The sequence below is a fragment of the Zingiber officinale genome, chromosome 5B, assembly GCF_018446385.1.
Source record: "Zingiber officinale cultivar Zhangliang chromosome 5B, Zo_v1.1, whole genome shotgun sequence".
NCBI lineage: Eukaryota > Viridiplantae > Streptophyta > Magnoliopsida > Zingiberales > Zingiberaceae > Zingiber > Zingiber officinale.
Genome location: NC_055995.1, coordinates 71,378,748 through 71,450,836, shown reverse-complemented (window position 1 = coordinate 71,450,836; position 72,089 = coordinate 71,378,748). Strand labels below are relative to the sequence as shown.

General features: G+C 37.3%; 1 protein-coding gene across 1 annotated transcript; it reads right to left on the bottom strand.

Annotated features, from left to right (window-relative positions):
- Nucleotides 1-17,374: 17,374 nt before the first annotated feature.
- On the bottom strand, nt 17,375-22,838 carry LOC121984512 (plasma membrane ATPase-like). Its single transcript, XM_042537465.1, has 16 exons — nt 22,655-22,838; nt 21,610-21,729; nt 21,300-21,536; nt 20,452-21,213; nt 20,244-20,366; nt 20,027-20,131; nt 19,808-19,952; nt 19,557-19,721; nt 19,233-19,471; nt 19,111-19,143; nt 18,948-19,029; nt 18,701-18,861; nt 18,397-18,570; nt 18,080-18,262; nt 17,813-17,994; nt 17,375-17,708 (listed from the first exon to the last, which is right to left on the bottom strand). The coding sequence occupies exons 1-16, from the start codon at nt 22,709-22,711 to the stop codon at nt 17,612-17,614; spliced, it is 2,865 nt and encodes a 954-aa protein (XP_042393399.1). The 5' UTR covers nt 22,712-22,838; the 3' UTR covers nt 17,375-17,611.
- Between the last annotated feature and the right edge of the window lie 49,251 nt (nt 22,839-72,089).

The following is a 72,089-nucleotide window of genomic DNA, read 5'->3' as shown; positions in this document are numbered from 1 at the left end:
TCCATCGATCGAGACGCGCCACTTCAGAGGTGGGATCGGTCCGGGACCGATCGATCGGTCACGGGACCGATCGTGGACCGATCGGTTTACTTTTAGCTCGATCGGTCCTATCCGGCTAGTCTTCTCTTGTTCGCAGTGTGTTATAAAAGGAGATCGAGGGCTTCGCTTTCTTCTTCCTTCTCGCTCCGCTGAAGTTCTTCCGCTGAGCTCTTCGTTCTTGAAGCTTTTGGTGAGCTTCCACTATTGGGACCAACCGATCGATTCTTTGTGGTTGGATCCGATTCATTCAGTCGACGAGAAGGCAAGATTGTTTGTTTTTACATTCATATTGTTGCTTCTTCTTGTGTATTCTTGTACTCCTATTCTTGCTGGTGCAAGAAAGATTGTGGCGAGGTTTCTCCACCCAGAAGGAGTATATACATTAGCCGGTTCTCCGGGGACTCATCCACCGACGGATTCATAGGCTTCGTCCACCTTACAGACACGCCGAGGAGTAGGAGTATATCTCCGAACCTCGTTACATCGACGCGTGTTGAGGTTTGATCTTCTTGTCTTTGTTTCTTTGTTTTATTTTCCGCTGCGCTAACCTTGATTTGTAGAAAGAAACGGACGATTTGGGGTGGCTATTCACACCCCCCCTCTCTAGCCGCGATCATCGATCATAACACTATCATCCAAAATTTCACCAGTATCATTTTTAAGTTAAACTTGAACCCTTTTTAACTAGTCCTAATTACCCTGTCGGGGTAGGTTGGCTAGGGTTACCCTGTCGGGTAGGTTAGTTTTGGATGTGCCAGATATTCTGGAGCATCCCTCTAAATTATTGATTTTACGTTTTTTTAATACAATTTAGTCTTAATGTTTAATTTATAATTTAGATTTAAGTTTTAAATTTTGAATTAATTAAATTGGTTAAATTATCCTTCTTTAAGAGAGTGTATTTAATATTTGAATTTTCTTTCAATTTTAATTTTATTAAGTTAATTGAATTGCCTTTATTTATTAGATTTTGGTTTATAATTGAGTTTTTATTAATTTTTTAGTTTGAATTAATCAAATTATTTAAATTATATTTCTTTAAAGGTTTATCTTTGTTTAATATGTTATCTTTAACATTTAATTTTAAGTTTGTTAAATTTATTTTTGATTTTATCATAGTGTTTGATTTTATCCTTATATTTTCTTTATCTTTTAAGTTGATATAATTAGTGGAATTTATTAAATAAGTCTTATATTTAAAATTTAATTTTTTGTTAATTAAATTATCTTGGGTTTGGATAGGATTTTCCAGATTGATACTGTCTAAATTATTAAACAATTTATTAATTGTGTTTAGATTAATATTGACCTTATCATCGTCATTATTTGAAGTTTCAGATTTGTTTAGATTTAAATTTGAATTTTTAGGGTTATTAATTATTTTCAAATTTTTTGAATTTTCTAAATTAATTAGATTTATTTTATTAGAAAATATCTTAGGGGTATTTTTGCAAGTATTGCCAGCTACACTATTTTCACAGAGATTTTCATAAATATCCAAATTAACATGTATATTTTTAAACTACTATTAGCAGGGGTATTTTGGTAAATATTACTCACCTTAACCGCATCCCCTAATTCAGTAGGCTTTTCGATTGGATCTAACTCGAGTCCGAATTCAATTTTTTCTTGATTCTCTAACTCCAACGGCTCCTCGTGAAGTTTGATCAACTGGGTCCAAAGCTCATATGCATTCTTGTACTTTTCTAGTCTGCATAAAACGTTGTTAGGTAAAACACCACAAATAATTTTACTTACATTTTTGTTCAGTTCCGAGTCCTGAGAAGGTTTTCTCAATATTAGCACATTATCGAAATCTAAGCTTCCTAAGAAGCATTCCATTAATCGCTTCCAGTAGTTGAAATCTTGATCGTATGGTGGTGGTTCGTGGGGGTTCCGTCCTTCAAGAAGAGTCGTCATTGAATGCTGAAGATAGAAAACTAAAAAGTGGTGCCAAGACTTGGTCTTGGATTAGTAGTACGGGAGGAAATAGAAATAATAGTAAACGAGCTAAATTGGTGTTGCACCAATTTAGATTAATTATAACGAAAAATATTTCCAAAAAGGTAAGAGTACCAGTTTGGAATTATAAAAAAAATTGAAAGCCAAAAAAAATAAGAAAAATCACCCCCTTGTCTGATTGGTGGTTGCACCAAATCAAAGCAGTACCGGCTCTGATACCACTTGTTGGATCGTGAAACGTCGATAGAGGGGGGGGTGAATATCGATTCAAAAAACAACGAGTATAAATGCAGCGGAATAAGAAAATTGAACACAATGGATTTACTTCGTTCAGAGCCTGTGACGACTTCTACTCGAAGGCCCGTACTCCGTGAGTACTTTCGTTGGGCAATTCACTAGCAATTAGAAATATAGATTACAAGTTAAGTACAATATTGCTAATAAGGAAAAATTACCGACAATAAAAAGACTTAGAACAGAAAGGAAAAGCTTGTCGGAGATCGCAGCGCAGCAGGAGTACAAGGAAGCAGATTCTTCATTCTGAGAGTTGTGTCCTTGAAGCTTGCTCACCCCCTCCTTTTATAGCCCTCTGGAGGGGTCTCCAGAGCTTATCAGATCCCAAAAATTCGGATCAGATGAGGAGAGTTCGAATCTGGCTGATCCGAGTCGTCTCCAACTACTTATTTGACACAGTCATCTTCCGAAGGTCATAACTTTTGACTCCGAACTCGGAATCAAGCTCTGTCAGTTGCTACGCGTGCAAAATTTGAAGCTATACATTTGTATCTATAAAATAGAGTAAGAAAAATATATGTATAGATATTTTATATAGATTTATGAGTTAGGTCCTGTCTTCCCGAGACTAGAACCTAGTAAGGGTCTCAATTTAGGGATCCAAAATGGACCTAAACTGGACCGACACCTACTGTCCCTTAACTGGGATGTATCCTCACAGTCACTCTCCTCCAGTGACTTACCTTTACTTACCTGCCAGACGTTCGGTCACCCCTTCGACCCGTCTAGACTTTGTGCCAGCTATCCAGTCAGTCCGTCGACCTAGCTGGACTTCGTGCCAAGCATCTGGTCAGCCCGTCGACCCGCTTGGACTTTGTCCCAGCTATCTGGTCAGCCCGTCGACCTAGATGGACTTCTTGCCAAGCGTCCGGTCAGCCCGTCGACCCGCATGGACTTCGTGCCAGACATCCGGTCAGCCCGTCGACCTGTCTGGACTTAGCCTGCATACTCGATCAAAGTATTAGATAATGACAAACCTAACTTAACCTATTTTTCATTCATCAAAACCTGGGTTAAATCGTTAGTGCTAACCGCAGCAATAGAAGGTCATGGTCGTGTGACCTACATGGCTGTGTCGCATGGACGTGTGGTGCAAACCGATCGTGTCACCCCGGTAGTGTATCCAGCACACGGTTGTGTAGATCTACATGGTCGTGCAACATTTCCAGAGGCTAAGCATTGCCAGGCCGTGTGTGCCACACGGCCATGTAACATTTCCAGAGGCCAAGATTGGCATGGCCGTGTGAGCCACACGGCCGTGTAATCCATCTAGAGAGGGAGCATGGCACGGCCGTATGAAGGTCACATGGCCGTGTGACCCTAGCCGAGAGCAGACACATCCAGGACGTGTGGGATCCACACGGTCGTGTCACAGGCCATGCGATGATCATGCCTTACTCTATAAAAGGGGTTGTTCTCCCCTTTTCAATAATCTTTGGCTCATCTTTGGCTTAGGGCTCTTCCCCATTGCTTGGGGAAGGGTTCTCCCCTTTGGGGAGGCCCTAGATCTCCTTCATCTTCGCCAATCCATCCATATCCGGAGCAAGGTTTCCAAGTAAGAAGACCAGCGGATCATAGATAAGCATTCCTCTCTTCTCTATCTCTTTTTTTGGAGTGTGTAATGCTTAATTTCTTGTCTCTTATTTGTTAATTCTTTTACTATGGAGTAGATCTCTAGATCTAGGATATAGGAAGTAGTTGTGATGTGATTGTGAATGTATGAACTATGTATTTGTACATTTTCCTATGCAATGAAGTGCTTATATCATCATCTATGTGTGTTGTGCCTTGTGTACATTTGACGAAATGTGTGTGAGGTTAATCCATGTAAATGTAGGGTTTAGATCACTATGTAGAGGAAGAGCGCTGGAATGTAAGATCATGGGACCTTGTGATAAAAGGTATCTCTTATTTTCTATGGCATTTCCTTGAAACGGGGATCAATTCTCTACTAGGAAAACTAATTAGAGTTTAGAGGGTTCTCCCAAATTAATGTTAGGAAGTGATCTGTGTAATCTAGGAACGTAGGACCGTGGACCCTTGTGACAGAAGGATGTTCCCTATAGTTGGACTTCCTAAATTACCTCTTCTACTTAATTACATTAATCTACCGTTAGGAAGTGATCTGTGTAATTTAGGAACGTAGAACCATGGGCCCTTGTGACAGAAGGATGTTCCCTATAATTGGACTTCCTAAATTACCTCTTCTACTTAATGGAGGTAGAACTTGGGTAAACTCTTCGATGCGATCTTCGCGGGATAGTACCGAACTTTAGTTAGAACTCCTACACGAGTGTAAGCATGGAGTTAGGGAGATGAACAATGCATAGGGACATTAACTAGCATCACAACGAAACTGAAATCCTAGTATCTATCCATCCCCAAACCTAACTCTCTCTCTTTCTCTACTCTTTACATTCTCTCTTTTCTCCACTTTCTCTTTTCCAATTAGCCTTCAATTGTCTAGATAATTCATCGTGCGAAGTTAACTAGTATTTAATCAATAGTCCATGTGGAAACGATATCTTTTTATTACTAACGACGAAACCGTGCACTTGTGGTGACATAACATTAGACTAAAACCTAGTATTAAGTTTTTTGGGCAGGATTATTTTGGAAAGTATTCAGCAAGTGGTCCACCATTGATACACAAGGAGGCCATATGCCTCGCCAAAACTTATCCTTAGAAAGCTTGCTTGATTAACCTAGAGCTAAGTTTGAATCTAACATGGGTTCAATAACCTTTTTCCAAAAATTTAATTCAAAATTCAATTAAAAACTTAAAATAAAATTCAAATTTAATTCAAACTTGACTTTAATTAAATTAAATTTAATAATAATAATTAAATTATTTTTTTAAAAAATAATTATTTTAAAATCTTAATTATTTTAAAAACTTAATTATTTCAAAAATCATAATTATTTTAAAAACTTGATTATTTAAAAAAAAACTTAATTATTTTAAAAAACTTAATTATTTTAAAAACTTAATTATTTAAAAAAAACTTATTTATTTTTTTATAAAAACATAATTATTTTAAAAACTTGATTATTTTAAAAAAACTTAATTATTTTAAAAAACTTAATTATTTAAAAATAACTTATTTATTTTTAAAAACTTTATTATTTTAAAAACTTAATTATTTAAAATAAATTAATTATTTTTTAAAAAAAACTTAATTATTTTAAAAACTTTATTATTTTAAAAAAACTTAATTATTTTAAAAACTTAATTATTTTTTTTAAAAAAACTTAATTATTTAAAAAAACTTAATTATTTTAAAAACTCAATTATTTTTAAAAACTTAATTATTTTAAAAACTTAATCATTTTTTTAAAAAAACTTAATTATTTTAAAAACTTGATTATTTTAAAAACTTAATCATTAAAAAAACTTAATTATTTTAAAAACTTGATTATTTTTAAAACTTGATTATTTTTAAAACTTAATTATTTTTAAAACTTGATTATTTTTAAAACTTAATTATTTTAAAAAACTTAATTATTTAAAAAAACTTAATTATTTGAAAAACTTAATTATTTTTAATAAACTTAATTATTTAAAAAATAATAATTATCTTAACAAAAGAAATCATGTTCCGTCGACCGAACGATATGTTCAGTTTACCGAATAAACCCAATAAGTTTCGAAACGATACAACCGTGTTTAATATATCAGTTGACCAAAACCTTTTATTTGTCGGCCGAAAACGTAAATTGTGCCAAATCCTTCAATTATTTGCTCAACCAAACATTGATTTTGTCTACCGAAAACCTTACTGAAATCTCTACCATAATAAATATATCGGTCGACCGAACACTTGTCTGGTCGACCGGACGACGCCTACCAAGTCATAAAGATGTCGAATTAAAGGGATCGGTCGACCGAACCCCTTATTGGTCGACCGATCCAACTCTATATATACCGTGCTCGGGCAGAACCCAAGCCTCATCCCACTCTCCTCTTCGAACCCTCTTTTCCTTCTTCCTTACTTTTGAAGTTTATTTCGCTAGATCTAGTTCTTCCTCAGAGCATGATAATGTCTTGGTAATCTCTCTCCGAACCCTCTTTCTTTATCTATTTGCAAGTTATTAAATTTATTCCTTTATTATTAGTGAAAAGAGTAGAACAACTGCGCAAAGGGAGGCTAGCTCCTTAAATCCAAGCCAAGACCCTAGGGTTTCCTCCGAAGAACTACGTCAATCTTTTCCTAATAAAAAATTTAAAGTGATAGGGACTCGTTGTCTTGATCTTCAATTCTATCAAACATACTGTCCAGAGATGATAGACATCACATAACATTTTCAACTTGATAGCATTGTATTTTACCAACATGTATACAATTCGATTCTATGTTCTGAATTTTATCACAACTTGTGTGAACATCACCCCATCACTATAAGACTAGAGTTACAACCCGGGAAATATTGTTTGATCTAGATATGTTTCTCAACTTTTTATGAATCCGACCTTCTATTAACCGCATCTTTTTCAGTGACTCACTTCCTAACATTCTGCCTGCTCCTTTCGCTCATCTGACCCTTGACCTTATGTATGCTGATTTCTTTAAGAGACCACATCCTACAAAAATGTCCACTGTACCACTCAGTCCAAATGACAACTCCTTTTAAGATGATTGTGTCCTGCATTCATCCCTTGTCATCTAGAGATCAAGGTGTTTTGCATCTAGTCCATCTTTTTCTGATGTATACACTGAAACACAAACTAGACTTTGACTTAGGGTACTAGTGTTCAGATCTATCATCCACTATTCGACGTACAACACCTCGAATAAAGTTCACATGATTCAGTGCCATGTTCTCACTGCATATATTGCTTCTCTAGGTGTAGGCGTTCACCGTGATGAGCTAATTGAGTTGTTTGATTTTGATCTTGTTGGGCTTAGGCAGTTGTCTTTGGCTGGGATTAGGACTAGCGCCGAGGGACTTGTGTATAAACGGACCCATCCACATTACATTCCACCGGCAGCTGAGGAAGACATTGCTGAAGATGATCTAATTCCAGTCGAAGTACCTCTTCCACCGATTGTTGATCTAGGATTTACCTTAACGCCTTATTTTGATAATGCTCAGAGCAATTCCTATGCACCTCCTCCTAATGATTTCTTTAGCCGACTTCGAGATGACATTTTTAGTCAGTTTGGCTCATTAGAGGTAAGATGCATGATCAGTACAATTCTCTCCAAGAATAAATTGTGGACTTTCGTCAGGAGATAACAGACAGTACTGATGCATTAGAGAGGGAGCAGCGGAGGCTGTTTGACTATTTTCGAGCTGATGATGTGGATGAGGATGAGTGACCTCTAGGAACTATTACTTTTGACTTATTGTACTTATAGGATACTTTGCATTATGACTATGTATACTTTTGGGTACTTTTCAGTTATGACCTTCCTTCAGTATTTGTTGGTTATTCTTTGCATATTATTTTGTAGAATAGTTTTCTTTTAACATGTTTTTGAAAATATTACTTAGTAGTTTTTCAAAATTATTTTTGTAGAATTTCTCCTTTCAAAATTTTGTTTTCAAAACTTTTCAAAATATTTTAATTTTCTGGAGTAGTTTAGGTCTTTCCCGTAGAATTGCATGATTCTATAGTTTTAGTAGCCAGCATCTCACACGCACAGTAGGATCTCTTGCTTGTACAACTTAGAATGGGTGAGATGCTTAGGACTTAGCATAAGATTTCAGATGCTTATGTCAGTGTATTGCTATAAATCTGGACTTTAAACAACATACATTAATCAATTTGAGTTTTCTAGCTAGTAACAACCTAGTTAGTCACAAATACTCAAATTGACCAACCCGAGTCAATAGCTACTATCTTGTGGTAGTTAGCTTTGTACAAAGATTGGACATTTCATCATAAGGACATTTTATTTTAGTTTTTAAACCATACTTCGACTTTTAAGAAATTATCGATTTTAGGGGGAGCTTCACACTAAACTTTCAAAACCCCTTCCTTTTCTTTTAACAAAATATTTTAAAAATTATTTACTTCTAAAATTTTTCAAAATTTTATCTATAGTTTTCAAATTATTTTCTTTCTAGTTTTTTCAAAATGATTCCTTAGTAATTTTTCAATATAATTTCTCAAAATTTTCCCTATACTATCATTTTTCATAATTTCTCCCTGACAGTTATTTTTCAATCTTTTATCTTTTCTAAACTTTTTTATTTACTTTATAATTTTCATTAATAATAATAATAATAATAATAATAAACTTTTAAATTTTAACCTTGCTGAAATTTTTCAAAATTTATACTTTCCAAAACCTTGATTATTTTTAACCACTTCTTTACAAGTTTATTTTACGAAATTTTTTCAAGTCTTACCTTTACTTAATCTTTTCAAATACTCACAATTATTCCTTATTTTGAAAACTTTACTTTGATAAAATTTCAAATGTATTTAAAAAAAATTTCTCTTATTTTTTTGCTTTTATAAATTTTCAAAATCAAGCTTTACTTATGTGTGATTGTTTCCCCTATTTTTTATGTGTGTCAAAGGGGGGGGAGATAGTGAATTTAGGGAGAGATGTTTAACTCAGGGGGAGAGTTAAAGTGCTTGCTTATTTATTTTTGCATATTTTAACTTAACTTTGAACCTTAGTTGCCAAACATCAAAAAGGGGGAGATTGTTGGTGCAAGTTGCACCAGAATCAAACCTAAGTTTTGATGTTGTTAAAGGTCAAAGTTAAGTCTTGTTGTGATCTAATAAGTTGGCTTAAGTGTGCATGCTGTTTACTCAACCAAGAAAGACTTAGTTGGAGGATAGGTAAGAAAAGTCTTAGCAGATCGTGGAACTCAAGTGGAAAGACCAAGTAGGTTGAGAGGACCCGACACTTGGCAGTGAGATCGAGAGGTCTGCAGGACCGAAGATCGAGAGAAAGTCCTAACGAGCCGATCAAGGTTAACTGAAAAGTTCAAACAGATATAGAGGATCAAAGTTTGGCAGGTAGATTGAGGTAAACAACTGGAGGAGCGATAGTGAGGTCATGTTCCTGAAGGAAACAACCTAAGGTCGTTGATCCAACTGAAGAAACCGAGAAGATTTTCAAGTTGAGATCAAGACAGTTGAACTGTCTATTATTTTTGCTATTGCATTTTATATATTACTGCATTAATCTCTATTTTATAGGAATATACTATGTAACTCTATTTTACAGGTTCGGCTTGATCGGTCGACCAAACAGGAGGATCGGTCGACCGAACTAGACTAACTCAGAATAGACACAAGCTTAGACCAAACCGATCAAAGCTTGATCGGTTGACCGAACCCTGACGATGTTGCATAAATCAGTTTGATCAGAAGCAGAGAAGGAAGCTAAGTTGATCGATTGACTGAATTAGCAGATAGGTCGACCGAACAATACCTCATCAATGCAGCATTAAGTGAGAATCTCGGCAAACAAGGAAACTCTCTGTTCGATCGACCGAAAAAGGTGATCGATCGACCGAACACTTTAATGACAGTAAATGCCGAAGATCGAATCAGCGTCAGATCTCAACGAAGATGGAAGGGAGCTGGTTCGATCGACCGAACCTTGGGATCGGTCGACCGAACATCGACGACTCTTATAAAAGAGAGCTCGAGGTCCAAGGTTGAGACACTGATTCTGGTTGATTCGAAGATCATCTCTGTGAAAGCTGCTCGTGTTACTGCTTCTACAACTTACAAGCAACTACATCATTCAAGTATCGAACAAGCTTCAACTTTAACATATTATTGGTATACTTTTATTTTATTGCTTGCATTGTACTTAACTCAAGTAAGATAGTAGGTTGTTACTATCTTACTCATTTTCTTTTATGCACTAATTCTTTTCGAGGTTTTCGGAAAGAAGAGTTTTAGTGATTTGTCCATCGGTGTGATCAAGGATTGCGGGTCTTGGAGTAGAAGTTGACCTAGGCTTCGAACCAAGTAACTGAACATGTTCTCTATTTTCTGCTGCACGACTTTGTTTTAAACGAGTAAAAGAAAAGTTTTTAAAAGCGTAATATTCACCCCCCTTCTATCGCACTCGTTCAATCCTACTGAATGAAGAGGACTAGGACTCTATTTATTGCTCACTAGTCGAAATATAGTCCCTGATGTCGTGGCGGGTTCTGGGCGCCTGGGCTAGGTCCAGGAGCCTCCACTGTGGCATCTTATCCGCTCTACAACGGTTCCATAATAGCTTCGTGATAAATCTCTTATCCATGCTCGACCGGTCTGGGTGCCTAGAATGTTGCTGACGTGGACCCAAATTCTATCCCTGCTACAACATCTCCGAAAGAGCGCCTCTGCTGGCGCAAACTGGTCCGAGTGCTTGTCCAGCTACTCTTCGGTCGCTTGGGTGATTTTTCAACCATCCAGAGTTAAGCTCGTCTAAACCTAACTCCAACCTTCTCCTCAAACAGACTTTTGCTTCGGCTTCTCGTCCCTTGGATGCGTCGCGTGTGTCCTTCTCATCTGCCATTGTACTTTTTCACAACTCCTCATCCCTCGGATGCACAAGCACGTCGACTCGCTTCCCATACCATCCTTTTCACTCGCTACATCTTATGTTCGACTTCTTGCGTTTCTAAGTCTCTGCACACTTAGATACAAGACATCAAATAATGTAAAGTCTAACTTAACCTGGTTGATCACATCAAAACCAATCTGGGGTACTTACAATCTCCCCTGTCTTGATGTGCATCATCCCAAGTTAAGTTAGGCTAAAACAAATAATAAAAAAAAAGTAATTAATGCAAGTAAATAAATTGGCAATTATAACATATAATTAAAATTGCAATAAAATCTTAATATCTATACCTCCCCCTAAACTTAATCCTCCCTCTAAACTTAATTTCTAATATTCTCCCTCTTTGAACACATAAAAAAATTAGGGAAAATATGAAATTTTTTTACAAAAATGGTGAAACTTTTTCTAAGGGTGTAAGACAAAATTATTAGTTATATACCTTTTTACCAAAATTAAGTTTAAAAAGGAATAATTTTTAATCAATTAATGAGAAATTTTTGTAAAAATAATTTAAAAATTATTTAATGTGTCAACAAATCTTGAAATATTTTAATAGTAATTATAATAATTTGAACCCATGATAAAAATTGTAAGTGTAGAACATTTTTTATTTAACTGAAGAAAATATTTTAAACAAATAAGTTATTTTCAAAAATAAATATTTAAAAATAGATTTTGAATCCTAAAAATCTAGCTGATTTTTCTAGACATTTAAAATACAACTGTAATCAGCCAAAATATCAAGTTTTTTAAAATTTAGCTCCAAAAAAGATTAAACTTTAAATTATATTTTTTGATCAAAAATTCATAAAAATTTATATAATCATCAAAAAAAATCTAGAAAACTTTTATGCTAACTATTAATTCATTTGTGCTAAAAAATTTCAATAGAAAATATGAAAAGTAGGTATACGAAATAATTGATTATGTATATAATATTAAAAATAAAATTAAATGAAAGCATGTATAAAAATTAATTTTAATCAAGTTAAACATAATTTAGGAACCAAAAATAAGTTCTTACCTATTGGATTTATCAGAAATTTTTATGGTATATAATTTCTAGAAAATTTTCTAATTGAACCCCTTGTGAAATCTAAAATATCAATTTAGCCCTTGTAAATTTCTAGAATTCTGAACAATTTAATATGCATGATTCTTTTTCAATATTTATATTTGCTCTTTTAAGTTAGAGTTTTCCATTTGAATTTTATCAAAAAGTTCTATGGACATGCTTTTGCTAAGTTTATTTTTAACTCCTTGTTTTCTATTTTTAAATCCATGCATTTATTCCATAGTTTACATAATGATCTAGGTAGCATCTTTATACCTTCATAAAACTGAACAAGAGGTAAGAGTCATACCTCACTTTCCGTGTTAGACTCGTAATTCGAAGTTTCCCCTTCATCGATGCTCTCGATATTCATTTCAGATGAGCTTGCTTTATCTTTGACTTCTTAATGATTTTCCATAAATACAAGTCCAGTGTAAACCTTGATCTCAGACTCTGACGAAGATTCGTCCCATGTGGCTTTTAAATTTTTGTTCTTCATCCATCTTGGCCCTTTTTCTTTTTCTTTCTCCCTTTTCTTTAGCTTAGGGCAGTCGTCCTTTATATGTCCTTCTTGATAGACACCGAACCTTCCTTTTGCTTCGGATTAGCTTCATTGCTTGTTTCTTACCAAAGTTATTAGACTTACATTTTTTTTTGAAAATTTCCTTACCATAAAAGTTGCTTCATCTTCGTTGAGTAATGTGTAAGAATCTAGTTCATCTTTCTAGTTAGCTTTCAGTGCTAGGTTTTGAGCTGACTTTTCTTTTTTATTTGTTAAACATCTTGACTCGTGAAGTTCAAAAGTTGAAAATGAATTATCTAAAGTACTTATCTCGAGCTCCTTGGAGATGTAAAAAGAGTCTACTATGGACATCCACTCGGGTGTTCTTGGGAAAGTATTCAGCGCATACCTTAGCAAGTCTCGATTTGTCACCATTTCTCCGAGATTTGTGAGTCTGGTGATCAGCTCGTTGATTCTTGCATGTAGATGAGCTACCTATTCTTCTTTTTCCATTCGGAGGTTGCTGAATTGGTTCCAGTGCAGGTCACGTCTTGCGAGTTTAGCATCTAATGTCCCTTCATGCAACTCCAAAAACTTCTCCCAAAGTTCTTTGACTAATTTGTAGGTGCTGATTCTGTTGACTTCTTGAGGTAATAACACACTTAGTAGGTGGAATTTCACTCTGTCATTGGCTACGAAGTTGTTTTGCTCCTTCTTGGTCTAAAGATATTCTTCTTTTTTATATCCTTATTGATTTTTGGATACTACAAAATCATATTTGATTATTAAAAGAATTTTGAAATTAGTTTTGAAAAATACCTCCATCCAGCATTTTCAGAGTGTGAACTCCCCTCGAACTTTGACGAGTAGATGCTTGGTCCGACCATCATCTCCTTATTTTAGTAGGCAGTTAGTCCTTCTAGAGCAGTTTGGATTTGATACTAATTGTTGATCCCGAGTAGGCCGACAAGAGGGGGATGAATTTTCCTAAAAGAAAGTTAGTACTTCTCTCACTTTTGGAACTTAGCAATGAACATATGTTAGTTTAATAAAAATTAAAAACATACAAACCAAGTAAGAGACAAAAGAATTTACTTAGTTTACAACTGGAGAGGTTACTAATCCAAGGCAGTTAGAGCAGTCAATTTGGGTTGGGCCCGTCGGGTTAGCCCGCCCCGCCAAACAATTTAAGCGGGTTGGGCTAGAATTTTATCAACCCAAGTCCGTCGTGGGCCGACCCGCCTAGTCCCGTGACCCGCGCGGGCTTGGGTTGGCCCGCGGGTTGAAAAACACATGTAAGCTAAGTTTTAGGCCAATTTATTATCTTTCTTTGTTATAATTTTGAAATAAAAATAATATTTTTCTTCCAACATAAGTACTCGTTTGTGTTCATTTATATTTAAAATATATGTTTATGTATACATTTAATTGTAGAAAACTTTTTTGAAGTAAAATGTTGAAGATATGAAATATTTTTTAATTTTTTAAAAAAATTTTGATGGGCCCGCGGGTTGGCCCGCCAAACCCGCAACCCGCCTTAGAATGGGTTGGGTTGGAAATTTCTCCACCCGCCAAGTTAGCGGGTTGACCCGCCCCGCCCCGCCAAATGGTTAGCCCGCCACGGGACGACCCACCCCGCCACGGGTTTGCCCATCTGACAGCTCTAAAGGCAGTGGAAGCTCAACTAGAAGATCTCCTTTGGTAAAGACGGAGTAGTCTCTTACAGACGTTAACGCTCAAACAAAAACAAAGAATGAATTCAAAAATGAAAGTACAGTGTATTGTGTTGAATGAAGAGGACCATGACTCTATTTATAGCTCACTAGTCGAAATATAGTCATTAATGATGTGGCAGGTTCCAAGTGCCTGGACCAAGTCCGGGTGCCTCCATTGTGGCGCCTTTTTTGCTCTGCAATGGCTCCACAATGGCTTCATGATAAGTCTCTTATCCATGCCCAAGCGCTTGGACCAGTTCGAGCACCTAAAATATTGTTGAAGTGGACCCAAATTCTATTCCCACTATAACATCTCCGAAAGGGTGCCTCTACTGGCCCAAGCTAGTCCAGGCACTCGGACTAGTCTGGGGGCCTAGACTTGGCCCAGATGCCTGGAGTAGTCCAGGGGCCTGGACTTAGCCCAGATGCCTGGTAAGTCAACTTTGTGTTGACTTGTCTGGCTGATGCTCCGGTCGCTTGGGTGATTCTCCGTCCATCTAGAGTTGAGTTCACCCAAACCCAACTCCGACCTTCTCCTTGAGCAAACTTCCTCTCTGACTTCTTGTCCCTTGGAAGCACCACACGCGTCCTTCTCTTCCGCCAGTGTACAATTCCATAGCTCCTCGTCCCTTGGATGCTCTGAGCCTATCCCATGCCATCTTTCTGGCTCGCTGAGTCTTCCGCTTAACTTCCTATATTCCTAAGTCCCTACACACTTAACACACAAGGCATCAAATAACGCAGAACCTAACTTAACCTAATTGATCACATCAAAACTAACCCGGGATACTTATAGTATAAATCGACAGATGAGAGGAAGGGAGAGAGACTTTTTCCTTTTTCTTTTTATTTTCTCATACACTGGGCCTAGCATAGGGAGACCAGGCCCAACTTGGTCCTATTCTCTAGGAGACCAAGCTCAAGCGACTCAAATTTATTTTTTTAAAACCTTTGGACCACCCCTAGGGAAGTCTAAAAATAATAATAGAGAGTATATTTGGACTCCTTGCAATCTCAAAAATTCATAGGACCTGAAATGGGTACAATTTGAGCTCTCTAGGTTGATCAGTGGGTTTCGATTAAAATCCACTGATCGACCTAGAAAATTCATATTGTACCCATTTCAAGTCCTGTGGATTTCTAAGGTTGTAAGGAGTCTAAATATGCACCCTATTATTATTTTTATACTTCCCTAGTGGTGGTCCAGAGGTTTTAAAAAAAATAAATTTAAATTATATAAATCGATAGGTGAGAGGAAGAGAGAGAGATTTTTTTCTTTAATTCTTTTCTCGTGCGCTAGGCCTAGTATGGGGAGACTAGACCCAACTTGTTCTTGGTCTCTAGGAGACTAGGCTCAAGTAACTTGAATTTTTTTTCAAACCTCTGAACCACCACTAGGTGAAGCCTGAAAATAATAATGGATGTCATATTTGAACTTCTTGTAGCTTCAGAAATTCATAGGACCTAAAATGGGTATAATCTGAGCTCATTAGGTTGATCAATGAGCTTCGATCAAATCCATTGATCGACCTAGAGAGCTCAGATTACACTCAATTTCAATTCTTGTGGGTTTCTGAGATTTCAAGGAGTCCAAATGTTTTGAAAAAAAAATTAAGTTATATAAATCGACAGATAAGAGGAAGAGAGAGAGAGATTTACTTTCCACGAGCCGGAGAAATAGAGTGAGAGAGATTTTGAGGTTGCATGCATCCAAACTATAGAAATAATTTTTATATTTAATCTTTTGAATGTAGATCAAATACTTTGAAAGTAGGAATTGAAACATATAGTTAGCAGGAGGGGTAGAATGGGAAGACCGGATAAATTGTGCATCCTTTGGTAATTATCAAACTATGGTGAGCCTTTTAGTAAATTCTAAAATCTGTCTACTTTTCGTCAATTTCTATTTTTTTTTCATTCTTTTGTTAGATGAATGATACCCCATTTACAAAGCAACGGTTACATCTTTCAAGTAATTAATTAGGTATCTAAGGTTCGAATCCCAGCTCTGATACACTATAGGGATTTGCTTTCAATGGGATGACAAATTTAAGAATGTTGATTGCTTGGATGGATCTTTGCTAGCACTTTCTGATTTATTTTAGTAGTTAGTGGAAAACTTATGGAGGATCGAATCGGTCATCTATGATTCGAAGAGTTGAATACCTAAATTACATATTAAAAAAAAAACTATGCTAGGGAAGAAGTGTTTGGAACGGCACAAGGGATTATTAAGTGCTTATATGAATCAGCTAAATGGAAATTATAACTTGTAACTCATAATTTTGCAATTACAATTAATATAAAATGTTATAAGAGAAAATTATAACTTGGATTGATAATATAATAAAAAAAATACTTTGTGATTTATTTTACTTATTTACCTACGTGGATCTTTAGTAACATATATGCATTGGTAGTTCACATATTGCGTATACAAATTGTATCTTATTAAAAGTTTCATTAATTATCAATAATATGTGTATAAGATATATACGATCAAAATGTTCATAATGTACATAACAGTTTTATATAAAATTATTACATTGACATTTTTAAAAAGTTTAAGAGTTTTAGAATCATTGGTGAACTCCAAAAGTTAATTAAACATATTCATTCACTAAAATTTACTATTTACGTATACATAAACTAGTACGTTTGAGCAAACACAGCACTAAAACTACAAGTTTAGCCTTGTTTAAAATTTTGGGCAGACTAGAAAAGAAAAGAAATATACTCATTTAGTTATCCTACCTCAAACATTTCTCATAGTTCATCCTTAAATTATATAAAAGGATAAGAATAAATCATGAAATCAACTTATAAATGACTAGTGCACATGAAATAAGCATACTCAATTTAATCTTATGTAAAAATTAGCTCAAATATTTTTACACATAACAAATCACAAATACATAAATATAAAGAAGAAAAAAAATGCACGACGAAGAATATTACTGTAGATTATTTTTTCAGCTTACTTCAAGACGAAGAATAGGAATAACAAAATTGTTTGGGCAGGATAATAAAATATCATTTAATCCAAAATTGGACGACTAGACAAGGATAGGTCTATGGAGGACTAGTACCATGTAAGAGTTCAAGAGAAGTCAAGATGAAGTAAAGTTAAAATTAACAATGAAACATAAGAATTTTTATCAAACCAAAAATATATACTGCCCATAAATGACTAAAAAAACTAGGAGACCATTGAAAAACTAGGAATGCAAAAGTAATTTTTTTAAAAAAAATGATTGTATGTCAATTGGACGAACGTTGGAGATAGCTTTGATGGTAGCAATGTTTAGGACACCAGAGCAGTAGAGAAACCACCAAGAATTGTTTATGACAGACAGGTCATTTCAAAAATGGTTCACAAGCATCTTAAATGGAAGATCCAATACTTGAAACTAATACAAAGCATGGTCATCCATGCAACTCCTTTAGCAAAGCCGCCTTCTTGCATTGCATTCCAGTTGCACTTCACTTCATCTACCACCCTCTTCTTCTGTTCTCATACAGTGTAATGTTGCTGTATGTTGTCGATGTTGAGCCCTTTGAGCTTGAACACTGATTCCACATGACCCTTGAGAGTATGGAGCTCGCGAAGCCTAAAATTTTCCAAACCATCGAGAGATATAAGCCTCCAGCACAACTTATTTGAATTAGAGAAAAAGATTGGCCATTCAAAAATATATTGGCAATGATTCTGCACCTTGCGATTTCTGCTCGCCTTTTAGCTTGCTCAGCAATCTCCGAGAGTTCTAGGTAGCTACTCATCTCTGGGAAGAGGCTGGCAGTCTCAGGGGGTTGAAGTCCATGAAGAGTTCTCTGAGCAGTTGCCCATTGAGCTTCCCTTTCTTCTTTACCATAATCCTTCTTTGTGGTGAAGGCAGTCTGTAAATTGAACCACAGATTAGAAAGAGAAATGTGCAAACTTAGCTGATGAATTTAAATACATCCAAGAATTAAAAATCAGAACCTTGTTCTGCAGCAGGTTATCCCAAGCCTTTCCGGTAAGAATGTAGCGAATGGCGAATTTGAACCAGTCGAGCGGGAAGAAGGTAACGATGCTGTAAAGCCAGATGACACCAGCCCAACCCCAACCAATGCCTTTTATCCGTGCAAACCCCCAATCAGCATAGACAGCTAATAGAGTTGCTACCTGCCAAATGAAGAATTAAGAGTATTATTAGAGAAACATCTAGATTTTGTTACATAATGAACATAGCAATTAGGATCCTACAAAATGAAGCATAATCATAATTGAAAGTGAAAACAAGGAAAGAGTAGACTTACAAGCTGAGCAACAAGGAAGGCGCCGACTAACAGAAGTCCAGGGCGTTCAACAAAAAACCAGCTGCGGGAGCGTGTAACAAAAATAAGAGCCTGACTAATGATACTGACTTGTAGGTATAAAGCAGACATCATCTCATCCTCACTATTTCTCAAGGACCTGACACCAAATTTGTCCTGTGAAGATATCAAAGGAAGTATAGTTACTCTCCTCTGATCAAGCTAGTGCATGTATTTTTACATAGTGATTTGAATCTACCATTGTATGAGTCATAATAGCAAGTTAATCTATATTCAGTATACATACAGAGAAGAAGTCAGTCTCCCTCATAGCCCAGAAGAAGATAACAGTCATTAACGCCATATAACTTCCAAAAACAATGCCAGTAGCAAATATCTCTTTCAGCTTCCAACTATCGGGCAATGGGGATGGCTTTACTCTGTCCTTTGAGATTGTCATGATTGTACCTGTAGTTGCAAAATCAGCTCAGCAACTTGCCATCAGAAGAAAAAAACAAACATGACTGCAACAAATATTTATTGTCAAAACTTACCATCATTTAGGATGGCAATGATTAAAACCATGAAAGGCGAAAAGTCAAATTTCCATATAAGTGCAATAAGCATGAAACCAAGCTGCAAGAATTGGAAGCTTGTTAAGCTACAAATGGAGAAAAGGAAGTAAGAATAAAAAATATAATTTTAATTAATGCTTACCACAATACGAATGGTGATGGAAACGGCATAAATCTGCAGCAGCAGAAATTCATAAATTTATATCAGAATTATTCCAATAAGAAAGAGAAAAGATAGGCATGTGCTGAATGTTAGGAACTAACAGTGTAGTTCTTCATCCTCTGGAAAATAGCTCGGCTAGTGAGGACAGCACTGATGATCACACTAAGCCCAGGTTCAGTGAGGACAATGTCCGAAGCACCTCTAGCAGCATCTGTAGCATCCGCAACTGCAATTCCAATATCAGCTTTCTTCAGAGCAGGGGCATCATTAACACCATCTCCAGTCATTCCACAAATGTGCTTCCGTTCCTGCAACTTCTTCACAATTTCGTATTTGTGTTCTGTTCAAAAACAATATGATCAATTAATACTTGCAAGATCATAAAACCAAAATAGTTGACTGACTGCATAAGATCATAAACCCACCAGGAAAAACACCAGCAAACCCATCAGCCTTTTCAATTAGTTCATCCACTGGAAGTGCTGCCATTGATGCATCCTTATGTTGGCCGAGCAATGAGGAGGAAGGATACATATTGGTTCCCATTCCAAGCCTTCTTCCTGTCTCCTTAGCTATAGCAAGTTGATCGCCTGAATATGAATAAATCATGTCAAGAACAACAATTAATTTAAAATAAAAGCAACATAAATAAGAAGGGAAACAAGTGTTTCCGTGCCAGTGATCATCTTGACATTGACTCCGAGATGGAGGGCCCTGCGAATAGTTTCTGCACTGTCATGTCGAGGAGGATCAAATAGAGGCAACAAACCAACAAATTGCCATGGAGACCCTGGACTCTCCTTGGACTTCTGTGGAACCTCCTGCAGCTCAGAAAATATTTGTTGAGTAATACAGAATTGAATGCAGTCAAATTTGATTAGTGGGATGAAGTGACCTGTCTTGCAACAGCTAATGATCTCAATCCACGTTCAGCATACTTGTCGATAACACTATGAACTTTGTGCCTGACATCTTCTTTGCAATTGCAAAGGCTCAACATCTGATGCGAAAGAAAAAGTTAATTCTCTAATAAAACTGAAAGAAAAGTAGACAAGTTTTTTTGTTCTGATCACTGAAACACTAAGATAAGTTATCGGAAATGCAATCAATACCTGCTCTGGAGCACCTTTGCTAACACGGTGCCAGCTGCCATTTGAGTCAATGTAGGTCAGAGCAGTTCTTTTATCAACAGGGTTAAAGGGAAGAAAATGTACTTCCCTTATACCTGCTCTAGCCTGTATTTTAGATATCAAACACTTGTCAAACCTAGCAAAATCAAGTGAAGGAATATGAATTAGAAAGCATCACGTAAAGTAGTACCTCCTTTGGATCCGCAAGCATCCCAACCATGGCAGCATCGATAGCATCCTGATTCTCAGTTCTCGATGCTCTTGCTGCCAATAAGACTACATGCTCCTTATCAACACCCTTTGCAAAGACCTCAATGAGGTTCTTATCTACACTCAACTTGTTGAGTGTTAGCGTCCCAGTTTTATCACTGCAGAGAACATCCATACCAGCCATTTCCTCTATTGCAGTCATCCTTTTTGTGATAGCCCCTTGCTCAGAAAGCTTATGGGATCCAATAGCCATTGTCACTGACAAGACAGTCGGCATAGCGATTGGTATGCCTCCGATCAAGAGGACCAAGAGATTGTCAATCCCATTTCTGTATCTTCTGTGCTGAATAGGATACATGACTATGATCTCCACAGCCATTCCAATAGCAATGGAGCAAATGCAGAAGTTACCAATGGCTGTGAGGACCTTCTGGAAATGACCAACTTGGTTCGTGCTGTCCACCAAGTGAGCAGCCTTCCCAAAGAATGTGTGCACACCAGTGGCAATGACAACAGCCTCAATCTCACCCTGCTTGCAAGTCGATCCAGAGAACACTTCATCTCCTGGATTCTTAGTGACAGGGAGAGACTCTCCAGTCAGTGCAGACTGGTCTATTTTCAAAGGATCACCTTCTAAGAGGCGGGCATCAGCAGGGACAATATCTCCAAGTTTGATGCTGATTATATCACCAGGAACAAGTATGGCAGCATCCTGCTCGTTCCAGCGGCCGTCTCGGAGCACCTTGAAAGCATCAAATCAACAATGAAGGTAAACAACAAAACTTTATATGAAAAGAAGCTCGCACGGGATCTTATGAATTTGTTTACCTTTGTTTTTGGAGCAAGACCAGCCATAAGAGCTGCAGCAGCATTGCCGGCATTATTTTCTTCGATGAAACTGATGGTGGAGTTTATCACGAGCAGAACGATAATGCCAACGAAGTCTTGCCAGTCTGGGGGATGTCCGCCGCCGTTGGCCAACACAATGGCCATGATGGCAGCCATTTCCATCACCCACGAAAGGGGATTCCACATGAAGCCCAAAAATTTGAGAAATTTACTCTCCTGCAAACCAAAGAAAACGTAAATTTTTCAATTTGGAAAAAAAATACAACAGTAAGAAGGGAAAAATTCGGACCTTTTTCTCTTCGAGTTTGTTTGGCCCAAAGATTTGAAGTCGATTCTCTCCTTCGGCAGAAGAAAGACCTTCCTTGGTACATTTCAGTTGCTGAAAAACCTCGTCAATAGGAATTCGTTCCTGCAATCCACAGACAAATTTATTCACAAACAAACAAAACAAATCTTTAAAACTAGTCAACTTGTGTATCGATGTAACTCAGCAAAACTATCAAGCTATATATATATATATATATATATGATGAAATAAAAAAGTTAAATTTAAGTACATAAATTTTCTTAAGTGAATAAAATAAAAATAATCTAATTGATAAAATTACATTTTTTAAATTTAAATATTTTAAAATCTTAAAAGTATTTTATAATTTAGATTTGAGAGGCTTTAGTAAAAAAAAAAAATGGAACCTATTTGATATTTGATAATTGTGAAACTAATAACATCCATTTTACTTTTTTCAAAAATAATATTATACAATTTTTTTTTCAACTTCCACCTACATACTTGATATAGGACAAATGGAAAGAAAATAACATCACTATTATTACTATTCATTATCAAACAAAACTTTCCTTCGTTCTCATCAGATTTAAATGACATTAAAACAATCGAAATAAAATTAAATTTCTCTTTTCCTTTTTCTTCTTTCCAATTAAAGATAAAAATTGAATATTAATTTTCTTCAGCTTTTATTTCAGTTCAGATAAAGACGAAAGAATCAAAAATATTGACAAAAAATTTAAGTTAAATTATCAATAAACTTTCGATTATTCCTGTAGTATCTGTATAACAGGAGAAAAGATTTCAATCGGGACAAACACCAAGTTTTACAACAAAAAAAAAAAGGAAAAGAGAGTATGATTTAGGGTAAATGCATTAGAAATTCCAGATAAACTACGACAAGAACCGAGAGCAAATCAATAACAAAAAAAGACACTCAGATCGATTCGATTGACACCGCCACAAATCGAAACTTACAAACCTAAGACAACCTTAAAACACCTAATCAATCGCTGAATCAGAGAGTAATTAGGGAAATGTCGCTCACCAAATCAACGTTCTCATTCTTGATCTCCTCCAAGCTTATCGCCTTGTTCCCAGCCATCTCGATCAGCGTGCTAACAGAGAGCAACGCCCTCCTCCTCCCTCACTCTCGCAAACAGAGAAGGAGAAGAAACCTCGAAAGCTTCTTGGAAGAAGACGAAGCGTCTCGGGCCGTTCGGCGCCTTTTATAGTCCTCTTCACCCCTATTGTGGACCGTTATAATGTGGACTAAAAGATGTGTTACACTATCATATATCTTTTAGAATTATTGGAAAGTAATTAAAATTTTCCATGTGATAAGATTTCCTTTTGTAAACCAGCTTTTATTTTAAATTTTACCTATTTTTTGGAAATTAATTAGTTTAAATTGCACATTCCATACGTATTTTCATATATTTAAATATTTTCTTTCTTACAATTTCATTAAGAACATTTTTTTTTCAATTTTAACCAAAGGGCGTCCAGCCCTATTCGTCTCAACATTATTATATATATTTTTATTAACTTTCCTCCCCCAACTTATATATATATATTTTTTAATAGTTGACATTAGATATCTAATTTATGCACATTAATTATGGGATGATTAATTTTATAGAAATTTTTCGTCGTCTATCAAAATAAATCAGAAAGTATTTATAATGGACGGGCCTGTCAATTCAATATTCTTAGTTCAATCGTCCATTAAAAAAGATTTATTTGTTAATTTTTTCCAATTTAATTAGATCAAAGATAATATCGTAAATTATGAGAGGAATTTTATCCTAATGGGATGACATTTTACATGAAAAGGTCAAATATCTAATAAAATATTTTATACCGGTTAAAAATTAAACCAAATATTTATTAGAATAAATACTCTTTTAAATATTAATTGCGGTAATCCGTTGAGCAAATCCAAATGAATCTTAGTTAGATTGCAAATTAATTTAGGATGCAAGTGATTAATAAAAAAATAAACTTTTGAGTACTTTTGATATAAGAATTGACTATAAATATAAAGATTTTCCTTTTTTATTATTATTTTCTTTTTTTTCCTTACCTTCATAGTAATGCCAATTGAAATTAATGCATTTTTATTTATTTATTTATTTATTTATAATTGGCTATAATTTTTGGTATAGTATATTATGAATTTCATCTTTTAACTAATATATTTAAATTTCTAACAATTTTATACATTATGATTCTTTAAAATATATATTCAAAATAATAAGGAAGTTAGAGAGGTGGGACGGTAAATGAATCATATATTCATGAATAAATTTAATATTTAATTTTATAAAATTTTATTTATGTTAGTTTAATAATATACATAAGATAAATAAAATAAATAAGTTTAAACAACTTCTTAAATTAAACAAATAAACTTAAACATATGTCGTGAACAATTTTCGTCAACAAAATTCGTGAATAAGGGTCATCAAAAAAATTCTTATTAATTTGCTAAATAAACAAAGAAAGTTTTAAATGAATAAATAAGTTTGTATTATCAAATTTAATAATCAAGTTTAATAATCAATCAAATAAGTTTAAAATGTATACGTTTTAAACAATCAATAAGTTTAAATTGAGAGTTCAATAATATTTAAATCAATTAAACTCAAGTCAAATTTGAACCAAACTCAAGTTCATAAATAAAACTAAATCAAACTTAAATAATCTTCAATGACTTAGTTTAATAGAGGCCCCTGCACAGGTGAACTCGAGTCAACTTAAATTTTTGAATTCAAAACTCAAAAGTAGCAACACAACAGCAGCACGACAACTGAATCGGTCAGTTGAGCATATTAAATTAAGTTTAAGCATAAAAGAGGGCAGATAAAGGATATACAAATAGGAGAAGAAAGTACTTGTGTGATGAGGAGGTATATGATGGCGATAAAGATCACAAGATAATGTTCTTGACGAGAATTGTCCGCGATGGAGACTAATGGAAGATAGAGATTGTGTTGAAACATTCGATGAAATCTCCAAAAGATAAAAGACAATCGAAAAGCAAAAAAAAAAAAAAACTCAATCGTTCATAGAATATCGTATGTTCTCTAACAATCACGTTCGTCTAAAAGACATACATTATGACTTCAACATATATTCTTGCTATTAAGTTGTTGGCACTGGGATAGGTTGGCGGAGGCGTTAGGGTAAGCGTAGTCATCTTTTTGTCATTAATAAATTCAACATTCCCCCATGTATTGGCCACCTACACTAATAGCTGGTAGTCATCCATAATCTGCCTCTTCCGTATTAGCCTACGGACAGGTTGGCGGGAGTGCTGGGGTGAGAGAATCACCTTTTGCCACATCAATAAGTTCAACATTCATCTGTGATAGGGGTAAGCTGCGGAGGTCATGTGACTAGAGACGTCAACAGTCTTACTAGGGACAGGCCTATTTATCAATAATTAAAGCAACAAGCTGTTATTTATTGAGGACCTGGATAACGCAACCGTTATCATGAGAAAAAGCAGAAAACGTAGTTATTTACTTCAAAATAAATGGGATGTAATTGTCATTTATTTTACGTAGCATAGCAACGATTGTGAAGAACGAGGGGAACAAGGAGAACGTGATAGATAGTCACGATCCTATAAAAGGTAGCCAACCCTTATGAGAAAATATATGCACACATCATTTTCACAAACCCTACTATTGTTCATCTTCTTTTTCACTCTCCCGAAATCCTAACTTGAGCATCAAAGTGACAACACAGGCGAACTTCCTGGTTGTCCCTCTATCCTCTCGTCCTTCGTCTTCTCTCCTACACAGACATTGGCAGATCTCCTCGCGATCTTCTTATAGTATGACGATTGACGGTTAAGCCAACATCGACGCCAACTCACCGGTGACCCACCCATCTGTATTCCCAGATATGATCAAATTAGCATCGTCCGTGGCAACACTGAGTTAAGACCTAAACCAGGAAGTTGAGATGGAAGACACTAGTGTCTTCTAGAGACACCAGGAAGTTAAGACCTAACATCATCACCATGGCAACAAGATTTCAACGAGTTGATTGTCGTGACGGTACAAATGGTGTTGCAAGGGCAATCACAACAACCAATTCCACCCATTGCGCCCTTGACGGAACCCCTATTGGATCGCCGGAGGCGCCACAAGTACCAGACCCTAGGATGACCCTACTAAGGGAAATGCCTTCGATAGCAATCCACACCGCCAGGAGCACATCAGTGGCTCGACAAGTGTCTCAGGAATCCTCCGGAGAAACCCTACATCAAAATTCTTCGAACAAAAGGAACCTCCTATCAAGCAAAGTGAAAGCTCCTCTGGGCCCTCCATTTCCTGTTGTGATCCTTCAAGATGGATTGCCTCAATATTTTCGGGCGTTATAGATTGGGGAATACAACGGATTACCAATTTAGAAGATCATATATGCAAGTTCGAGAATGCCTCCGTATTACAATAGTACACGAATGACATAAAGTGTTGGATCTTCCTGACAACCCTCTCAGATCCAACACAGAGGTGGTTTAGTCGACTCCCCACCTCCTCCATCTGAACCTTTGAGGAGTTGAAAACCATGTTTCTACAACACTTCACCGCTAGCCAGAGATATAAAAAGATTTTACTTGATCTATTCGCCCACAAGCAGAAGGTCAAGGAGTTATTGAAAGATTATCTACTACGATTCAATTAGATTGTCATGGATACTCCGTCTATCATGTCTGAGATCCACATCAGTGCCTTCTCTCAGGGTCTGATAGATGGTGACTTCTTTGGATCTTTGGTGAAGAAACCTCCAAGAGATTTCGACAGATTACAGGCTCGGACGCTCAAATACATTCAGGTAGAAGAAGCACAGTCTACCAAGAAAAGAGAATCGCCGATACCGGTGAGTGTTTCTATCCAGACCAAACGGAAGGCTCACCCACTTCCCTTAAGGAACTGAGAATATTCTAACCGCAGAAATGATAAGGTGGTGCAGATAATGGAAGTGGCCATATCCCGACTCCAGATCCGGTCGAGAATTCTCCGTGGAAGAATCATATTGCGCTTTCCATAACTCAAGTATCCATTCAACTCGAGAATGCAAACAGTACGCCCAGGAGTTACGGTGGGCAGTGGACCTCCGGAAAGCCCCTCAGAGTTAACCTTGCAAAGGAGGATCCCCAGAGCCTTACCACCAACCTCAACAATCTAAACAAAATACCACTCACTATCATCGGATCCATCAAGCATCTCCTTCAAGGAAATAAGCTTGACCTTCATCCCGATCTACTCGAAAGATGAATTGGGAAAAAGGAAAGGAGAAGGAGAGTGGAATGGATCTACAAGGAATCGTGAACATAATTCAAGGGGACCAACAGACGGAGATTCCAACTGAGTCTGGAATGCTCATGGATGAACACTAGAAAGTTACGGAGCGAGTACCATCCGCGAAAGAGAGAAAGGCCCAACAATCAACTTTGGGCCCAAACACCTAAATGGGATTGAAACTCATCATGACGATGCCCTGGTGATCCAGGCCCGGATAGCTAATTACATGGTGAAAAGGATATTTATGGACACTCATAGCTCCATTAATATAATCTTCAAAGGAGTGTTTAACCAATTGCAACTAGGTGAGGAAGAACTACATCCAGTAAACACCTCCTTGTACGGATTCACCGGACACGAAATGCAACCCATGGGCCAAATCACTATTTCCCTTTCTTTAGGAAGGGAACCCGTAGAGAACAAGGCGAACACCTTTCCTCATCATGAATACAATTGCTGCATACAATGTGATATTGGAGAGACCGACACTAAGTGTGTTTCTAGCGGTGGTGTCTACCTTCCACCAGAAGCTCAAATTTCCAGTGGAAGATTGAATCAAGGAGGCAAAACGAGATCAGTTGGCGACTAGAAAGTGTTATTTCAACAATATCAAGATCGACTCATGTAAAATTTTATGACTGTGAGGAGCCTTAGTACAAGCCGTTTAAGAAGTACACGTGTCTCACCTAGTCGAAGGCAAAGAGGATGTATGGATTCATCCCGACCTAGTAGACAAAACCACCTAAATAGCTAGTGATCTACATCTAGGGCTAAAGCAAGAATTGATTGTGTGCCTCTCACGTAATTATGACGTCTTCACTTGGTCTTCTAAAGAGGTCACGAGAGTCTCCTCAATGGTGATGGCTCATAGATTGAACATACTCCTGGATGCCTGGCCCGTCTGACAAAAGAAATAGAATTTTTTGCTCGAACAAAAATAAGTGATCCAAGTGGAGATCAAAAAATGAATGATAAACCTCAGTTAGCCTCATTGATTGGCCCTGGGGGTGATCGACCTGGCCCTATGGAAAATTTTCATTGGTAACTAGGGTAAATCAGGAAGCGCACACAATGGGCAACATAGAAAGCCAACATCCTTTGATTCCACGGCTCATTTGAAGGAAAATTCCTACAAATATGTCATATCTCAGGATCAAACTACGGGTGCTTGAGTGACAACCTTGATGTCCTACCGTAACACCATAGCTGTGTAAGCATTTCGAGCCGCAAAAAACTGCTTTTTCGCATTGCGGAAACCCCGAAAAACTTGCCACCGGATCCGTGTGAAATTAATAAAATAAACTTGTACATGTTTTCTACTCGAGATCTACATTAGATCTAAATGATAAAAAAGTTACCCTTGAAACGATGCCCTTCGCGTATCCCGCTTATCCAAAGTTCTTGCCGAATCTCGAAGAGTGTCAAATGAACACTCCTCTACAAGTATCCACATGGACAAAAGAGTGGAGAAAAACCTTTAGAGTGTGCTAGCACTCTTGAAGGTTTCGGCCAAGAAGGAGGAGAGGGAGAGCAAGAGGAATTCAAGAGAGGAAGAAAATTCAATTCGATGATCTAAATGAATGACAATCACTCATTCCCTACATATGTCGGCCATATTGAATGCATTTAATGCATTCCATGCCAAATGAATCTTATTCCATTCATATGGTCGGCCACATTGAATGCATTTAATGCATTCCATGTCAAATGAATCTTATTCCATTCATATGGCCGGCCACATTGGGAATACTAATTATGTGACCTTGATGATATGGAACATCATCATTGGCTATCCCATGCCAAGTCACAAATGACAAGGCATGTAGTCAAGTCAAACTTGACTCTTCATCTTTTCTCTCAACTCAAGTCAAACTTGAATCTCTTATCTCCCTTGGTTGATCAAATCTAACCATTTGATTCAAATCAATTTAATATAATGAATCTCTATTCATTGATTAAATTGATTCAATGAAACGTAATCTAAATTAGATCCATTGAACACATGAATCAAATCGAGTCCAACTCAACTAGTTTAATTTGGATTATTCTTAATCCAATTTGGTTCATCACATGAACCTAATCCTCTTGGTTTATCATATGAACCTAATATGCATCTAATTGCCTTTTGTGTGTGACCCTATTGGTTCTTGTAACGTTGGCAATGCTCCTAAACCCATTTAGAAGCATAAGTAATGAGCGGTATCTGATAACCATGATTTTACTGCATTATTTTGATTCATTTATGCATGGTTTTGATGTTGGTTTCATAGTTTAAATCATGGTTACATTACATTTTTGTGCATTGCATAGATTTTGGACTTAATTGTAAATTATATTATTTTTGGTGTTATTTGATGCTAATATTTGATTCTTATTTTGTAGGCATCAAAGGATCTTAGATTTGGATCTATTTGGACCGGAATTGGGCTCGAATCGGAGTTCAAAAGACAAGATCAAGCTTTGGGTCGATTTGGGCCGTTTATCAAGAATAGGACAGATCTGAACCATCCGTTGAAGATCTGGCCGATCCAACCTAATGGGGAGCAGATCTAAGCCATTGATGAAGATCCAGAAGTTTTGATCCAGATCTGAGTTCATCCAGCCATTGATCCAGCCGGATTAATCTGGGCCGTTCATTGAAGATCGGCAGATCTGGGCCATCCAGTGATGATCTGATCGATCCGACCTACGGGAGGGTAGATCCAGACCCTAGAGCAAGATCAATACCTTCAGATCGGATTTTGGGCAAACTTTCACCGTTGATTTAGCTCCAAATTGATCCCAGCCGTCCGTTCAGATCTGGAACAGATTCAAAACATAAGCTACAGTGTTCTTTCTGCTTCGTCGATTCCTCCACGCACAGTAGCTTCGCCCCGGCGCGGTTTTCTCCGGATTTCAGCCCCTTTCTCTTCTCCGATCATTCTCCCGAGCTTCAACCTCGGTGAAGGACGTCCTAGAAGCTTCATCCCGATTCTCTGGAACCGATTTGGGTGTTCCCTCCGGCACAATCTCCATTTCTTCGATACCTCTGTTCACCTCAGATTTGGAGGTGTTCTTCCAAATCTGAGCTCCGATTCCCATCAGAAACGCTAGGCGGTGGTCCTCCGGCGTTGTTGAGCTTCATCCGACCACAATTCGCAATCCGTAGCTCCCATTCCAGATTCAGAGGTCAAGGATGGCAGATTTCCAGATTTTCGGCATTTTCTTGGGTTCGGGTTGTTTCCAGCGTGTCGGGGGTGGTCCGCTGGCACTTGTGAGCATTACTCGAATTGATTTGCAGCTTAGATGCTCCACTGAGGTCCGAAATTGGGTGGTCTCGATTTTGGCCTCTTGTGTGACGGCTTGAGTGTGAAGTTTGGTGAGATTGATTGTGAGATTGGATTGGTTAGGGTTTAGTTCACTTTTATTATTGTTTTGTAACTTAGAACAGATTACTTTTATGTTTTGTTATATTTTTATGCAAGTAGTTAGCATTTCTTTCCTTGTTGAAGCTTAGTTTAATTTTAATTTGTTGCTTGGTTAAGTGTTTAGAGTTTAAATTCAAGCTAGAGTTTTAATTGGTGTTGTAGATCAGATTTATTTGCATCTTGTATTTCATTCCTTAGTTTAAGTGTGTCAATAATTTAATCTCAATGTAGGAGTGACAATGCGTTAAGATTTAATTATTGGCACATAGGTAGGTTTTATTTGTGCATTAGATTAATTTCTTTACTGCTGTGTTTTCCTTTGTAGATTTAAATTCAAGCTTTAAAATCCCCATTTATATGTTAAAACCCCAAAAATAGGAATAAAAAAAGACAATCCTAAATTACATTCTACTGTTGGTTCCTCGGGATCGATCCTGGGCTCGTTACTACAACGTTATTGTGAAATTAAGGGGTTCAGTGAAATATAGATTTATATAATTTGATAAGCGGATGTGACAAGATTCTACTCTTATCAAATTTTGGCGCCGTTGCCGGGGAAATTGTAATATGCAATGTTTAGTAATTTTAGGATTGTTGTTTTGATTGCTTTCATGATTATATATTCATGTGTTGATTTTATTTGTTCCTGAGTCTTATGATTTTATTTGCTAGTGTTTCAGTGTAAGAACAGGAAATTCATGTGACCATGGATCCATATCATCAGTATTTTGGAGATGGGATGGAGAATTATTATTTTCAGCCTCAGACTCAGTTTTATCAGCTTGGATATCAGTCCTACCTACATATGGAGCAACGGAATAGGTATGAGGATGCACAAGAACAAATTGAAGAATCAATGTGGAAATGCAATGAAGTTATTCAACAAATGAGAGAGCATCAAGAGCAACAATTTACAAGAATACAGAACATTCAGAGTCAATTAGATCAGATTGCATCATCCATTAATCAGTTACAAAAACAAAACGTCAGTGAAGAGGTGGATTGTGGAGATCTTGTCAGGCCTGACACTACTTCTATTTCTTCACAACAATTTTCTAATATTATTTGTGATGATGATGTAGTTGTTAACATTTCTAATTCTACTGATAGTGTTGCTTTAGATGTTGTTGAAGATGCAAGTATTGTTTTTGAAGATAATTTAAGTGTAGGGGAATGCTTACCGGAAGCATTACCTCAAGAATCACCAAGAATGGAGGATGTAAGTGTAGAGACTTGTGCTATGGAGCCAAGCATCCAAGAATCACTACATGAAGTTGAACATTCGCCAGAACTGGAGTTTGAGCATTTATTTGATGAGAAGGAGGTAATAATCACCACTCCAGATACCTCTCAAGATGACAAGGTGAGTATTTTGTGTAATTTTTCAGAAAATTTTATAGAGGTACCAATTATTGATTTTATTAGATGTGATGCATTTTTGGATATATCTTTTACCCACACTAATATTCTCCTATTTTCTTTTGACCCCACGTGTGTGTGGGAGGTGTTTTCTTTGATTGATGTTGTAGGAGAAATTAAGCTTCCGGAGTGGGTGCTTAAACTGAACTGCCTCGACCTCCGGAAAGAATTTTGAAAGGAAAAATGAAATAAAAGAATTTAAGTAGAACCATGATTAATCCACTTCCGAGGTGGCTTCTTCTTTTGAACCTTCTTCAACCACCAGGAAATTAAAGGGGAGTTGGTTCTAATTTTGCTTTCTCTTGCATTTTGAGTCATGCTTTGTGTTTAGTTTTTCTTTAATAAATTCTTTATACGTTCTTTAGTTCCATACTTTGCAATTTGCATTTTATTTTCATACTTTGTATTTAGTTTGGTATACATAGCATGTCATTTGAATAAAAGTCTCCATGAATTGTTTAGTGATACTTTTAAGATGGTAAAAGTTGTTTTAAATTTGATCATCAATTTTAGGTCATTTAATATGATTGGATGCTTTTCTTGCATGATATTAGTTAATTTGGTAGTGGATTCCATTTTGATCAATTTAGCTTGATTGCATAAAAATACCTAGTGAGGTCCACTTTAAGCCTATACACTATTATATTTTCTTTTGTGTGGCATGTGCTCATAGCAATTGAACTCTAGAACTTGCTTAGTTTCTTTTCAAAGTCACAATAGCATTTGTGTGCATGGAAATTGAGGATTTTGTCAATTGTGTTTCCCTTCATACTTTCCAATTCTTTTCCTCACAATTTTCTTTATACATTCTCATCTAGCATTCTGATTCTTGATAAACTTTGCTTGTATTTCTTTTTCATTGAGGGTTTTGGTTACTATCTTGATGAGTTGGATTGACTTGATGAACAAAGATTTAAGTGTGGGGGAGGTGTTGAGTGTGAATTGAGCAAATGGATGAATTTTCAAATTTTGTCCTTGTTGAAGGAAACCTTTCAAGATCTAGACTTGCATTTTTGAATTCAATCATCTGTTTCAAGTTTTAGATTTGCAAAATCTGATTCGGCAGAATTTAATTTGATGTAAAGCTTAGCTTTTGTGTTAAAAGAATTCAAAGAATCAGAAATGGAATGCTGAATTGAGCCAAATCTTTGCGTGTTTCTGAAATTCTGAATTGGGCAGAGCTGAGTTCAATTAGATTCTGAAAATGAATCGGAGCAGTGTTTAGAAGATAATCCTTTGGGAGATTAAAAGGGAAGGCCGGAAGTTAAAAGAAAGATTTCAGCACATGCAAAGTCTTTACATAGTTTTGTTCACAAATGAAGTTTGATTTGGTTTTCTTTTAGTCCAATTGAGATGCATACCTTCAGTTGTGTGGTATTAAGTGCTAGTTACAATAACAAGAGAAGAAGAGGAGCTAAATTTTGAATTGCTTTTCTGGAATTCGAAGTTACTTTCTTAAAATGTGTTTCTGAATTCATTCTAATTGAAGGAGGCAGGGCTATCCAGAATTCATTAAAGGCAGTTTCACTCTAAGCTCTTTGGCTTGACAGCTGTGCCGAATCCTTGTGCCAAAAGGGTATCAAAAATCAGGAATAAAATGTAAACAAGTGAGAAGTTTAAGAGAATCTTTGGGATTTACAGTAACAAATGGTATTTCAGCCTTTGATGTCCTTTATATATTCTGTCCATTTTTTGCAGGGCTGAATTTGGCCCCTGAAATCAGTGATTTTAATCTGAAATGCACAGAAATTCAGAGATGCAATTTCATTTCATGGAGAAGTTTATTTCCGGAATGTTGCTACTGACATGGCACCCAACTTGTTCGGTTCTATATGTCCTTATCAGATTAGATCTGAAGTGAATAATACCATTTGAATAATACCTTTTAATTCTTCTTGTTTCAAGCAAAATTCCTTTAACTATGAGCATCAAATTTCCGGAACTGATATTCTAAATTGCATTTACTATGCTAAAGCTTTTCACTATGCTAATGGTTGCTTTTGTTCAAGTAAAGGAATTGATACAAATGCTGATTGTTAGAGCTGAAACTAATTGAGTTTAAGGCTTGGAGTGAGGAAGCAGTAGCATCATATCAAGTGTACAAATCTGAAATTAAGAATTCTGTGAGAATACTGCAGAATTGAACAATCCTGAAAATTGAAGCTGATTTTTGCAAACGATCTGTTGGGTACAGAATCTACATGCTAGCTCTGTTTGGCCAATTTTCAGCATTCATAATCCAAGGAAATTTTGGCATTGAGTCATGAAGGATTCAGCTTCAAAAGGGCTTAGTAACACCAAATTTTGTTCTGGTGAAAATTCTTTCTGCTGTAACACAAAAGGGTTGAGGAAGGGCTGATTTTAGGAGGTGTTTAATCTGAAAAATTCTGTTTTAAATGAATGTGTCTTAGTATTCTGTGCTAAACTTAACCATTATCTGAGCTTGATCATGTCAAGAGTAAGCTCCAATGACTTTGAATTTTGAGACTTGATACTTTGGTGATACACTCAAGCTATTTGAAGACATAGGGTGAAAAAGGTTTTGGAATGCTTGAATCTGAGCACTCGGTTGGCATTGTTACTCATGAGTTATGCTATAGCCTTTAAAAAATGTATATCAGAAATGTTCCATGACTTCTCATAACTCTGTATCAGAATTTGGAGCTAAGAATGACTGAAACAAGGCAGGGAAATCAGTAATAGAAATGATACAGTGAGAATTTGTAGCTATTGGAATCTGATTATTGAGGCCAGAATTCGAAATTCAATTAGTGAGTATTATTCAATTCATGAAGCACTTCAGAATGTAACATAAACTCTGAAAATTTGAAGGAAATTGCAACTATTCGAAACTGGAAGCAGTAATGTTGATCTGCTGGAAATCTGAGCATTATGAATCTAGAATTTGGGAAGAGAATTGTAATGAGCTCGAAATGCTGGAACTGATGTATCAGCATGTTTTGTGTTAAGATTTCACTGCAATTCGCTGGTCATTGAAAAGCTGAAGTGCAGAAATTCAGAAATGCAGAAGTGCAGGAATTACAGTTTTTGTGCCAATGCAGGGGCAACTATAATGAATGTGTATTCAGAATTTAAGTCAATATTGGGCTGCAAGTAGTTGTTACTGCAGTATTTGTTGCGGATATCATGTAATGTCTTATTTGTTCCATGAAGCTAATCTGTTATTGACTCAAAAGCTTTGGAATGTTTAACAGTTAGAATTTCTGATTGGTTATAGCTTTAATTCAGTTAAGGAATTGGAAAGTTTTATAAGTGCAGAACTAGATTGTTGGAGGGAATTGATTGTTTATTTATCAGTCTTATTTCTGAATCCTTTTGGGAAGTTCAAACCTTTGGAGTTCTTTATGAGTCTGAATTCCGGAAGTGATTCTTGATGAAGATTTTACTAAGCTATTTCTGCTGTGACACAGAAGGATTAAGGAAGAATTGGAAGAAGGCTGGAAATGGTGAGCAGTAGTTGATAATGTTATTGGGTTCTGAAATTTTTGCAATGGCAGAATCAGGAAATGAACTTAGTATCAATGTTGTGCCAAGACCTAGAAGTAAATGGAAAACTATGGTGGAAGCTGTACAGAAATCTGAGCTAGCAAAATTTAAACCAGTCTAATGCTGAGAATTTCAGAGATAGAGCCTTCACTTGATGGCTGAAAGCTGAAATTATAGAAATGCAGGAGTATGAAGATAATGGCATGAACTTAGTTCAATAACAATGGAGTTGACAGGAATATAACAATGAACATGAATTTGCAGAAATTGCCAACCAAGGAACACGAGTTCAAGACACATGAAAGAACAATGGCAAAAGGCTGAAATGTTGTAAACTGTAGAATGAAGCAAACAAAATTCAGATTTAAAAGTGTATCAAGTTTGTATCAGCTTTTCATCAGAAATCATATCAGAGAGAAGTATGCAGAAGCTAGTAAATGCAGAGATGCAGAAATTTTAAGTTGCTGGAAACCAAATGAAGTTGCTGAATTCTATTCATTGGGCAGTATTCTGTGCCAATTTTTGGAATTTGGTTTTTAGCCAAATGAATTGAATTCAAGTTAATTGTTAGTGAGTAATTGAATGCCATAATTCATAGAGATTTAACAGCAAAGTTTGAGCTGAATGCGGTAAATTTAAAGTGAAACAGAATTCTAGAATTTGGAAACCTGAAACTGAATTGAAATGATGAAGTGGATTTCTGTAGTTTTGTTTTAGCTGAGTTTCCAAATTGGAGTAGATTGTGGTCAAGCTTGAAATGATGAAGTGGATGAGACAGTTAATTGAAGAATATAAATGTTGAAGCTTGAATTTTTAAGTGAGATCAGCAGGAAAATAATTGCTGAAACTGCAGTGTGCAGTAAATTAGAAGTTGAGCTAGTGTGTCTGGTTACTGATTTTGCAGTTTTTTTGTGCCTAAGTTTTCTTCATGTCTCTAATCCAAATGGATGGAACTCAAAGTTCTTTTGATTCAATGTCGAATAAGTTACCTTCTAGAGCTACACTTGATGGAAAATTTTACAGAATTGACTTTGTTGCAGAATCTGGGAACTTAAGTTCAGATCCTGTTAAGTTGAATCTGTTGCTGCTGTAAGTGAACACAGGGTGAAGCTATGGAAAGAAATGGTATCAAGCTTGAAGTTGGAATCTCCACAAAGCAGTGTTGATTTCTGAAAACAATATCTGCATATGCAAATTTCTGATATTCACGAATTCTCTTTTGATACCTTTTTGTTCCTTATCTGTTTGAGAATGAATTTGAGCTGAAATTCTGCTGTGAACAGAACAGTAGGTTTTACTCTGTTTGTTGGTTACTTCACTGCATGTTTTTGAAGTGGTAAATGCAGAATTCTGCTGAAATGAATTGGGGATTTTGTGCCAATTTAGGAAGAGAATTGTGATGAGTAAAAGTTGCTGGGATATGGAAAGCTTTCAGATTTGCATTTTAAAGTGTTTGAAGAGGCAAGATAAAGAAGTATTGAAGTTTCTTGAGGCTAAGCAGTGGCAATTGGTACAAAGACCAGAATGTGCAGAAATAGGCTAAGCAGTGGCTGTGCAGAATGGCAAAACTGAAGTTGAATCTGGATTCAGGAATTGTTCAGGTATGAAGGTTCATATTTAGAACCTATTGGAGATAAAGTGCTTTGTTTGAATTATACAAGTGTTGGTTATTGCTAATTGACCTTGCTGCTGGGAAAAGTTTCAAATAACAGGGGAGTTTCAGTGACTGCTGAAAACTGAAGAAGTTGCTGCATTCAAATCCTTATGAACAGAATTTCAAGGTTCTGAAAATTTTGTTTCTAATTTCATGATTTCAATGATATTCACATTATGGGCATGCTGATTTGGTTATAGTTAGTTAGATTAAGTGGTTGTAAACAAAATAGAAGTGCTGAATTGCAGAATTGTAGAAACATTCACCAAGTGCATGATTAGTGCAAAACCTATATGCTGTTAAATCCAGAATTCAATGCTAAATGGGATTTCTTAATCAGTGAAGAGCTTATTATGAATCTGAATGTTGTATCATGATATCTTTATAACTTGAGTTGGAAAATCTGAAGAATGAAGGAAGACGAAGAAAGTGACAAGGAAAGTATCAAATTTCTGAATGCAAGATTTGTTTTATTGTCCGAGACGGGCAATATTTTAAGTGTGGGGGAGGGAGCTATTTTCCATTAGCTAATGTGAGTTTGTTTTTGTTTCAAATTGCTGAAATTGAAGTGGAAAACAGTGTAAAGGAAAATTTTTGTTGGCAAATCAAGAGTATCAAGTGTGAAGGAAGAGTATCAAGATTTTCGGTTTGCTATCAAATTGAATGGGAGGTTAGCTTGATACTTTGAATTGGTTAAAACAAATGGTATACAACTCTTTATACATCAAATTGGTCAACTCATCAAGTATATTCCTCCCATACTCTCATTCTCTCATTTTCTTCATTTAAGCCTTTTCCTTTGCCACTTCATTCACTTAAATTGTTCTTATTGCTCCATTTTCAATTATTCTTGTTGATAAAATCCTTTTGATTTATGTATGCTATGTTTATAGTGGTGGAGAATTAGAAAATAAGCAAGCTTATGGTAGTGAAATGTTGTGAGTTGCATTGAGTGAGCTCCACTTATACACATGTTTGAGTGTGAGAGTTAGAATAGGTAAATCCCTTGTGAGAGTGCAACTTGCTTATTTGTCAATTGGATTGAAACTACCATACCTACTGATTATTGTTTGGATTGTATTCATGATTGTTTGTGATCTTTAGATGATCTTGCTTAAATTCCTTTTACTATCTTCTAGGTATTGCTAGGGAATTTTCTATGGAGATGATTTTTAGTTTTCTTTACTTGCACGGGACGTTCAAGGCTAAGTGTGGGGGATTTGATAACCATGATTTTACTGCATTATTTTGATTCATTTATGTATGGTTTTGATATTGGTTTCATAGTTTAAATCATGGTTACATTACATTTTTGTGCATTGCATAGATTTTGGACTTAATTGTAAATTATATTATTTTTGGTGTTATTTGATGCTAATATTTGATTCTTATTTTGTAGGCATCAAAGGATCTTAGATTTGGATCTATTTGGACCGGAATTGGGCTCGAATCGGAGTTCAAAAGACAAGATCAAGCTTTGGGTCGATTTGGGCCGTTTATCAAGAATAGGATAGATCTGAATCATCCGTTGAAGATCTGGCCGATCCAACCTAATGGGGAGCAGATCTAAGCCATTGATGAAGATCCAGAAGTTTTGATCCAGATCTGAGTTCATCCAGCCATTGATCCAGCCGGATTAATCTGGTCCGTTCATTGAAGATCGGCAGATCTGGGCCATCCAGTGATGATCTGATCGATCCGACCTACGGGAGGGTAGATCCAGACCCTAGAGCAAGATCAATACCTTCAGATCGGATTTTGGGCAAACTTTCACCGTTGATTTAGCTCCAAATTGATCCCAGCCGTCCGTTCAGATCTGGAACAGATTCAAAACATAAGCTACAGTGTTCTTTCTGCTTCGTCGATTCCTCCACGCACAGTAGCTTCGCCCCGGCGCGGTTTTCTCCGGATTTCAGCCCCTTTCTCTTCTCCGATCATTCTCCCGAGCTTCAACCTCGGTGAAGGACGTCCTAGAAGCTTCATCCCGATTCTCTGGAACCGATTTGGGTGTTCCCTCCGGCACAATCTCCATTTCTTCGATACCTCTGTTCACCTCAGATTTGGAGGTGTTCTTCCAAATCTGAGCTCCGATTCCCATCAGAAACGCTAGGCGGTGGTCCTCCGGCGTTGTTGAGCTTCATCCGACCACAATTCGCAATCCGTAGCTCCCATTCCAGATTCAGAGGTCAAGGATGGCAGATTTCCAGATTTTCGGCATTTTCTTGGGTTCGGGTTGTTTCCAGCGTGTCGGGGGTGGTCCGCTGGCACTTGTGAGCATTACTCGAATTGATTTGCAGCTTAGATGCTCCACTGAGGTCCGAAATTGGGTGGTCTCGATTTTGGCCTCTTGTGTGACGGCTTGAGTGTGAAGTTTGGTGAGATTGATTGTGAGATTGGATTGGTTAGGGTTTAGTTCACTTTTATTATTGTTTTGTAACTTAGAACAGATTACTTTTATGTTTTGTTATATTTTTATGCAAGTAGTTAGCATTTCTTTCCTTGTTGAAGCTTAGTTTAATTTTAATTTGTTGCTTGGTTAAGTGTTTAGAGTTTAAATTCAAGCTAGAGTTTTAATTGGTGTTGTAGATCAGATTTATTTGCATCTTGTATTTCATTCCTTAGTTTAAGTGTGTCAATAATTTAATCTCAATGTAGGAGTGACAATGCGTTAAGATTTAATTATTGGCACATAGGTAGGTTTTATTTGTGCATTAGATTAATTTCTTTACTGCTGTGTTTTCCTTTGTAGATTTAAATTCAAGCTTTAAAACCCCCATTTATATGTTAAAATCCCAAAAATAGGAATAAAAAAAGACAATCCTAAATTACATTCTACTGTTGGTTCCTCGGGATCGATCCTGGGCTCGTTACTACAACGTTATTGTGAAATTAAGGGGTTCAGTGAAATATATATTTATATAATTTGATAAGCGGATGTGACAAGATTCTACGCTTATCAGTATCTAGCAACACATCATTACTACCCAAGTTACAAGAATGTTGAGATCCAACATCACCTTGTGACTACTAATTGTGACTCTTCACAATATGTGATATTGTCCTTCTATCCTTGACATCTAGATTGATTAACTTGAGGCATAGACCGTGCCATCCTCTAATCAATCTAAATCTTGAACTCCAAGTAGACTCACTATAATCAAATGAGCTCAATATCTCATATTGACTCATTTGGGCATGATCATGCACTTAGTGGTCTCACTCTATCAAGAATAATGATGTCACTCCCGTCATATAGGAGGGATAGATCCCATCTACATCACTCACATCCCTCTGCATAATTTGTTACATACCCAGTAATCGCCTTTATAGTTCACCCAGTTACGGGTGACGTTTGACGAAGCCAAAGTATGCAACTCCTTATGTAGGGAACCATGGTGACTTCGGTCCAAGGACTAATAGTCATACTAATAGCCACATGAGAAAGTATATGACACTCATATAACGATCCATGATACTTTCTCATGGCGGGTCATTCAGTATACATTCTCCAATGCATACCCATGTGTCAACTTGATATCTCTATATCCATGACTTGTGAGATCAAGTCATCGAGTTGACCTACATGCTAGTCTCGTCGCATTAACATTGTCCTTGAATGTTAATACTTGACTAGGAATGATTAAGAGTAGTGTTCCCTATATCATCTCACTATCGATTCAACCAATCGATTGATATAGGTAAGAACCTTCTACTCAAGGACGCTATTATACTTAGTTATTTGGCACCAATACAAGCAAGTATAATAACCATAAACAAATGTCTTTATATACATAAGAATATGATACAATGAGCCCATACAACAATCATCAAATGATTGGTTCTAGGGCTCTAACTAATAAGCTGCCCTAGGGATGATCCAAGTGGAGATCAAGAACTAAAGAATGTGGGGCACATCCAGGAAGTCCAATTCCTGACTTGGTTGACCAACGTGGTGTTAGTGTCCAAACCAGAGGGCAAGTGGAGGATCTGCATCAACTTTCAGAACCTTAACAAAGCTTGCCCAAAAGATTGTTACCCCTACCCTGCATCGACGAATTGGTGGACTCAACCATGGGATATATATGTTGAACGCCTACCAAGGGTATCATCAAATCCCTTTGGCTTTAGAGGATCAAGAAAATGTTAGCTTCATCACCTCTATCGGTACTTTTTGTTATACGGTTATGTCATTTGGACTGAAGAATGCATGAGTTACTTATCAATAGTTCATGGATTGGGTGTTTGAACACCAAATCAGGAGGAACATCGAAATGTATGTGGATAGCATCCTAATAAAAACTACTCAGGCTGAGAGCTTGATTGCGGGCATTGAAGAAATGTATGATACTCTAAGGCGATACGGGCTCAAACTCAACCTGAGTAAGTGTCTATTTGAGGCCAAAAGTGAAAAGTTCCTTGGGTACATGGTGACTGAGAGAGGAATTGAGGCTAATCCCAAGAAGATTCTGTAAGTACCCTGAGGTAGTTTTGATATGGTCAACCAAGTTAAGTTAAGTCCTGCGTGTATTTGATCCTTATGTCTAAGTGTGCAAGAACTTAGGAACACAAGAAGTCAAGTGGAAGACACAGCTAGCGAGAAGAATGACACGGGAAGAGAGTCGACGGGCTTAGTACATCTGAAGGATGAGGTACTGCTAAAGAGTATACTAGCGGATGAGAAGGGCGTGTGCGACGGTCTGAGGGATGAGAAGCCGAGGATGAAGGCTACTCGAGGAGAAAGTCGGAGTTGAGTTTGGATAAACTCAATTCCGATTGTCTAGAGCATCACCCATGCAAAGAGGCCAGCTAAGGAGCTGATCTACCTTATGGAAGGTGCCTTCCATGGTTTGGAAGGCACCTTCGATGAACAGTATAAAGGAACCTTCTATGCCATAGAAGGGGCCTTCCAATGACCATTAGCGAAGATAAGGTTTTATCTTCGACGAATAAAACTTATCTGATGGAAGTCGCCTTGGGTCATCTTGGAAGCGCCTTTCCAACTTCAGATAGAATTTTCCAGGGGCTATAAAAAGACCCCTGGAGCTAGGAAATAATCAACAACCTGAACTACAATTCTTGTAACTTTTTCCTAGCATTTTCTTGAGCTTTTTAACGATTGTAAGAGGCTTATTCGCCTGCAACGAAGGAGATCTTTTAGTGTCTTTCACTACTTTAGATTAATAATCACCTAAGTTATAACCAAGTAAAACTCTAGCCTCTTAATTATTTTTAGTTATATAGTTCAGTTTTATTATTATTATTTTAATTGTACTACTAACCAAATCAAAAGAGCGAGAAGGAGTTATTTATTTTGTAGGCACTTCACCCCCTCTTATTAGCCCCCGCTGTACCAACAAGTGGTATTAGAGCTAGAACGTCTTAAAAGGACTAACCATCGACTGAAGCACTAAAACGATGACCAGATTGAGCATCTATCCGCCGAAAATCAAGGGAAATTTCACAATATGAAAATAACGCATGGAGGTATTTTTTAAACAAAATTTGAATTACTCTTAATAATTAAATATGATTTTGTAGCCCCCAAGGACCAACAAGAAGTTGAAAAAGAAGAGTACTAGTGGACCAACAAAGATCAAGCTAACTTCGTAGTAAACGAATGGGCCAGTTCCACCTATTAAGGGTACTTCTACCCTAGGAAGTAAATCGGATCGGAGATTACGAATCAGCAAAGGAACCTTAGAAGAAGTTCCTGGAGCTACATGAAAGAACATCTAAAGCAAAGTTCGCGAGATGGGACTTGCTCCAGAACCAACTAACGAACCTCCGGATGGAAGAAGGTGAAACACATCTACACTCGAAAATTCAAGAACTAATCACCGGACTCACGAATCTCTGAGAAAAGATAGCAAATCAAGACTCATTAAGGTACACACTGAATGCATTTACGAGAACTGCTAAATGGACGTCGATTATAGACACCTTCTATATGTCCAAAGACCTAGAGGTAAATAGTTTAGAAAAAAAAATTTCTACCTTTGAACTACACAAATCTAGATGTGCATGAATCAGAAAGAGCAAGGAGCCAAACAATAATATCGCACTGAACACAAGAAGGGGAAAGTCAAATAATGTCACTTCTTTCGACGAAGATGAAAAGGCTTATGTGGTAAGAAAATTCTCAAAAAATTTTAAAACTAATAAATTCAATAAGTCTCAGGCTAAGAAGTCTACATGGAATAAAAGACAAGTTCAATGCTACAACAACAATAAAGAAGGGCATATCAAGGATGATTTTCCAAAGCTAAAAATGAAGGAGAAGAAGAAAGAACCAACCAAATCAAGGCACAACAACTTAAAGGCAACACAGGACGAGTCATCATCAAAGTCCAAAGTTGAAGAATATGTCAAACTAGCACTGATGACAAGCCACCAAGAGGAGAGCATCAACAAAGGAGAAGCCACTTCAGAAGAAAGCACCAGTGAAGGGGGAGAGTCAAATTTTGAAGCTGACATGGTAAGTGAGGTATACTTATGTCCTCCAAATAAACTTTATGAAGGTATTAAATCCATGTCTAAATCATTATGCAAATTAAAATCACAAAATAATTATCACGCCCCAGGGGAGTCCCTGCCAGAGGAAATTTCTTGCAGCATCTTCCCTATACGGGTGACAATATGGAACTCATCTACAAAGCCCTTAGAGCCACACAAACCTCGGCCAACACGGTCGAAACAATAACAATAAAAATAACTAACAATCCACGCAGTTTATATTAACTCAGCCTCTGGCTGACACAACCACACAGTTTATTTAAATAAAACCTACTCCACTAATACTACGAAAAACTTAAACCCATAACAAAATCCAACGCAGCCGAAAACAAAGGCAGTAGACCAAAACTCGATATAAAAATCCTCGAGTACAACCACACATCATAAGTATATAGGAACATAACAAGGAAACCAAAAGTCCAAAGATAGAAAATCATCGTGACTCAGGGTGGGGACTAACGACTGGAACCTCCTGACAGCTTCAACCTGAAATGGTAATAATCAACAGGGTGAGTCCAACACTTAGCGGATACCAAGCTGACATGCATAGTAAGAAATAACCAATAGTAACAATTATGCGTATAGTCTCCTAGAATAATAATGGAAAATGCAAAACTGAAAGGAATGAGAGAAGCTGTACTCACCAGAACCTCCTATAAGAATAATAAGGTCGTTAGACCGAAAATATCATATCTCCTGTATGCATGTCAATCATATGCATCCACCAAATATGCAGCAAACAAAGTGCATCAAACACAAACAATAAATGTAATCCATGCATATGATGCAAATGACATAGTCACCCCTGATGCTAGTCAGTCATCTCACACACGATGGTGAGACCGAGTGGGTAGGGCTATGGAAACTGTGCACTCTGCCATCACTGCTCCTGATGAGTGACCGAGTGGACAGGATACTGTCGAAGTACACCTATCCTCCTACCCAAATCATAAGTCAGGGAGCTCAATGCTCTCATCCCCCTAAGACAATCCAGAGGAGGGACCCCTGTCGTACTACCACGATGTGTCACACTACCCATGAGTGGACAATTGGAGCATTGACAGAGCAAACTCCCACACACCCTGCTTGATATACCACTAATCTATGAGTGGTTGTGTGTGCAGATCCATGTAACTGGCAATGAGCTCAACAATAATGGGGCTGTCAATCCCTTAGCATGCAATCATGCAATATGGTGCATGCCACTAAGCATGTAAATCCTGACCATATCTACCTCCATAAAACATGTACCAAAAATAAATGGCTCAAATAAGAAGATCTAGGTACACATATCATATATGGTAAATGTCTAGTCCATTATATCATAGGGCATGGTATGCCACTACCTCTATGAGCATAAATAATCAAGAGGGTAATGGATGCAAAACAGGTAATAAATAAGCGTGTTGAAGGAATCAAGCAATGACATATAGATGCAGATATAACATAATTATTACTACTCATTAAAATCTACTATGCATATCAAATGACAATATCTAAAAGATAAGTCAAGGTACCTGCCTCCAATATAGTGTGTGCCAAAGGTAATCCCACGTAAGGCAACTCGTCGCAAATCAGAGTCCTATAACAACACATTTAATTTAGCTACTCCCATATATATCAAATAGCTAATCCAAATTATTATTTACCACAAACCCTAATTCATTCATTAAACCTCGATTAGCTACATAACTCGGGTCAAATCCAAAGCTTAGATTATATCCATAATTTAACCCTAATTACATATATCTGAACGGTCAACTAGGGTTAGTTTTCTTAACCCTAATTATTCCATTTAGATTTAAATCTATACTTAATCAACCTAAACTTAAGTAAATTCTAGTACAATTCATTCCTAGCCTTTCCCAGCTTCAAATTTGTGTACACTACAACAAGAGAAATAATTTCTCTACACCTTACCTCAATTCACCAAACCACTCTTGTTGATCCACAGCCAGGTAGTTGCTGCCGGAATAGGGGTAGTTGCTGAAAACCAAGAAACACCTTGCATTCCATTGTCCAGATCAAAATGGAACTCAAGAAATCATCACAACCAACAACAACCTAATTCCAGAACAATCTGTGCACCTTACCTCTTCCTCTAACTGCCTGTGAGGACCAAGGATTCGACGAGGTGCTGCTGGAACCTTGTGGCTTCTATGGTAGCAACCAAAATAAATCTCCAAGGCAGATTAGCAAGCCACTGAGATGAAATCTAGTACTCAACTCTGCTCCCTAGTGAGCACTTGGTGTTCACAGTCGAAAATCTAAAGTCGGTGACCAAGATCCACTCTGATGATGGCACTAGGGCGTCAACCTAGGAGTCCTTAATGCACTCCCATCGGCGATGAGGTGGCACCGACCTGATCCGGTGGCACCGGACAAAACTAAGGCACAGACGGCAGAAATCAGATGGCGCTCGATAGCGGGCAACTGCTGTCGGCTTTGGCGACCGAGGGCGACACAAGAAGGAGGGTGAAGGTTATGGTAGTCCTGATCGACAGTGAGTCGGAAGTTGTTGGCGCTCCGGTGGCTGGTGACTGGAGATTTGAAGAAAGGCGGGAACTATGGAGAGGCTAGGGCAGAGATCAGGAGAAGGGAAGAGGAATGGGGAAGAAGAGAAATCGACGACGAAGAGGAAAAAGGGGAGGACTCGAAGCTTCCCTTGCCGACAGTTTTGTACGTGAGGGAGAAGAGGAAGAGGGGTCGGCCGGCAGTTTTGGGAAGATGATTGGGTTCGGCGGTGGCTCGGCGTCGCGAGAGGGGAGAAAGGGAGAGGAATCGGGCGAAGTAAGGGCACGGGAAAAGAAAAGAAAAGAAAAGAAAAGAGAAATTCAACTTTTCCTCGTTTAAATGTGGTAGCTTAAATAGACTTTCCCGTGATCCTGTAATTGCCCCCTTAAACTCGTCATACGAGCTCTGAAAAATTTCTAGAAAATTTATAAAAATTCCCTTAAGGTTATATTTAGGTGTCGTATTTTACAATAATAATTTTAAAAAGGAAATTTTAGACTTGAGAGTAATTTTAGCACACTCATGTCCATTAGAAATGTATGAAAAACTAAAGGATGAAAATGAAAAATTGAAGGATCGAATTGAAAAAATTTCTGCATGTGTTAATCCAATAATTCAAGAAATTATAAAAGCCTAAGTTGGTACTTTAAATTTCATAAGGGTCAAATTAGAAAAGTATCACAAACATATGTACCCAAGAAATTTCTTGTTAACCAGTAGGTAAAAATTTATTTTGGGTCCCCAAATTTTACTTAGTATAAATAAATGATTATGCATGTATTTTAATTTTTCTTATAAAATTAATTTCATACTTAATTTCCATAATTTTTGCTAATTTTTTTTCGCATTACAGCAATATATAATTGTTCATATAATTTTTTTTATGATTTTTCATTGATTAAATAATTTTCGTTTATTTCCTGATTGAAAAATAATAATTTAAAATTTAAATTTTTTTCAGAAACTTATCTTGAAAAACCTAATTTTTTATATACTTATCATTACATTTTGAATATATAGAAAAATTAGTCAGATTTTTAGGATAGAAATATTATTTTTGAATATTTATTTTTAAAAATAAATGTTATATGTTTAAAATATTTTTCGTGTGAGTTTTCCTTATAATTTTTTATTCATTTTTTTTGTAATAAAAAAATTGATTCTCTATCTGTAAAATTATTCTTGAAATTTAATGACAAATAATAAATTTTCTATGGATTATTTACCTAAAAACTTATTTTTAAAACAAAAATTTCTTGAAAACCTATTTTTTTAAAAAATTTAATTTTTCTTTAGTTATACATTCTATTGTTAATACTTAGAAAAATTTAAGAGATTTATTTGGGAAAAAAATCTATTTTTAAAATTTATTTTTCAAAAATTATGTTTTTATACAAAATATTTTATTTATGCTAAAATCCTTAAAATATTTTCCGTGAAAAATTTCTTTTTCCTATTCATATACTATTTTTGAATTTGAAGAAAATATTTTCAAAAATTTTCTAAGTATTAAACTTATTTTTTTGTAACTTTTATCTAATTGTTATGCTTTCTTTCCCATTATTTTGATGTGATCAAAGGGAGAGAATTTAGAGTTTGAGTTTAGGTGGAGGGGTACTTTTGTAATTTTATACTTAACAAAATTCCATAACAAAATTTTAATTTTTTTCATCTTGTTAAATTCTATGTCTTATTTTTCCCTAACTCTAACTCGGGTTGATGCACATCAAAAAGGACGAGATTTTAAGTACCCGAGGTAGTTTTGGTGTGGTCAATCGAGTTAAGTTAGCTCCTGTGTGTATTTGATCTTTGTGTCTAAATGTGTAGGAACTTAGAAACACAAGAAGTTGAGCAGAAGGCATAGCTAGCAAGAAGGATTGCACGGGAAGGGAGTCGACGGATTCGGTGCATCCGAAGGACGAGGTGATGGGGAAGAGTATACTAGTGGATGAGAAGGATGCACACAACAGTTTGAGGGACAAGAAGCCTGGGAGGAAGGCTGCTCAAGGAGAAGGTCAGAGTTGGGTTTGGGTGAGCTTAACTTCGGTTGATCGGAGCATCACCCACGCAAAGAAATTAGCTATGGACTTGATCTGCCTATTGGAAGGCACCTTCCATGGCTTGGAAGGTGCCCTCGATGAACAGTACGAAGATGCCTTCCAGCCCATAAAGGTGCTTTCCAGTGAACGGTAGTGAAGATAAGGTTTTATCTTCGATAGATAAAACTTATTTGATAGAAGGTGCCTTGGACCATCTTGGAGGTGCCTTCCATCTTCGGATAGAATTTTTTAGGAGCTATAAAAAGACCCTTGGAGCTAGGAAATAATCAACAATTTAAACTACAACTCTTTTAACTCTTTCCTAGCATTTTCTTGAGCTTTTCAATGATTGTAAGAGGCTTCTCTGCCGGCAACGAAGGAGATCTTCTAGTGCCTTTCATTACCTTATATTAACAACCACGTAGGTTGTAACCAAGTAAAACTCTGGCCTCTTAATTTTTTTTAGTTATTTAGTTTAGTTTTATTATTTCAATTTTAATTGTGTTGCTAACCAAATCAAAAGAGCGAGAAGGAGTTATTTATTTTGTAAGCAATTCACCCCCCTCTTGCCGGCCCCCGCCGCACCAACAGATCCAAGCCCTTCAAACCATGTTGGCCCCTCACAACCTCAAAGAAGTACATGTTGGAACCCCAAGGTGTTTTGATGTGATCAAACAAATTAAGTTAGGTCCTGTTTAGTTTAACCCTTGTGTCTAAGTGTGCAGGAGCTTAGGAGCACAGGAAGTCGAGCGGAAGATGCGGGTAGCGAGAAGGACGACACGGGGAGAGAGCTGATGGGCTCGGTGCGTTCGAGGGACGAGGTGATCGCAGAAGAGTACACCGGTGGACGAGAAGAACGTACGTGACGTTTGAGGGATGAGAAACCGGGAAGGAAGCTGCTCGAGGAGAAGGCCAGAAGTTGGGTTCGGGTGAGCCCTATTTCGGATGGCCGAGATCACCCAAGCTAGCAGAGCCGGAGCAGAAGACCTGGACTAATGCGAGCTGAACCGGAGGAGAGGTCCCGGACGGAGAAAGTCAACCAGAGTTGACTTTGGGTGTCCGGGCGCCTGGAACCATTCCGGGCGCCCGGACCAAACTTTTATCTAGATCGCGATCAAACCACGATCCATGCGAAGGGGAAAAAGTTTTATCCCCCCTAGGGCGCCTAGAACTGTTCGGGGCACCCCAAACAGTGCTATAAATATAGCACTGATTTTCACAGTTCAAACAACTCACTTGTAATCCAATTCTTTCAGTTCTACATTTTCTTTTATGCTATCAACGTTGTAAAGAGGCCACTCCGCCTGAAGGAGATCGCCAGATAGTGCGCTATACTTTTCTTGGATTAGCAATCCTCTAATTGCAAACCAAGTAACTCTGTTGTGTCTATTTTTTTTTTGTCTCTTTCTATTTTAATTACAAGTGCTATTTATTTAGTTGAAAATCTGAGAAAGGTCGAATTTATTTTCTAGGACAATTCACCCCTCCCCTCTTGTCGGCCTCCAAAGCGACCAACAAGTGGTATCAAGGCGAGGACGCTTCGGAAGGACTAACCGCCTGTTGGTGCAGCGGAGATCGGCAAGAGGGGGGTGAATTGCTGTAAATAAAAATGAAACTACCCTCCTCGGATTTCAACTCAGAATAAATGTAGACGTAAAATAATAAAGACAGAAAATAAAAGCAGAAACAGAAGTTTTAACCTGGTTACAACCAAGAGGGTTGTTAATCCAGGGCAGTGAAAAGCGCACTAAGAAAATTCTCCTTCTCTGAAGGCGGAGAAGCCTTTTACACTCTAATTGCTCAGAACTACTGCTAGGAATTGCTTATGAATTGATTGCTTGAGTTGTTGTTAAATTCCTAGTTCCAGGGGCCTTTATATAGCTCCTGGAAAGTCTATCCCGAGGGTCCAAGGCGCCTCCAGCTCGGTCAGCGGATAAAACTTTATCCGCAACGCAAACGGTCAAATTTGACCTGTTGAAGGTGCCTTCAACAGGGTTGAAGGCGCCTTCATGATGGAGGCGCCTCCAAGCCTGCTGGAGGCTCCTCCAAGCTGGCAGCACAGTTTCCAGCTTCCGACGCTCCGTTCTTTTGGGTGATTATGCAACCCAATAGGGCTCACCCAACCCAGACCTTCTCCTCGTGCAGCCTTCCGTCCCCTAACATCCTCAAACGCTCACGCTCTTCACGCCCACCGAGTACTCTTGCCTCTCGTCGCACCCGCTCCCTTCCCGTCCCTTCTCGCTAGTTGCCTTCCGCTTGACTTCTGTGTTCCTAGCTCCCACACTCGCATACGTGGATCAAATGAGAGAGGTTGATCACATCAAAACTACCACGGGGTCCAACAATCTCCCCCTTTTTGATGTGAATCAACCCAAGTTCAAGTTAGGGTTAAAATAGACATAAAAAGTAATTTTAAAGAAAAATTACTAAACTAACAAGTTAAACATAATTTTTGCAATTAGTAAAATTGTAACACTTTTTATAAAAATAAAGGAAATTTTAAATTTGTCTAACTCCCCCTAAACATTTATAAAAATAATAAAAGAAATTTTAAATTTATCTAACTCCTCCTAAACTTGTACTTTTCTCTCCCCCTTTGATCACAGCAAAAATGGGGTCGTAAGTATTTTCAAGTAAGATTGAAGTTTTGAAAATTTTCTAAGTTAAAAATGAATTTTTGGAAAAAAAATTTCTAAGTTAAAATAAATTTTCCAAAAAAAAAAAAAATCTAACAATATTTGATAAACTTTCAAAGCATTATTTAATTCTTGTTCAATGTTTTTTCAGAAAGTTAATTAAATATTTTCTTTCAATATTTTAGCTTTCAGGTCATGGCGAGGCACTAGGCTTTCTTGGTTATTGGAGCAACAACCACTTCCTTAGACAAAGCTTCCATAAAAAATTTCAATGTTTAATTTTCTCACTGTAAGCTTTTAATTCTTGAAAAATTAATTAAGCATAGATTTTGGAACCCAATAGAGGTTCCTTCCTACAGGATTATTCAAAAATCTAGGGGGTACACAGTTTCTTGGTATTTTCCTAAGTTGACCTTGATGCTTCCTTATATACCAATTTAATTTACCATAAATTCTAATTTTTGACTTTGGAAATTTCTTTAAGCATGCATCATTTTCAATTTTTCAATCTCTAATTTTAAAATTTCATTTTCTGATTTCAAATTTTCATTTTCTTTTTCTAATTTATCTAATTCTCTAGAAAGAGCTTTAATAAATCTAAAAGATTGATTCAGGGTTAGATTGCGTACCTTACTTACCTGATCTGGTGACGCTCCCCCTTCACTACAGCTTTCTTCTGATGGTTAGCCATCAGTGCTAGTCCCGAGAATTCTTCGACTTCCGATTCGGAGGATGACGAATCATCCCACGTGGCCTTTAGGTTCTTGTGTTTGGAGGGTTCTGGCTTCTTGTATTTTGACTTTTCCCTTTCTCTCTCCTTTCTCTTTAGCTTTGGGCAGTCATCTTTGATGTGCCCCTCTTCGTTGCAGTTATAGCAATGAACCGTCCTCTTCTTTCGATGATGCCTCTGCGATTTAAATTTATTAGTACTGAAAAACTTATTGAAGCGTCTTACCAGTAGTGCCGCTTCGGATTCGTCGACTAAGGCTTCGGAGTCAGAACTGTTCATCTTTGCTTTTAAGGCAATGTTCTGACTTATCTTCTCTGCTCCGTTAGGTTCTGAAACTCGAGATTCGTGAAGTTCAAAAGTAGAAAATAATTGTTCTAAAGTACTTACCTCGAGGTCCTTAGAGATGTAATACGCATCTACTAAGGAGGCCCACTCTGGAGTTCTCGGGAAGGCATTGAGCGTGTATCGGATAGAATCCCAGTTGGTTACCTCTTCTCCAAGATTTGTTAGTTGCGTTATCAGCTCCTTGATTCTCGCTTGGAGTTGCGCTACCTTCTCTCCTTGGTTCATCCGAAGGTTCGTTAACTGGTTCCGGAGGATATCCCGCTTCGCTAGCTTCGCTAGCTTCGCTTCGGAAGTACCTTCGTGAAGGTCCAGGAATTTTTCCCAGAGATCTTTCGCGGAGTCGTAGCTTCCGACGCTGAGTAGGTGGAACTCAGCCTTTCCGTTAGCGACGAAATCTGCTTGCTCCTTTTTCGTCCAGGTATTTTCCTCCTTATCTTTCGGAACTGCATAGCCATATTTCATTATTAAAAGAATGTCAAATTCGGTTTTAAAAAATACCTCCATTTTGCGCTTCCATGTGGCGAAGTCTCCGTCGAACTTCGGGGGATGAATGTTCGCTCCGGCCATCGTATTGATCGTAGTGCTTCAGTTGGCGGTTAGTCCTTCTAAGGCGATCAGGCTCTGATACCACTTGTTGGTGCAGCAGAGACCGGCAAGAGGGGAGTGAATTGCTGTAAATAAAAATGAAACTACTCTCCTCAGATTTCAACTCAGAATAAATGTAGTAGTAAAATAATAAAGACAGAAAATAAAAGTAGAAACAGAAGTTTTAACCTGGTTACAACCAAGAGGTTTGTTAATCCAGGGCAGTGAAAAGCGCACTAAGAAAATTCTACTTCTCTGAAGGCGGAGAAGCCTTTTACACTCTAATTGCTCAGAACTACTGCTAGGAATTGCTTATGGATTGATTGCTTGAGTTGTTGTTAAATTCCTAGTTCCAGGGGCCTTTATATAGCTCCTGGAAAGTCTATCCTGAGGGTCCAAGGCGCCTCCAACAAGTTTCAAGGTGCCTCCAGCTCGGTCAGCGGATAAAACTTTATCCGCAACGCAAACGGTCAAATCTGACCTGTTGAAGGCGCCTTCATGATGGAGGCGCCTCCAAGCCTGCTGGAGGCGCCTCCAAGCTGGCAGCACAGATTCCAGCTTCCGATGCTCCGTTCTTTTGGGTGATTGCGGCCAACCGGAATAGGGCTCACCTGAACCCAATTCCCGGCCTTCTCCTCGAGCAGCCTTCCGTCCCGGCTTAACGTCCCTCGAACACCGCTCACGCTCTTCATGCCCACTGGAGTACTCTTCCGCAGCTCTCTCGTCCTTCGGACGCACCGAGCCCGTCGGCTCCCTTCCCGTGCCATCCTTCTCGCTAGCTGCGTCTTCCGCTCGACTTCTTGTGTTCCTAAGCTCCTGCACACTCAGACACAGGGATCAAACACAGCAGGACCTAACCAACTTGGTTGATCACATCAAAACTACCACGGGGTCCAACACCGCCGACGGAAGCAAGCAACCAATGGTCGGGCCAAGCATCGTTCCACCAAAATTCAAGGGGGACTTCGCACACTGGAAGCGTCGTATGGAGATATTTTTGAAAACCAATTTCGAAATTTGTCTAATTATAAAATATGGTTTTGTAGCTTCTACGAATCAGAATAAAGTGGAAAAAGAAGAGAGCCTTTGGATAAGGTGGAATATCACTTGGTGAGCATGCTACCGCCTCAAGAAGTCAACCGCATCGGAAGCTACTCGTCGGCCAAAGAACTCTAGGGAAAATTCCTAGAACTCCACGACGGGACATCCAAAGCCAAACTCGCAAGGAGAGATATACTTCAGAACAAACTGACGAGTATCCGTCTGCAAAGAGGTGATAAAGTAGCCGATCTACACGCAAAGGTAAAAGAGTTAATTACCATACTTGAGAATCTCGGTGAAACGATAACCTACCGGGACATCATACGCTATGCACTCAATGCTTTTCCCAGAACTCCAGAATGGACGTCAATCATTGACGCCTACTACATTTCAAAGGACCTGGAGGTAAGTACCCTAGAGGAATTATTTTCTACTCTTGAATTACATGAAACCTGATGTGCAGGGACAACAAAGGAATCAAGCCAGATTATGACGCTAAATGCAACCAAGAAGGATGAACCTGAGTTAGATTCAGAAGAAGATCAAGAAGCCTATATGGTAAGCAATTTTTTTTTTAAAAAAATTAGATCTAATAAATTTAAAGAAATGCAGAATAAGAAGAATCCAAGAAATAGAAGAAGGGTCCGTTGCTACCAGTGTCAAAAAGAAGGACACTTAAAAGAGGATTGCCCATAACTCAAGAAGGACAAAGTCAAGATATCCAAGAAGCACAAGAATCTAAAAGCTACTTGGGACGATAGTTCATCATCTGAGTCTGAGATATAAGAATATGCCGAGATAGCGCTGATGGCAAGCTATGGAGGACAAAGTACATCAGAACCCAACATCGATGAAGGGGGAGTGACCTCAGATGAATGCAGCGAAGTAGGGGGAGAGTCAGGCTTCAAGTCTGATATGGTAAGTGAGGTATGCCTCTTACCTCCTGATCAACTTTATTTTGAACTTAAATCTATGGCAAATTCTATCTACAAATTAAAAAGTAAAATTAATAAATTAAAAAAGAAAATGTAGAAATAAAAATAATTTTAGTAAAATCATGTCTTATAGAAGATTTTGATAAAATAAAACTTGAAAATGAAAAATTAAAAGAAGAAATTGAAAAATTGAAAAATTCTATCTGTTCAAATATTTCTACTTTTAAAAATTATAGAAGATTAAACTAGTACTATAGGTTTCACCAAAGTCAAATCATAAAAATATCAAAAGCCTATATACCTAGAAAATATTTAATTAACCCTGTAGGAAGGAACCTCTATTGGGTTCCAAAAACTTGTTTAACTTAAAAATTAAAATTAGACCTAGCATTTTCAGCAAGAAAATTAAACAGTCAATTTTTTTTATAAGGCTTTGTCTAAGAAAGTGGTTGTTGCTCCAATAACCAAGAAGACCTAGTGCCTTGCCACTGCCTGGAAGCCAAGTATTGAAATAAACAGTTTAATTGACTAACTGAAAAAATATTAAAATTAAAATTACTTAGTGCTTTAAAAAGTTACTCAATTTTCTTTAGAAAATATTTTCAAAAATATTTATTTTTATGAAAACTTAAGAAATTTTTTTAAGTCTTTCCGTTGCAAGTTTAAAACTATATAAAAAAATATTTTTTTTTCCTTAGAAATTTTTGCTTCAACACTTATGAAAAAAAATTTTCTGTTGAAAATTTTGAAATATGTTTCAAACTTTGAAAAATATTTTTAATTTACTTATTCCGTTGCACAAAATTTTTACCTTAGAAATTTTTTACTTAGAAAGTTTTTTTTAGTCTTTATTGGCCAATTCTTTAAAAAAACAATTTTTTTAATTACCTTAGACTTGTTAAAAGAACCTCAATTTTTATGTGATCAAAGGGGGAGAAGAATGTTAAGTCTAGGGGGAGGTGTGTTTAAAATTTCTTTCATTGAAAAATCTTACTTACACTTATTCGCAACATTATTTGTTTTTATATTATGTTTGTTTTACCTTACCTTAACTTGTGTTGCTCACATCAAAAAGGGGGAGATTATTGGAACCCCAAGGTGTTTTGATCTGATCAAATAAGTTAAATTAGGTCCTGTTTGGTTTAACCCTTGTGTCTAAGTGTGCAGGAGCTTAGGAGCACAAGAAGTCGAGCGGAAGACGATGCTAGCGAGAAGGACAGCACGGGGAGAGAGCCGACAGGCTTGGTACATCCGAGGGACGAGGTGACCGCGGAAGAGTACACTGGTGGACGAGAAGAACGTACACGATGTTCGAAGGATGAGAAACCGAGAAAGAAGTTGCTCGAGGAGAAGGTCGGAAGTTGGGTTCGGGTGAACCATATTCCGGATGTGTGAGATCACCCAAGCGAGCAGAGCCGGAATAGAAGACCTGGACCAAGGCGAGCTGAACCGGAGCAGAGGTCCCGGATGGGAAAAGTCAACCATAGTTGACTTTGGGCGTCCGGGCACCCAGACCGAACTTTTATCCAGATCGCGGTCAAACCGCGATCCATGTGAAGGGGATAAAGTTTTGTCCCCCCCTAGGGTGCCCGAATTCCTTCGGGGCGCCCCGAACAGTGTTATAAATATAACACTGATTTTCACAGTTCAAACGACTAACTTGTAATCCAGTTCTTTCAGTTCTACATTTTCTTTTGTGCTGTCAACGTTATAAAGAGGCTACTCCACCCGAAGGAGATCGTCAAATAGTGTGCTATACTTTCCTTGGATTAATAATCCTCTGATTGCAAACCAAGTGACTCTTTTGTGTCTATTTTTTTTGTCTCTTTCTATTTTAATTACAAGTGCTATTTATTTAGTTGAAAATCCGAGAAAGGCCAAATTTATTTTTCAGGGCAATTCACCCCTCCCCTCTTGTCGGCCTCCAAAGGGACCAACAATACAGACATTAGTGGGTTTCATCAGAGTGTTATCCATGTTCATTTTCTGCTCTGTCGATCGAAGTTTTCAAAATATTGAAAAAAACTTCCAAATTCGAGTGGGGTGAAAATTTCAACTAAGTCTTCAGAGAATTGAAGGAATACTTAACCCAATTACCACTTCTAGCCAAACCAATAACCAAGGAAATGCTTTAGGTATATCTGTCGGCTTCAGGAGGAGTCGTTGCCATGATATTACTATGGCAGATAGACGGCATGCAACACTTGATTTACTTCTTTAGTCATATATTAAAAGATGCGAAAAACAGATACACCAACTTAGAGAAATTAGCTTTTGTGCCGACTCTCACAGCTCGTTGACTGAGACCATACTTCTCGGCCCACCCCATCGTGGTTCTCAATAACAACAGCTCGGGTCATGTACTAACGAGCCCTAAATTAAATCTCCGATGTGTTGATTAATGGACCATGGAGCTAAGTGAATATGACGTTCAATATCATCCACAAACGACTATCAAAGCTCAAGTCTTTGCTAATTTCCTCATTGAAGTTACTGACCAAGATGGCGAAGGAGTCTAGAACATATATGTAAATGGATCATCCACTCAGGAAGGTAGTAGGATCAGGATCCTATTAATTTCTCCTCGAGATAATGTCCTCCAACTCTCCATATGGCTGAACTTTCGGGTCTCCAACAATGAGGTCGAATATGAAACTTTGCTAACGGGACTCTAAGTCGCCAAATAAGTCGGGGCTTCTCGAGAACTTTAAGATACAAAATGACCTACTCGGGGCTCTTTGAAAAACTTAAGGCTAGGTTCCAAGAAGTCAACATATGCAAAATTCCCCGAATCGAAAATCAAAAAATGGATGCATTAGCCAAGATAGCAAGTGCGCTGACCACCTACACTTCGAATAATTTGGTAACTTAGACCTTGCCAATGGCTCAAATTGATCAGATTCCAAATCATGATACACCCGCCAATTGGAGATTACCTCTCATTGGTTATCTAAAGTGAGGAACTCTACCCTCTGATTACAAGGAGGCTCGACTACTCAAAAGGAGAGCTCTCCTGTTCACTCTAATCGGGGATATGTTGTAACATCGGTCTTTTTCTCGCCCCTCCTTAAATGTCTTGGCCCCGATGACGCTGACTATGTCATGAGGCAAATCCATGAAGGCATTTATAGGAACCACATCAGAGGGCAAACCCAGGTTTGAAAGGCACTATTGGCTAGATACTTTTGACCAACGTTGCATGCAAATATTGCTTAGTTTGTTGCTTCTTGCATCCACTACCAAAAGCATCAAAATCTCTCCCACCACCTGACCATACTCTTAAAAATTTCTACAGTGTCTTACCTATTTGATCAGTGGGGTATGAACATTATATGTCGTTTCTCAATTTGACCCCAACAAAAGAAGTTTCTCTTGGCAGCCATGGATTACTTTTTTAAATGGGTTGAAGCAGCCCCCCTTAGCTTGAATCATAGAAGATACTATTCAAAATTTTCTATGGCAGTACATAGTCTATTGATTCAGGATACCTCACAAGCTTGTCTCTGATGATGGGCAACAATTTTAGGGTTGTCAACTGAAGGAGTGGTGTGAAGGGTTGGGTATTCAGCAAGCTTTCACCTTGGTTCCTTATCCATAAAGCAATGGACAAGTAGAAGTGATCGGGAGATAGTGTAGGGGACTTAAAATTAAATTAGACGATGTTGGAAGCAGTTGGGTGAACAAATTGCCAAGCATTCTCTAGGCTTATTTGAATCCTCAAAAAAGCATGGGAATGATCCCTTTTCACCAAGTTTACGGTAGAGAAGCGGTTGTCTATTTTGCTATCACAAGTGTTGGTTGCTACTCGGAAAACCTAATGGTTCCACTGTACAAAAATTTTGTACAAAGGTCTGAACCTTCCTAGCTACCATGTGTTCTTTTAAATTAAACTTGGACCGCCTGCGGAACTTAACACGTTTGATCCAAAGTTTAATTTACTTGTTCTTTTAGGTTTAGACTTGGATCTCCTGCGGAACTTAACACGTTCGATCCAAATCACCTAGGTTATTAATTCCATTAAATATTAATTTCCAGAATTGGCTTCCAGGACTGCATGGCGAGGCACATGGCCTTCTTGGATATGGGAACAACCACCACCGCCTAGGCAAAGCCTTTTAAGGAAAGCTAATATTTAATTTCCTTAAATAACTTTAGGTCAACCAAAAAGAACAATCAAATCACAAAGAAAAGAAAAATAAAAGAACACAACATCGAAAACAAATTCGAAATACTAGAATCGTATGCCTCTTGTATTTGGTATTTTTACATGAAGATAAAACTAGTATGATGCGGAAATTAAATACTAGTATACCTTTTCTTTTGCAAGCAAAAACCTCTAGGTCTTCTACCGTATTCCTCTTCTAACCTCGGACGTTGTGTGGGCAACGATCTTCCGAGATGAGAAACCACCAAAGCACCTTCTTCTCCTCCTTGCAAGGTTCGTCCACAACAAGAGCACCTCCAAGGATGAAGAGATTCAACCAACCAAGCTCTAAGGGATGAAAGCTTTCTCTCCTTCTTCTCCAAGCTAGAAACCGACCACCACTTGATCTCCAAGAGTGAAGGAAGTTTCGGCCACAAGGATGGAGAGAAGAGAAAGGATGAGGCCGGCCACACCAAGGAAGAAAAGAGGGAGAAAATAATAGAGGTTGTTCACCATGAAGGCTCCCAAAACCCCCTCTTTTATAATCCTTAGCTTTGGCAAATAAGGAAATTTAATTACAATAAAATTTCCTTAACTTTCCTTGACATGAATTAATTAAGAAAAATTAAAAAAAATTTCCTAATCCCTCATGTCATGGCCGGCCACCTCATGGAGAGCAAACAAGGTAATTTTCAATCAACAATTAAAATTCCTTATTTGTCTTCGGAAATTTAAAAAAAAATAAAATTGCCCTTTAAAATCCCTTCATGGTTGATAAAAAGAAATTTCTATAATTTTAATTTTTCAACATGTGAATAATTTACAAAGAAGAAAAATAAAATATCCTTCCAATCTACAAATAAGGAAAGAGATTTAATCTCTTTCTTTAATCTTTTGTAGAGACTTATAAAAGAGATATTTTAATTTTTAATCTCTCCAATAAATTATATCTTTCACATAAGAAAATTTTAAAATTAAAATTCTTTTTCTAATTTAATAGGGCTGGCCACCTAAGCTTGGGTTCAAGCTAGGGCCGGCCACCCATGAACCAATGGTTTGGCCGGCCCTAGATTGATCCACAAGCTAGCTTGGCCGACCCCTACAACATGGGTATGAAGGTGGGTATAGGTGGGTATAGTACTCTATAAATAAGAGGCTACGATAGGGACTGAAAGGAGAAATTAGTTTTGGTCTCCCGATAAAATTAAACATCCAGTGTTTGCCCTGAACACACAACTTAATTTTATCAATAATAATTCATTCCACTAGAGAACTATTATTAAACTACCGCACCAATCCCAAATTACATTTTTGGGCTCCTTCTTATTATGAATGTGTTAGTTTCCCTGTGTTTAAGATGTCGAATGTCCACTAATTAAGTAAGTTACTGACAACTCATTTAATTATATCTTAGTCCAAGAATAGTACCACTCAACTTTATCATCATGTCGGACTAAGTCCACCTGCAGGATTTAACATGATAATCCTTATGAGCTCTTCTTGGGGACATTATCAACCTAGATCACTAGGACACAGTTTCCTTCTATAATCAACAACACACACTATAAGTGATATCATTTCCTAACTTATCGGGCTTATTGATTTATCAAACTAAATCTCACCCATTGATAAATTAAAGAAATAAATATCAAATATATGTGCTTGTTATTATATTAGGATTAAGAGCACACACTTCCATAATAACTGAGGTCTTTGTTCCTTTATAAAGTCAGTATAAAAGAAACGACCTCTGATGGCCCTACTTAATACACTCTAAGTGTACTAGTGTAATTATATAGTTAAGATAAACTAATACCTAATTACACTACGACCTTCCAATGGTTTGTTCTTTTCCATTTTGGTCGTGAGCTACTGTTTATAATTTATAAGGTACTGATAACATTATCTTCTGTATGTGACATCACATACTATGTTATCTACAATATTAATTAATTGAACAACTACAAACAAATGTAGATAATTTGACCAAATGTGATTCTTTATTTAAAATAAATGTTTACAAAAGCTTAGGCTTTCAGTATACACTCTATCAATCTCCCCCTGCAACTAGAGCACGAGATATACCTTTGTTGTTTTGATTCCTACGAGGACAGTCCGCCTTCTAATGCCCTGACTGCTTGCAGATGAAGCACTTGCCCTTCGGCTTCTTCACTCCAGCTTTAGGTCCTATACTTTGAGATTTATTCACCTTCTTTGCTGAGCTAACTTGTTTCTTCTTCTTCTTTCCTTTTAGTTTAGAAGTAGAACCATTTTCAGCATAGTGAATCTGAGAATTGTGATGAAACAAACCTTCTGCTGCCTGAAGTTCTGTTAGTAGTTCCGCCAATGAATATACCCTTTTATTCATATTGTAATTTAGGCGGAATTGCTCAAAACTTCTAGGTAGCGTTTGGAGGATCATATCGATCTGGGTTTCCCCATCAATTTCTCCTCCTAGGATTTGTATTTCATTTAGATAAGCCATCATCTTTAGGATATGATCCCTCACGGGAGTACCCTCTTGCATGGTGGTCGTCATTATCTTTCTCATGGCTTCTTGCCTAGAGGCCCGATCCTGGTGACCAAAGAGTTCCTTGAGATTGTTCATAATATCATAGGCTGTTGGTAAATCTTGATGCTGATGTTGCAATACATTTGACATTGAAGCCAAAATGTAACACCTCGCCATCTCATCTGCTTTTACCCATTTCCTATGATACTCAATCTCCTCTTGGGTAGATTCACCATTGGGTGTATCAGGGCAAGGTTCAGTCAGTACAAACTTATAGCTTTCAGTAGTAAGAACAATATCCAGGTTCCTTTTCTAATCTATGTAGTTAGGACCAGTAAGTCTATTCTCTTTTAATATGATGGCCAGTGGGTTGAAAGTCATCCTAAGAATCATAAATAACTTTTGGTCAGAACTCTAAATTTAAAATAATATTGATTCCTCAAACAATACTATTTTAAATTAACCAACACCTCAAAACACCGTGAATTTTGTATGCCACGATAGTGTGGACGTATACAAATTCAACATTTGTAAAAGGAGGGTTTAACCCATTAATTTTATTATCTTGTCAACTTAACTTTTTGACAAATTAAATTTAATAGTTGGTTTCCTTTGGTCACATGAATAATAGCAGTGACTCCGATGGGGAGGATACTATTAGACGTGCCTAAGTGTATACCATTACTTGACACTAAGTCCATTAATAAGATTGTGCCCCTTCCAATGGGGAAGATCACACGCTCTTAATTAACTTCCTATAGTCATCCTAGATGGAAGTTTGTTCTAGTGATCCATAAACAAACTCATCCGATATGGAGGAAGGCACTCAGAGCCAACGCGCAAGTTTGCTTGCATCACTTACAAACCAGTAATGGAGACAATGGGATTTATTTAAAATCCCTCTCCCACTTAAGTATTTAAAATGAGGAATTTTGACTATGCTAGCCTACTAAAAATGTATACTAACATGCACACACAGCACAATATAAAAGAAATAAATAGAAAAACTAATTTTCAACTATTATGGCTTCTATCTATTGTTGTCCTCCGTGTGTTGTCATCCCTAACTGCTGCCATCTTTGGCCACTGCCACCGGGTCTAGTTGTCGCATCCATCATGCTCCTTGTTCCGCTGCGCCTCTAGTCCTCAAAAGGTTCCACGCCTTGCAAGATTCGATCCGCGACATAAATAGAATTTTATATTTTTCGATCCTATATTCCTCGAAGGAATGTACATGTAAACTAGATCGAACATAAAATAAAATTTACATCCATCGATCCTATATTCCATAAAAGGAATGTACATGTAACTAGATAAAAAATAAAATCCTAATAAAACTAAATACAGCTCCTGCTGTATTTTATAATACAATCATGCACACATAATAAAATGCCCTTGACATGTCCAAGGGTCCAATCACACACATAATAACTATAAGCCATAATAGTTGGATCCTGCATCCACAAAGTTAGCACATCCTACTATTAACCTGCCTAAATTATGTATGACATGTGCATAAATAAACTAATACCAAATACACAGAGGCAAAACCCTAGCTCTGATACCAATTGTTGGTTGCTACTCGGAAAACCTAATGGTTCCACTGTACAAAAATTTTGTACAAAGATCTGAACCTTTCCTAACTACCATGTGTTCTTTTAAATTAAACTTGGATCGCCTGCGAAACTTAACACGTTTGATCCAAAGTTTAATTTACTTGTTCTTTTAGGTTTAGACTTGGATCTCCTGCGGAACTTAACACGTTCGATCCAAATCACCTAGGTTATTAATTCCATTAAATATTAATTTCCAGAATTGGCTTCCAGGACTGCATGGCGAGGCACATGGCCTTCTTGGATATGGGAACAACCACCACCGCCTAGGCAAAGCCTTTTAAGGAAACCGAATATTTAATTTCCTTAAATAACTTTAGGTCAACCAAAAAGAAAAATCAAATTACAAGGAAAACAAAAATAAAAGAACACAACATCGAAAACAAATTCAAAATACTAGAATCGTATGCCTCTTGTATTTGGTATTTTTACATTAAGATAAAACTAGTATGATGCGGAAATTAAATACTAGTATACCTTTTCTTTTGCAAGCAAAAACCTCTAGGTCTTCTACTGTATTCCTCTTCTAACCTCGGACGCTGTGTGGGCAACGATCTTCTGAGATGAGAAACCACCAAAGCACCTTCTTCTCCTCCTTGCAAGGTTCAGCCATAACAAGAGCACCTCCAAGGAAGAAGAGATTCAACTAACCAAGCTCCAAGGGATGAAAGCTTTCTCTCCTTCTTCTCCAAGCTAGAAACCGGCCACCACTTGATCTCCAAGAGTGAAGGAAGTTTCGGCCACAAGGATGGAGAGAAGAGAAAAGATGAGGTCGGCCACACCAAGGAAGAAAAGAGGGAGAAAATAATAGAGGTTGTTCACCATGAAGGCTCCCAAAACCCCCTCTTTTATAATCCTTAGCTTTGGCAAATAAGGAAATTTAATTACAATAAAATTTCCTTAACTTTCCTTGAAATGAATTAATTAAGAAAAATTAAACAAAATTTCCTAATCCCTCATGTCATGGTCGACCACCTCATGGAGAGCAAACAAGACAATTTTCAATCAACAATTAAAATTCCTTATTTGTCTTCAGAAATTTTTAAAAAAATAAAATTTCCCTTTAAAATCCCTTAATGGTTGATAAAAAGAAATTTCTATAATTTTAATTTTTCAACATGTGAATAATTTACAAAGAAGAAAAATAAAATATCCTTCCAATCTACAAATAAGGAAAGAGATTAATCTCTTTCTTTAATCTTTTGTAGAGACATATAAAAGAGATATTTTAATTTTTAATCTCTCCAATAAATTATATCTTTCACATAAGAAAATTTAAAATTAAAATTCTTTTTTTAATTTAATAGGGCCGGCCACCTAAGCTTGGGTTCAAGCTAGGGTCGGCCACCCATGAACCAATGGTTTGGCCGACCCTAGCTTGATCCACAAGCTAGCTTGGCCAACCCCTACAACATGGGTATGAAGGTGGGTATAGGTGGGTATAGTACTCTATAAATAAGAGGCTACAATAGGGACCGAGAGGAGAAATTGGTTTTGGTCTCTCGATAAAATTAAGCATCCCGTGTTCGCCCTGAACACACAACTTAATTTTATCAATAATAATTCATTCCACTAGAGAACTATTATTGAACTACCGCACCAATCCCAAATTACATTTTTGGGCTCCTTCTTATTATGAGTGTGTTAGTCTCCCTGTGTTTAAGATGTCGAATGTCCACTAATTAAGTGAGTTACTGACAATTCATTTAATTAATATCTTAGTCCAAGAATAGTACTACTCAACTTTATCATCATGTCGGACTAAATCCACCTGCAGGGTTTAACATGACAATTCTTATGAGCTCTTCTTGGGGACATTATCAACCTAGATCACTAGGACACAGTTTCCTTCTATAATCAACAACACACACTATAAGTGATATCATTTCCCAACTTATCAGGCTTATTGATTTATCAAACTAAATCTCACCCATTGATAAATTAAAGAAATAAATATCAAATATATGTGCTTGTTATTATATTAGGATTAAGAGCACACACTTCCATAATAACGGAGGCCTTTGTTCCTTTATAAAGTTAGTATAAAAGAAATGACCTCTGATGGTCCTACTCAATACACTCTAAGTGTACTAGTGTAATTATATAGTTAAGATAAACTAATACCTAATTGTACTACGACCTTTCAATGGTTTGTTCCTTTCCATTTTGGTCGTGAGCTACTGTTTATAATTTATAAGGTACTGATAACATTATCTTCTGTATGTGACACCACATACTATGTTATCTACAATATAAATTAATTGAACAACTACAAACAAATGTAGATAATTTGACCAAATGTGATTCTTTATTCAAAATAAATGTTTACAAAAGCTTAGGCCTTCAGTATACACTCAAACTATCATAAGTGCAGTTATCGATTTACCTTGAGATCGATGAACACTAATGGGTTCAGGCCGGCTAACTTAGAGATAGTCAATGCGACTAAGGTTGAGGAAGTAAAAGAGAGAAAAAGAGTTTTGAAAAGAACAAGTCAAGATGAGTGTTCTCGGGGTTCAGTTTCATTATAATGTTGATCAATGTGTTATGGATTGCTCATCTCTTATCCTCTATCCTTATGTAATGTAGGAAGTCTAACTAAATCCCAACACTCCCTCGTGAAGGTCGTGTCGAAGTGTTGCTTAATTATCTGATGTCCCTTAGTAGTAGAGATAACCTAGAATGTCAGTTAAAAGTTTACCCTTTGTCACCTAGGGCTCCCCGACCATACGATCCTAGATTATACAATATACCTATTAAAATAGAATAAGTAATAACCCATTAAGTCTAATTAGGTTATTCCGTGTAGATAATTATCCTCCCTTTCAAGGATATCCCGTGTGACGGGACCCCCTCCCCCCCGATCATACGATCTAGGACATCTCCTCTATTAGGTGAGTGATTTATACATCCAATCAATTAAACATGAAAATTAAGTATAAACACATTACTCACACATTTAATCAAATGGATATAAGGCAAAAATATGTCATTAGAAGGGAAATTGATAAATTCATAGAGTTTACATCAATCTTATATTATAATTACTCCCTTAATCCTAGAATAAGTGGATCTAGTGCATGGCAAAGATAAGTGAATCCAAAGATATTAAGATTATAAGCTTCCTAAGTAATTCAAGAGAGAATGAAAGCTTATCCAAGGGTGATACGGGGTCTTCGGATCTAATCCTCGTGTCTGGAGAAGATGGAGACATCAAAAATGGCCTTGGATTGTCGAGTGTAGCGTAGATAAAGCGTAGATCTTAACCTTGAGTCTCCCCAAGGGGAAAGTCTCCTCCCCTCAAAGGCGGAAGAACTTCCCTATTTATAGGCAAGGCACAAATGCGTGAGACATGGGTCGTGTCACAGTGGTGCCAACTTGGCACGACCATGTCTCGAGAGTTTAGATCTGAGGAAGCTCAGTCATGTCTCCTAGACACAATCGTGTCTCCTAGACATAATCGTGTCTCCTAGACACGGTCGTGTCTTGAAATTTTGGGCTAGAGAAGGCACAATCGTGCCTCAGAGCATGACCGTGTCCTCATTCTTTAGGTCAGGGGAAGCATGACCATGTAGATCCACACGACCACCTCCCTATTGGCTTTTGCTGGGTCCAATTGTTTGCCCGTTGAGAAACACTGTCGTGCTTTGGGGCACTGCTATGTCATGTCTTCTTCACAGCATGGGAGGCATGTCCATGTAGATCAACACACATGTGGCCCATTGGGCTCTAGATGACACACGACTCCTGGATATAGGAGACACAACCGTGCCAGGGGGCACACTATGTCTTGGCTTTTGACTATGGGGAGGCATGACCGTGCCAAGAGGCATGACCAGCTTGTTATTTTTCTAAGTTTAGCTCCGAGGTGTGTTTTGTTTCTGTTTCTTCTCTGAATCGTAACCTATCAATCAGAAAATGACAAAGAGCAGATATCTGACAAAGGGGGCAATAATGCTGAAATAATGATAGAATAGGGTGCAACAGTATAGAATGCAATAAAAAAATGTTAAAATATGAATAAAAGTGTATACAAACTACACACATCACACCCTCCCAGACTTAAAACTTTACTTGTCCTCAAGTAAAACTCTGAAATCTAGACTTATGTGCTTGTATAGTGCCTCATAATCCCTAGTGAAACTGTTTAACTCTATCAACTAGTTTCATTGGTGAGCATGATAATAAAGTAACTCAAGTTGTGGTATAAGATTTTTCAAGTATCATTTCCTAAGCTTAATCAAATCATCATTTAACTGTGTTCCTCATTTTCCCAGCGATAGACACTTACCTTCCACATGCTTGGTTCATCCCTCCCAATCTACCCTAAGTCTCAAAGGTGTACTCGATATTAAGGAAAACTTAATATTTTTTCCTCAGTAACCTAACTCGGTCTCAAAGGGGTAAATTTCTAGGTTCCACTTGCGAAACTATTTTTTTATATCCCTTATTTAATTCAACTCTTTTTTTTTGTGCTTCAAACTTAGCACTTACAAATGCAAATGGGTACAAATGTAGGGATATTTCAATTTTTCCCAGCAAGCCTATATTATTCAAGCCTCATCCAATAACCTAAATGTAGTTTAGGAGATCACCATGATATACAAGTACTTATAAGTTCTATGAATCATGATTATTTTCAGAGTTTTCAATTATTTAAATTTAGGTAAAGTGAGGTGAGATCCTTAAGTTATACTAGTCCTTAAATCTTTCTCAATACAAAGTATTGCTCATTTCATGCTACTAGTGTAACGCCCGAAAATTCTCAAATTAATTTTAGAAATATTCTATGAATTTCCTGGAATTTTAGAATATTTTTATGAAATTATATGAGTAGCGGAAGTAGCAAAAATAAATAGAAATATAAAATAGCTTAAGTGGGAATTGAACCCGAGACCTATTGGGACCTACGACTTAAGGTGAACTCTAGTAACCAGGAGAACCCAGCAGGGCCGTGCTGAAAAGAAAGGGAATCAGTTATATTTATATTTGAGTTGGGCCGAGTTATCCACTTAATATAAATAGGGATTTTAAGCGAAGAGTTATTTTGGTCGTGACTTTTCTTCACCCTCACCCTAGTCACGCCGCCCCTCTCTTCTCCCTCATCTCTCGGCGCCAACCACAAGCAAGCCTAGGGTTCCATCCCTAGGGTCATAAGGGCTCTTTCCGACGACGACTCTGGCACGAGGGCGTTCCTCTCCGTGAGAAGAGCAAGTAGATGCAAGAGGATCGTTGAGGGAATCGTCTCCACTGGAAAACTAGCGACTAGAATCGTAAGAAATCTAGCGCAGGAGGTAAGAAACCCCTCACCTGCAGTATAAGTAGTTCTCGTGTGATTGCATGCTTTAGTTTAGTAGTATATAGATTTTTGGCACATAGGGTGTGCAACAACGCACGCCAAGTGCTCGATAGTATGTTCAGCACAATTAAAATGCGACTTAGGCATTTTAATAGTTTAACTAAATGCAATAGAAGCATTTATCTAATATATGCAGTTTTACTACATCTCTTAGGGGACTACGGTCCAATGGGTGGGCTCCCACAGTTGCCTCTAGGTTCAGATAACCTAGAAATAGCAAGATAAGAAAATTTAGTTATAACCAATATTTTATTTTACCAATGGCACTGTACTGGACTAGATGTCCATTGGGTTGGGCTCCCACAGTCGTCCCTAGGTTTAGATAACCTAGTAAACCCTACTAAATTCGGGACTTGCAAACCCGGGTCTAGTTAGGGATGCGCGCATAGCACGTACAGTTGTCGGGCCCATCCGCAGCATGATTATATATTTTCATCTATCTATGAAAAATAGTTTTCAAAAGCTTCACAAAATATATTATGTGGATATAGTACATCTTAGCATCAGTTCACATTAGCTTAGTTCAGTTTGATTTCAGTTTAGTTTTTATGGATGCGCATGATGGTTTTATGCTTAGGTATGATTGCCATGTCTTATATGTGATTATGCCATGATTTTAGAATCTATGATTAGTAATGTTCAGCATATATTTCAATAGCATGTTTTAAAAGCATAAATTGCATCGCTATGCATGTTTTGTGAGGTAGATGGTTTCTTACTAAGCGTAAAGCTTACAGATACTTCTTTCCTTATACTACAGATAAAGGTAAAGGAAAGATGGATTAGCGGAGGCTGGAGGTTAATGTGATGAAGATGTGTGTGGAAGGAACCTGGAACGAAGATCTTGGAGAAATTAGCAAACTAAGACTTTAGTCTTTATATAGTGTTATTTTCTGCATTTCTAGTTATTTTAATGCCTTGAATCGTGAAAGACTTGCTTAGATTGTTAGTACTTATGCTCAGAATCCTAGTTATGTGTTATTAGTATGTTTCCAGCTATTATAGAACTCTTGTAGGTGAGTTTGGCACGAAACAGTGCTGAAATCAGAGCTTTGCTGCGAAATCAGAAACCCCAATCGATTAGCGGATCGATTAGGCGTCCTCAATCAATCAGCGGATCGATTGGGGAGCCTGGTTCCGTGAATAGTAAGCTTCTGGATCGATCAGCCGATCGATCCAGTCGCATTCTGTCGCGAACAGAGAGTTCAGGGATCGATTGTTCGATCGATCGGGAAATCGCTTCCGCGATCAGAAAGCTCTGGAATCGATCACTGGATCGATTGGCCAGTCTGGATCAATCAGCCGATCGATCCAGAATATTACCCTGAGCACAGTAGCGATCTAAATCGATCCATGGATCGATCCAACAGCTTGCAATTGACCGAGTTCAATTTGGATCGATTGGGAAGTTGGGTTTCGACCAAGAGACCTTGTAGCTTAGCTCTATGCTTATAGGGGATGTAGGATATGCCATGTATTCCTTAGATTGCATTCCCTAGCCCACGTAGAACCAAGAATTTATATTAGTTAACAAATTTTTAAATTAGTTCAGCTTTTCCGCACCTTAAAAATAGATAGCACAGCATAATGTGACGGTCCGGCCTTACAGCCTAGCTAGTAGAAGGCGGGTCGTCACAACTAGATAGAGGAAAATAGTGTTGGATCGAGAAGCGCTAGAGGGGGGGGGTGAATAGTGCTCATGGCTTTCACTTATCGTATTGGGAAATTCGACAAGAGTTAAGCAGCGTAATAAGAAAACAAACACAAAAGACACCAAGTATTTACTTGGTTCGGAGCCTAGGGCGACTCCTACTCCAAGGCCCACACTCGTTGAGTGTTTACTTTGGGCAGCAACTATATCACGCAAAAGGTTACAACTTTAGAGTATAATATTAAAACTGAAATAATTATACCGACGAGGAAAATAGCAATCTTGAAGCTTCGGGTCGTCAGGGTCTTGTCGTAGCTCAACCGGATCGTTTTGTTAGCAGTATGTAGCTTAAAGATGTCTTGGAATTCATTGAATGCAAGTGTTGGTCGAGACCCTCTCATATAGCCTGCTGAGGGCACCCTCATCCGCACCAAATCCACCGCGCGGATGAGCTCTGAAGAAGTCCTCGTTGATCCTCTTGAAGGCACCTCCAAACTCCTTAAGGGCACCTTCAAGGTTGTCCGAGGTGCCTCAAGCCTCCATGAGGGTGCCTCCATCCCTGCTGCGCACACTTCCCCTCCTCTGTACCCGAGGCGCCTCCAAGCTCTATGAGGGCACCTCAGGTACTGTTCACCCGAAGTAAACTTTTCTCTTTAGTCCCTACAAAGTATGTTAGTCCATAAAATAACAACATACCCTACAAAACAAAGTTAGCACATAATAATAACATGAAATAAATATATGATAGTCACCGGACTGTTCGATTCTGACTTCGAATTTTCGATCAGAAACCCTAGGTCAAACCGACGCCTACTATTCCCTCCGTAGGGAATGCATTCTCATCTACTCCACTCAGGAGAGCATACCTAATGCCAGTCTGGTCCTCCAGACCGACTGGACTTTTCTGTCTGGGGTTACCACCCCTTAGGACCTAGGATTACCACCCCTTAGGGTTTTCCGCCACCTAGGTTTACCTCGCCCTAGGACCTAAGGTTACCCTCCCCCCTTAGGATTTCCACCACCTAGGGTTACCACCCCCTAGGACCTAAGGTTGCGGCCCCTTAGGATTTTCCTCCACCTAGGGTTACCACCCCCTAGGACCTAAGGTTGCGGCCCCTTAGGGTTTTCCTCCACCTAGGGTTACCACCCCCTAGGACCTAAGGTTACCATCCCTTAGGGGTTTCCACCTACCTAATCATAGTTAGGACTTTTCCTGCAAACTCGTTCACACATGCTAGATAACAAATACCCTTAACTTTGAATCCTTTGCCATTATCAAAACTTGGGTTCGATCGTCGGATGCTTCCCACAGCAACAATCTCCCCCTTTTTTATTATGACAACAAAAATTCAAAGTTAAGAAAAATAATGCTATAACAAGATTTTGCATAAGCATGATAGTACAAACATAAGATTAAGTGCAGAGCTCCCCCTTAGTAAAAGCTTAAGTGTAAGGACTCCCCCTTAATAAAAGCTCCCACAAAAATTTAAGATTTAAAATTTCTTTGAATTTTCTTATACTCTCCCCCTTTGCCATATATCAAAAATCATCAACAACAAAAAGATGGTAAAGAAAAATTGAGAAAGTGATCATTGGGCCTTAGCTAAAAATTTATCTAATAATAAATTCGAAAAAGATATTTTTTAGAAGGTTTTGAAAAAACTTAGCTTTCAAAAAATATAGTTTTAATGATTTAGCCTTAGAAACCTTTATTTTTTCACAAAATCCTCTTAGCTAAAACCAACTAAAACACTTAACTTTTGGAAATGAATTTTCTTGAAGACTTTTTAGCTAAGTAAAAACTTTTATCAAAAAGTCAAGTATGGAGCTTATTAAAGAAAACCTTTTCCATAAAAATAAATTTTAGAAACCAAGTTTACAAAGATATTTTTAGCTAAAGAAAAGTTTTTAACTTGAAAAGTGACTTAGCTAACTTTGAGTTAAAGAAACTTTTCAAAAAGAATACTCTGTTACATCCTTAATTTTAAAAGAAGGGAGTATAATAGAAAAAAAATACTTAGCTTTTGAGATAAGTAATTAAAATAATCAAATTTTGAAAAGGAACTATTCCTTAACAAATTTATCAAAAAGGTTTGGTGAGAAAATTTAGCTAAGAAAATGATTTATCTTTGAAAAGATCACTTAGCCAATTTTGAGTTAAAAAAACTTTATTTCAAGGAGCGAAAAAGAAATTTTTAGAGATTGAAAATTTAGTTAAATTTGAAAAATACTTAATTTGAAAATAATATCAACTTGTAAAATTTTAACTAAGGTCATTTTCACTTAGAACCATAAAGAGTAAGAAAAGTTAGTTCTCTTTCCAAAAAGTCCTACAACCCAAGCATGAGTAACATAATTTTCTTAGCCACATGTCTAACCATTAACTACTAGCTATTTACCTAGAGGGCAACAATTTTCACTTGGTTAGTCAAGTAAAGTTAGTGATCCAGTTAGTTTTGACTAAGACAGGATAACTTAACTTGATCAATGTAAATTTGGTGTTTATAGCCCAGACTTATGTCGATGCACAGACATAAGCATACTGAAGTCCAGGCAGT

Bases quoted from the DNA above. Each gene is read 5' to 3' on its own strand.
- LOC121984512 (XM_042537465.1), bottom strand. From the start codon at position 22,711: ATGGCTGGGAACAAGGCGATAAGCTTGGAGGAGATCAAGAATGAGAAC. The intron at 21,730-22,654 runs GTGAGCGACATT...TGTGGATTGCAG, and splicing joins AGAATGAGAACGTTGATTTG to GAACGAATTCCTATTGACGA. The intron at 19,722-19,807 runs GCACGGAAACAC...ATTCATATTCAG, and splicing joins CAATGTCAAGATGATCACTG to GCGATCAACTTGCTATAGCT.